Below are 72089 nucleotides of genomic sequence, written 5' to 3'. Positions count from 1 at the left end.
AAAAGACTCTGTGACCTAAAGGTCCTAAAGGTCTTAATGCATCATAGTGCACTTTTAACGGAGAGTGTTCACTGGACATTTCTGTTAGAGTCTCATACTCACACGCCTGTGCTCAGACGATTCTGATTGGCCAGTTTGGAACGTGGTGATTAACGCTTTCTCGAGAACGATGGGGTGGAGGGTGTCGTCCGTATCGTAACAGAACGTATAATAGGGGGTTGAGGAAATCTACACAAACACACATGATTAAAAATAAAAATGTCTTATTTTTTATTTGCTGCTCACAAGATGATCTACGTTACACTGTACGGTACCACAGTCTTCCTCCGGCTGCTGTTCCAGTGCAGCACTCGGAGGCGGGTGTTCAGATCGTCCACCAGCTGGTCTCGTGACGTCACCTCGATTAACTGGAAAGCTCGCTTGGACCGCACACTGATGATCACTGGGTTGGGCAGAGCACCGGTGCTCTCGGCCTTCTCCACAGACTGCACCTGATAGCAGAAAAGAACTTCAGAGCCGCGGTCAGTTAGAGACCCAGTGAGGACCAGCGCACTTCATTACAACTGCATTTCCGTTCAGTTACACTACGAATGCTGCAGTGACAGTTATAACGATCCCACTGATTATCGTCGGATGTCTGTACCTCAGAGAGCGGGATGAGGAGTGTACACTGTCCCTCCTGAAGGCTGCTGAAGGCCAGGTAATTTTCTGTGATGTAAAGATTCCCAGCCGTGTGACATCGAGCATGAGGAGTCCAAGCTGAACATCGCATCACTTCCTTTAGCATCTCAGAGCGTGGGAGACCGAACAGCGACAACACGTACTGACGCAGAGCCTGCTGCTGAAGTGTCCTAACACAAATACACACACAAACACACACATTATGGCCTACATTAGTTAGCGTGGCTTTATTGCAGAATTGTTTAAATACACATCAATTTTCACACATAGTTAATAAAACACTTGGACCACAGATTAGCATGCATGCGTGCATACACACACACACACACACACACACACACACACACACACACACCGCTAACCGGAGTCATTTTTACTTTGCTGTTTTTCTGTGTACTTATTTCTGTTCCGTCTTTACTCTTTCTCTTCCTTATATTTACATCCTTCCTTTCCTTTAGAGGAAGTGAATCAAAAACAGAACCTGCACAAAGGAAGTAACTTTCACAAGTCTTGCAGGTCTTTAAGTGTCACGGTCTGGTACTAAGAGAAGGGTCTGTGTGTGGTTCTTGTTACCGTTTAGTAATACTGGAATCCGGTTCCCTTTTGCCGTTATCGAACAGCCTTCGCAGTGCCATGTCACCCAGCTGGGTCATCACCATCATCACTTCATCCACATCAGCGAACATGGAGAATTCACGCTGCTTCTGCCGTGTTTGGACTCGGATCGCGTCGTTGATAAGACCGAAGGTGACGTGTTCCAGAGCTGTGACTTCTGCCCATGGGATCAACAGCTTCACTGCATGTGAAAGAAATTAAACATAAAAGTTTTTTTTTGTAAAGCAAGTAACCATGGGGCCATGTTTTGTTTTTACTGATAGTACAATCTGAATGCTGTTTTCTTTTAAGTTCAAATTTGCTTGGGATAGGGAGAGGGTTTAGTGGGGTGAGGGGTGTGGTGGGGTGGGATGCGGGGTTTGGGATGTGTGGTGGGGTAGTATGTGGGGTGGGATGGGGTGTGGTGGGATGTGTGGTGTGGTGGGATTGGGGTGGGATGGGGGGTGGGATGTGTGGTGTGGTGGGATGGGGGTGGGATGTGTGGTGTAGTGTGGTGTGGTGGGGTGGGGGGTCAAATGTGTGGTGTGGTGGGATGGGGGGTGTCAGGGTGGGATGTGTGGTGTAGTGGGATGCGGGGTGGGATGTGTGGTGTAGTGTGGTGTAGTGTGGTGTGGTGGGGTGGGGGGTTTAATGTGTGGTGTGGTGGGGTGGGATGTGTGGTGTAGTGTGGTGAGGTTTGTTTTTTCCTGTCCAGTTTTACTTTAGACCCAATGCTCAGCCCCATGTGCAGGAAAACACTAGGGAAATAATAATAATTGAAGGAAGTGTACATCTAGTATATCTACATGTGCTTACTGGGAGTACTGGGAGTACTGGGAGTACTGAGAGTACTGAGAGTACTGGGAGTACTGAGTACTGAGAGTACTGAGAGTACTGAGAGTACTGGGAGTACTGAGTACTGAGAGTACTGAGAGTACTGGGAGTACTGAGAGTACTGAGTACTGAGAGTACTGAGAGTACTGAGTACTGGGAGTACTGAGTACTGAGAGTACTGGGAGTACTGAGAGTACTGAGTACTGGGAGTACTGAGAGTACTGGGAGTACTGGGAGTACTGGGAGTACTGGCGTAACGAGAGTGCTCACCTTCTTTTCCGAGCAGGAACGAGTAGAAAGCCAGGTGATTGGTGGAGAGGTAGATCCAGCCCTGACGAGGCACTCTGCCTTTCCAGCAGCAGCAGGAGTAATGAGCCACTAATTTCTCTTTCATCGGGAGGCCGAATCTCTGCTCGAAACGCACCATCACCTCACGGAAACGGGTGGGGGCATCTTCCAGCGCCGCCTGGCCAACCAGCACCTCCTCAGCGATTAGGCCCTGACATATAAACAGTGGTTTCATGAACAAACGCTCTATAGAGTGTTTACTACAAACACAATAATAACTCTGGGTTAATTAAGTGTCCTGAACCTCAGCTAATGAATCGGTGCGTTATGATCAGTCATAAACATTTATACATGGAGTAAATACGTGTTTGTGTTTAATTTAATATAAACCTTGACTTTTCCCTGTGCGAAGCTTGCAGCATCCTGTTTGTTCTCAAACACCGACATGTACGGCAACAAGTTGTGGTCCAACCACTTCCAGTGTTTCTCAATTTCTTCAGTTGTGGCTCCTGCACACAAACACACACAAACACACACACACACGCACACACACAAACACACAAACACACACGCACACACGCACACACACAAACACACACACAAACACACACACACACAGGCACACACTAAAGAATACATATAAATGGTAGAAACTGTGTTTAAATCATGGGATAATGCTGACATTTTTATCAGTAATATTTTAATAATATCAAATATCAATATTTTATTAATATGGATATTAAAGCCGGTTACCGCTGGCAATGACCCAGCTGCTCTGAGACCCTGGAACTTGTAGAAGGATCCGAAATGGAGCGACTCGTGCGTTTGAGTCCAACACGGTGTCCAGTGCTCCCACCAACATACCTACACACACACACACACACACACACACACACACAGGTCATGACACTCACACACGGCTAACTAGTAACCCCCACATCACCACACCGCTGAGGACAAAGACTTCTTACTTCCTTTTCCTTCAGTTTCATGTTGAACTCATCAGACAGAGCATGAGACAGAACGAGAAAGTCTGACCATCAGATAGACAGACATTCAGGCATTCAGAAAGACAGACAGAAAGAGACAGTTAGAAAGAGACAGCTAAAAAGACAGACAGACAGTTAAAAAGACAGACAATTAGAAAGACAGACTGGTGAATCTTTTTTATTAAGGAAAATTTTTTGTATTCATTTGTATTAGTTTTTACAGTCATGGCATTTCAACACAAAGGTTTAAAGTGTACGCTCAGTTTCTGTGTGACTACGTTCTGATACGATCTCACAAGCAAGAATGTAACAGAACGACATGTGAGCAAATTATACACACAGTACGGCTGTTGGACTGAAAAGGAATATAACGTACACACACACAACACTGACCGTATCACACCACTGACCGTATCACACCACACAACACTGACCGTATCACACCACTGACCATATCACACCACACAACACTGACCGTATCACACCACACAACACTGACCGTATCACACCACACAACACTGACCGTATCACACCACTGACCATATCACACCACACAACACTGACCGTATCACACCACACAACACTGACCGTATCACACCACACAACACTGACCGTATCACACCACACAACACTGACCGTATCACACCACACAACACTGACCGTATCACACCACACAACACTGACCGTATCACACCACACAACACTGACCGTATCACACCACACAACACTGACCGTATCACACCACACAACACTGACCGTATCACACCACACAACACTGACCGTATCACACCACACAACACTGACCGTATCACACCACACAACACCGACCGTATCACACCACACAACACCGACCGTATCACACCACACAACACCGACCGTATCACACCACACAACACTGACCGTATCACACCACACAACACTGACCGTATCACACCACACAACACTGACCGTATCACACCACACAACACTGACCGTATCACACCACACAACACCGACCGTATCACACCACACAACACTGACCGTATCACACCACACAACACCGACCGTATCACACCACACAACACCGACCGTATCACACCACACAACACTGACCGTATCACACCACACAACACCGACCGTATCACACCACACAACACCGACCGTATCACACCACACAACACTGACCGTATCACACCACTGACCATATCACACCACACAACACTGACCGTATCACACCACACAACACTGACCGTATCACACCACACAACACTGACCGTATCACACCACACAACACTGACCGTATCACACCACACAACACCGACCGTATCACACCACACAACACCGACCGTATCACACCACATAACACCGACCGTATCACACCACACAACACCGACCGTATCACACCACACAACACTGACCGTATCACACCACATAACACCGACCGTATCACACCACACAACACTGACCGTATCACACCACACAACACTGACCGTATCACACCACACAACACTGACCGTATCACACCACAGCATGGAGGTGTTTTTATTCAAAAAAGTATGAAACGTGAAAAACATCCGATTCAGGAAGCGTCTCGTCACTGTGAAGCGAGGTTAAAGACGTACACGGCCATCGTTTATCATTCAAACACAAAATAATGTTCACAAACAAACGACACAGTAGGTCAGATTTGGTGGTTAATACAAGTCAAGTCACGTTGTTCCTATGAGACTTTCCTAATAATGACGTGTGTGTGTGTGTGTGTGTGTGTGTGTGTGTGTGTGTGTGTGTGTGTGTGTGTGTGGGGACAACAACAACAACAACAACAACAGGATCGACACTGCAGTAGTATTCAGATGCAGGAAGAACTGCAGGAGTTACAACCTCAAGATGATCTGAGGAGACTCTCTGGACCACAAAACCTCCAGAAGAATCTCACACATACAAAAATGTGTAAAATACGAGGTCTAAAGATAAAGATGATTAACATCTGAGTTCTATGACTGGAGATGAACAGACCAGAAAATGATACCAACTAGAACATTACACAACCCTGGACAACAGGAAGGAACAACACCATCATGAGCTGGACGCTGAAGAGTATTCCAGTTTTTCTCAACTGCTTTCAGTCATTTCTCACAACAGAACTGCATTTCTCAAAACTACTCGTTCCACCGTCAGATCCTGTTGTCAGTTTTTCACATCATTTCATCAACGTCTTGTTGTTTTCATCAAATTGCAATTGCTTTTGGACAACATGCAAATGGTTCTGTACATCTGTCAGCTGCTTTTGACAATTCTGCTGTGCAAAATAACGTGTCCTGTTCTCAGCTGAAATGTCACAACCACCAAACCAATTAGTCTTTTTCTCAGGTTGGAAGTCTGTACTATCAAAATGAGTAAACATGTTCTCACAATTGTATGTCTGTACAGATTTCTACAAATTGTGAGTACATGTTTGCTAAGAAATATGTCCAGAATTGGGACATTGCTCTCAGGTGAGTCTTCATACAGTATTCTTAGTTATTTACTGTATGAATCAAAATCCCGTGATCCTTATACTACTATAATTTACAATATATTTTCTCATGAAGGACTGCAAGACAACCTCGCAGGGGTGGCGGAGAGCCCCTTTTCACACCTCAGCAGGAGGAAGCTATTTGCAACGTGGTTATGTCTAACAATGCCATAAGACTAAGAGAGATACAAAGTGCTATTGTTGAAGACGACGGTATCTTTGAAAATATACAATCTGTGAGCATTTCAACTATAGTCAGGGTCTTGAAAAGACATGTACAGTAATCACCATGAAGCAGCTGTACAATATACCCTTTGAAAGAAATGCTGACAGAGTGAAAGAGCTACGACTCCAGTTTGTACAGGTATGTTGTATACCCACTATACTGTAAGAGTAACTTCTACACATTTGATATTGGTGGAACTTCATAGATCTTTACATTTGATGTAGCTGTAAACAATGAAGACAAATACTGTAATTTATGCACACTGTTTTTTCTGGTATATAGCGCATAAATTAAATTAAATCAAGAGAACCACCTCACAACTTCATATACTTGGATGAGGCTGGCTTCAACCTGGCCAAAGGCAGAAGACGTGATGGAAATCTAATCGGCCAGAGAGCTACTGTTCATGTCCCAGGCCAACGTGGAGGAAACATCACTATGTGTGATGCTATTTCAGACCAAGGTGTGCTAGCTCATATTCCTATTATGGGACCATACAACACACAGCATCTCCTTATATTCTTAGACAATCTCTATAGAAATGTCATTCCTGAAGATGAGAGGGACCTCGATCGAGATGATCTATCAAAGTATGTAGTAATTTGTGACAATGTCAGTTTCCATCACTCTGACAACATCAGACAGGGGTTTGTCCACCACCACAGGATGCTGATTGAATTCCTTCCACTCTACTCCCTGTTCCTGTAAAACCCAATTGAAGAGTTTTTCTCGGCTTGGAGGTCGAAGGTTTATGATCATCAGCCACATACGTGGATGACACTGCTGGCTGCCATGGATGCAGCATGTGAGGACATCTCAGCAGATGCATGCAGAGGCTGGATTAGGCACTCAAGAAGATTCTTTTCACCGTGCATAGCAAGGGAAAATATATGTTGTGATGTGGACGAGAGTCTGTGGCCCAACACACAGGACTGACATGACGCATAGGAAAACTGCCATGTAATTTCACCTTTACCTTCTGTTGTACATGTACAGGTTTTCCCACTTTGTCTTTTTCAGGTTTCCATTTGTGGGTAAATATCCTATGTGTAGTTTCCTTTGTTTTCTGTACTGTATGTAAGTACCACTATTGACAGTACAGTAAAAATGTGAATAAAGTCTGATCTTTTGTTTCGATTCTTTCATATACTGTTACGTGGGTCGATGTTGATTGGTTAGATGAGTTTAGACGGAATCAATCAGAAAAATGATCTATTCATACCATGTAAATTACTGTAACAGCTGGTTGATGCACAATGGTTTGCAACTTCTTTTTTTACCGGCGGGACACTAAATTATGACACACCAGTATGATAATTTAGTGGTTTCTAGTCATCAAAACCTGACTTGAGTATAATTTAAATAACTAAAACTGAGTATGATGTTCTACTGACAACATGACTAATAATTTTGCCCGTCACGTTCACATTCTGCTGCCTCTGACACAATGATTGATGAAAAAACACGCTTTTGCACGAGAGACAAAGCATTTTGAGCAGGTGACGCGTATTTTCCGGTTATCTACTATGTTGTTTTGAGAAATGCATTTGGAGATCTGCAAACTTCAATTCTGATCTGAGAAATGACTGAAAGCAGTTGAGAAAAACTGTAACAACAACAACGAGTCTAGAAACTCTTAATTAAACTGCAGGCAAATTGACGTTAAAGCCTGAGGTCTGAATAAAAGCATCAAGTCTATGATTGTTTCTGTGGAAAAAAATGCAGATCTTTGGGAGGAGATAAAGAAGAACAGGCTCCTGTTTGTTAGATTTCCAGAGGTTTAAAAGGACATTTGACTTTTCTGAGAACAAAAGAAGGAACGTCAGATGGAGAAAGAGAAAGAAAGAAACTGAAAACGAACACTTAGGTACTCTTTTTTTTTTCTTGATACACTTTTCCCTCGTCATGGAGAAGTGTGTGGACTTTCCAGGAGAAAAAAGCTCTGTAAACATTCAGCATGTAGTTTCAGCACATGACCACCAACTCCTCGGTCTCCTGAGGGTCACGGCTCGCTGCTATCTTAAACAAATACGCTCGCTTATGCTGCGACAGGTGGGACTTCAGCTGCCGTGTGAGACTGAAACAGGAAGATAAAGAAACTATTTCCCAAATCTGGTTAACAACTGTTTCAGGTTTTGCTCATTGTCTCCGTTGTCGTTTGTTGATCATAAGCTTCACAGGTAAATGAGTAAAAGACTCACATGGGACAGGAAATAAAATTAATGGTCTTTTTTTTTTTACTGTGTGACAAACACTTCCTCCTCACTGACTGTCCACATTAAAGAGTTTAACAGAAGCTCAGGGGAAAGAAACTAAAATGAGTTTGGAGATGTATCATTCTCACACACACACACACACTCTCACACACACACTCACTCACTCTCTCACACACACACACTCACTCACTCACTCTCTCACACACACACACACACTCACTCACTCACTCTCTCACACACACACACTCACTCACTCTCTCACACACACACACTCTCACACACACACACACACACACTCACACACACACACACACACACACACTCTCTCTCTCACACACACACACACTCTCTCTCTCTCACACACACACACACTCTCTCTCTCTCACACACACACACACTCTCTCTCTCTCACACACACACACACACTCTCTCTCTCACACTCTCTCTCTCGCACACTCTCTCTCTCGCACACTCTCTCTCTCGCACACTCTCTCTCTCGCACACACTTTTTTAGTCTGGAAATGAGGGCAGCTGTTGTGAACATGAAACTGTAGACTTTCCAGAATATTCTCAAAATCCCCTTTGAACGCCAAGACACCTTTTGCTTTAGAGCCTTTGTTCAGATTCAGTATCGTATTTTCACATGAATGGATAATTGCGTGTGAGAGTGTCTGTGTGTGTGAGAGTGAGTGAGTGTGTGTGTGTGTGAGAGAGAGTGTGTGTGAGTGTGAGAGAGAGTGTGTGTGTGTGTGAGTGTGAGAGTGTGTGTGTGAGTGTGAGTGAGTGTGTGTGTGTGTGTGAGTGTGAGAGTGTGTGAGTGTGAGAGTGTGTGTGTGTGTGTGAGTGTGAGAGTGAGTGAGTGTGAGAGAGTGTGGGTGTGTCTGTCTGTAAGTAAGTGTGTGTGTGTGTGAGTGTCTGTCTGTAAGTGTGTGTGTCTGTCTGTAAGTGTGTGTGTGTGTGTGTGCGTCTTTCTGTCTGTAAGTGTGTGTGTGTGTGTGTGTGTGTGCGTCTTTCTGTCTGTAAGTGTGTGTAAGTGATCTGCATAAATACACAACTAATTCTGCCTTGTTATTAGATCCTAACCCTTTAGAACACAAGTCTTTATTATAATTCCTTCCCAGACAAACAATAATAACCCCGTTGTGTTAATATCGTGTATTAACGTGTTTTGATGTCCAGCTGAAACACCGACAGCTCATTAAAGCCCCGGTGTTATGGAGCTGTCACGTGTTTAAACACCCACCTGTGAGTTTGCCCCCGGTGCCCCCGGTGTCCCCATGTCCTCGTCTCCTTTGCACGATGAAATAATCGTTAGATTTGTCCGTGATCCAGAGATTCAGCGCGTTTTTCAGCGCCACCTCCGCCGGATTCAGCCACATCTCTCACAGCCGGAGCCGAACGCAGCGGTGACGTCACGCGCCCGCACCGGAAGTCAAGCCCCCTGCGGTCTGTTCACCAGTGCGCCTTGTTTACGGTCCATTTCTCGGACATTTCTAGTGATTCGCAGTTTTTTTCCCTTCGGTGTGAGAGATATTTCCCCTGAAGTGTCCGCTGTTTGTGTGTAAAATACATCCACTACCTTTTAGCGTGAGCTTTAAATCTTCCCTAAACACCAGTCGGTGTGGAGCTGCTGTGCTCTGGTGATGTTCACTGACTTTACACAACCCCATCAGATGGTGTAAATAGTTACCCTACCACACGGCTCCAACTACCCCGCTAGGCTTCGTCAGGGTTGGGAGTCGAGAGTCGAGTTCGGATTCGAGTCCGAGTTGAATGGAAGTGAACAAAGCAAACGATTCTTCTGTCTCTATTCTGTCTGACAGAAATCTCCAAGATAAACTGCTTAATAAGGGCATATTAATGATTTCTAAATGTCATCGTTGTGCGTCGTCATTTTCGGGTCTGTATTTTATTTGTATTTTTTTCATATGGGGAAATATCAACGTTGAACCGACTCTTCGAATCGATTCCACTCGAATACCACAGAATCTGAATAGACACCAAAATCCATGGAAATGAAGAGCGTTAGGAGTTTTAAACAGGAACGAATGCCCGGATGTGAAGAGGCGTTTTGATTGGTCCAGAAGTGCACCGAGACAAGACATGTGTTATGAGTTGTTCTGTAAAGCATGTGTTCAGTGTCACAGTGTTTAGTGCAGTGTGTAACATCTCTGCACACTAAATTCACCACTTGTTAAACATTAATAAGAATGTCTCCTATGTTACAGTACGGGGAGATTTAGCACACTGTTACCTTTGTGTTATTTAGTTGTAGATAGTCAGTACTGCATTTTATTGTTTTTGTAGATGAATATATGACTCATATATTATCATATATTCATGTCATATATATTATATTATATATTGAACAGATTACATAATAAAGCAGAATATACGTATCACACCGGCTTGACTCACAACAGCAGGGCTGTTAAAATGTGGGTCGCAGCATGTGAATCTTTTCATTTTCTCTCAGGATGTTTTAGGATCATCAGCATACAGTTTATACCACAAAGAGACATTAAAACAGTGCTACAGGTTATTCAGGTCAATGCTGTAAGACTGCTATAGCTAGTTTTTAAACGAGATGCAATCAAAAATCAAAAAGTCAATTTCTTCCTGAAAACTTCTCTTTACTTTGAGCTTCATCCTTTTTGTGGAGTAGAACACTGAACACGAGAAGTTTATAAAGGTCGTTTTATGTCTGCGAGACTTAACATTTTTGGGCCTGAGCTTTCATCTATCAAAGAAGAATCCTTTTTGAAGCCTGAAGACATATTTTACTTAACGTTGATCCTGTATGTGTGTAAAATTCTATCTGTCTCTTGTCTGATCTGTCAGATTCAGAGCTGCTATCGTGGTCCACCAAGGCATCAGACCCTCACACTGTCTCCACTGCCTTTGGTACTCAGAGGACATGTTCAGGAAATCTACACTTACTGAAAACATCTGTGTTCAAATTCATGTACAGACTTCAGCACGTTATTCTTGAGCTTCCCCTACATTGTCCTTAACATTTCACATCTCAGGTAAAGTAATAACAGTAATAAATTCAACTGGATCATTAAACATGCTGCTGTGTTATTATCTGCTGCATGTCATAACTGCTACAATAATTACAGCTATAGATTTTTTTTTTTTATATCTATAGCTTTCCAACCCTATTGTAAATGTCTAATCTATTACATTCTACTGGATTAGACATTTACAATAGGGTTGGAAAGATATATATATATATAAATATTATATAAAAGATATAAATATATTTTGCTTTTAATTATTTTTAAACAAGTTTATTTGATTCCTCATTCAGTGTATTGAATGAATGCCGCAGTAAAAAATAATCAAAAATGAACGTAGACCGCCCCCTGGTGGTGGTGTAGTGAATATTCACAGTGATTAGAGAGTGACAGTGTCAGTCAGTTTATTACCCACACATAAGTACTAACCCTAACCCTAACCCTACAAGTACTTATGTGCACTTTGTACTTTATAAGTACAAAATAACTATATTACATTATATTGTGGCCATTAAACCTTTTTACAGAGAGAATTTTTACAATTTTACATCATTTATTAATGAAACCTGATAAAAGAAGCAAGTTTACACATGATGTTATATCAAATGTATGAAAACTGTGTTTTAAGTCATCTAACTTTGGAAAACAGAGAATCAGAGAATGTCCTCTACGTCCTGTACACTAGTTTGTAGGCACTTCAGAATAATTACACATTTCTTGAAGACAAACAGCTAATTAAAGACCAGAGGAGTGTGTGTGTGTGTGAGAGAAGAGAGCATGTGTGTGTGTGTGTGTGTGAGTGTGTGTGTGTGTGTGAGGGTGTGTGTGTGAGTGTGTGTGCTTGTAGTTCCTCACAGAGAGAGAGACAACAAACAGATCTGTGACATCAGAAGTTGCAGATGAATGTTCAGGAAACTTAATAAAAAGTATTTTATACATATTTATGTCCTGGGGATGAAAAATGCACTGAATCAGCTGATAAAGAACTTCATAGACTTTTTAGTTGCTTTTACAAAATAAAAATAGATCATTTAAAGTAAATCATTTACAGACAGATTGTGTGTTGTTCAGTTATTTAAAATCAAATCAAATCAAATACAAACATCTGTTGTATAATTAGATTTGTTAGGATCTGTTTAATAATATTTTATAAGTAAATATAAAACATGTTAATGCAATTATTATTATTATTATTATTATTATTATTATTATTATTATTGTTGTTGTTGTTGTTGTTGTTGTTGTTGTTGTTGTTGTTATAATTATTGTGCTTTATTTATTGTAACAATTATACAGAATTGATTTTGTTCCGTTTAGCCAATTAAATTATAATTGTATACGCATTTAATTAGTTTTATTAGTTAATCATTTTATATAATAATTAATAATAATTATAATACTAATTTTTTTTATAATAATAACACACACACACACACACACACACACACACACACACACACACACACACACACACACACACCTTCGTCATATTCGATGGAACCTGAATCTGGTTTCTAATTGAATTCGATGGAGTTCGTTGTGACGCGTTATGACCGAACACACCGCGGTAACCAGGCGACAGAAAAGCGGAGTATTTCTCACTATTGATCTGATGTTTCTAACTGAACACGGTGTGTTAGAGCGAGTTGACAGTTATGACACCATATTGGATAAGTGTTGATTTGGCTACAGATCTTCTTCTGGCTGCAGCTGGACTTGCGGTCGCTGCTGCAGGATTTTATTATTTGGTGAAGAAGCTAAGAGATGGACAGAAAAGAGCGGAGGTGAGCGCTGGTCCTGAGGTCCTCACTGAGGTCCGCACTAAACACACACACAACTAGTTTGGGGGAAACTCGGAGAAAAACAGCTGCTAGGGACCTTTTGGTTTTAGTCCTGGATGTGATTCCGGTGGTTTAAGTCTTTTATAAACTGCTGATAAAGCTGGTGGAAATCCATAACAGTGTCTAGAGTTTACACAGAATTAATGTAACTAACAGAGAATAAAGTTACTGATGACATGTGGATGTGAACTTTCAGAGATCTTTGGAGAAGAGACTGAGACAACTGGAGGAACTGATCTGTGAGATACAGAGAGAGAATAAGAGAGAAATTGAGGTGAGAAACAAAAACCCCTCATATAAATAGTTCTTTTCAAAATAAATTGAGTATCAATCAATCAGACAAACAGAAAAACTGTCTGTAGTCTGAAACTGATGGTCATCTGTTTGGAGGCGTGAACAGTGACATAATATTAAACAGACAGAGAAGATTTCATGTCCATCAATATCTCAACAATGATAATATTAGTGTTGAGACGTAAAGTTTAATATAACACACTGCTGAATATTAATGAGATAAAAGAGTTGAGAAATGCTTTAAGTGAGAGTTCCCATGGGTTATAAATATTCACACAAGGTTTCATATCCCAGTACATTTTTAAACAAAATGATGTCCTTGTTATCTTCTGGTCATTATTACTACAGTGAAACACACAACTTGTTTTTCAGCTTTTCATCACTGTGTAATTAATTAAACGCTCATGTTACGTGAAAGTCTGAGTATTTTCCCGTGCGAGAATCCACACACAACATCCTGGTGCACTCACACAGACTCGCATGAAGAAGGACAAATCAGGCTTAAACCTGTCCTTAGAACCAACAGCTGACTGATGTTTTTAATGATGGAAGAAAACAGAAATAATGATAATAATACTGCTGAATATTTCACACTTTTGTTGTAGATCCTGCAGGTTGCTCTTGCTGAAGCTGAGAGTAAATATGAGAAGGCGATGAAGTCCCATGTTCAGGTAGAGAACGAGAACTTGGACCTGATATTCAAGATACATTTTCTGCAAGACACAGTGAAGAACTACAAGAAAGAGCTTCATGAGGCATACAGGAAGTGCAGCATGTCACTGATGGTAAGTGAGAAAATCCTTGTAGTCAGCAGTTCCTTTATACATAATTCATTCATTCATTCATCTTCTACCGCTTATCCGAACTACCTCGGGTCACGGGGAGCCTGTGCCTATCTCAGGCGTCATCGGGCATCAAGGCAGGATACACCCTGGAGGGAGTGCCAACCCATCACAGGGCACACACACACACACTCTCATTCACTCACACAATCACACACTACGGACAATTTTCCAGAGATGCCAATCAACCTACCATGCATGTCTTTGGACCGGGGGAGGAAACCGGAGTACCCGGAGGAAACCCCCGAGGCACGGGGAGAACATGCAAACTCCACACACACAAGGAGGTGTGAGGCGAACGTTCTAACCACTAAGCCACCGTGCCCCCCTCCTTTATAAATAATGAGTGTTTTTTTTGTGTGTCATTGTTTCTGCTGGATTTTTTTGGAAACACTGATTTTTTTTGTGCACTCGTGTGTGTATGTTGATCACCTGTTCAGTGTAAAGAGCGTTCATGACACAGCTCATTTACATTTATTAACACCCACAAAACTCCATAAACGGTCAAGCACACAGATCAGTGAGAGAACGAACTGAACACTGAGAGGAAAGACAGAAAGACTGACACAGACGTCACTGTGACTCACTACTCTGATATAATACATAGTTAATAATGTATAATTGTAACGCCGGGAAACAGAGCGGACCCAAACGCAGGATAGCATAAATCAAAATAGGGTTTAATAACTGAAAACATGAAAAAGGACGCAGACTAGACAGGACAAATCACAGTACAAATCACAGTAGATGCCGCGCTGCACGAAGCAACGCGGCACAGTTAAATACAAGAAGACAATGACACAATAAGGATCAGGTGTGATGACAGGGAGGAGCAGACGAAGGCGGGGCAGACACGTGACGAGAAACATAAACAGATGCACGTAGCCAGAGTCCGGGCGGAGTCCTTACAATAATAATAATAATCAATCTCTGATTGATGTTTCTACTGAAGGTCTTTCTATTGTAGTTATTCTGAGGAACTGACAACGACTGGGCTACAGACCTGAAATCCTCATTGTGTAAAATAATTACAAAGGGCAGGTGTTACAGTAAGGGGGCACGGTGTCTTAGTGGTTAGCACGTTCGCCTCACACCTCCAGGGTTGGGGGTTCGATTCCCACCTCCGCCTTGTGTGTGTGGAGTTTGCATGTTCTCCCCGTGCCTCGGGGGTTTCCTCCGGGTACTCCGGTTTCCTCCCCCGGTCCAAAGACATGCATGGTAGGTTGATTGGCATCTCTGGAAAATTGTCCGTAGTGTGTGATTGTGTGAGTGAATGAGAGTGTGTGTGTGTGTGTGTGTGCCCTGTGATGGGTTGGCACTCCGTCCAGGGTGTATCCTGCCTTGATGCCCGATGACGCCTGAGATAGGCACAGGCTCCCCGTGACCCGAGGTAGTTCGGATAAGCGGTAGAAGATGAGTGAGAGAGTGAATAATAATAGTAAAAATTAAAGTCCAGCAATCTAGTCATTATATTATGTGAAGTTGGGAATTACATTCGTTTGTCTCCTTACGCATAAACTTAAACACTCAGGGTCTCGAGTAGGAGACAATTTTTCAGCACATACAAGATTTTCATGATCCCAGATCTTTTGAGTAAATGTTCACAAGAAGGTTTTTATAAATAAATCGATTCCCACAGGAAACTAAATAAAAAGTGTATTTCTAGTTTAAGATGCTGACTTTCTTTTTATTTACTATATGAATGTGTCTCAGTGAAGATGTGAAAAGTAAGTAGTGAAGTTTAAACCTCTTCTGCTCCATGGTTGTGTTTTAGGAGTATGAGCAGGAGAAGTTCACTCACAGTCTCTTACAGTCAAAGTTCAATAAGATGGAGGGAACTTTGAAAAGGAGCTTTGAATCTTTAAAAGTAAGTTCTGAGAAATCATCACTTCTGTAATACCGCTATAGCCATTTTTAATTAAGATGCAAGAAAAAAAGTTACTTAAGATCTTTATTAAAGTGCTTAATTTCTGCTTGACTAAAACTGACATTATTTTGAATTTATTCCTTTTTTTACTGAAGTGAAGTAGAAAAGTTGGTATTGAAAGTAAAACTTCAAGCTGTTTTACCGAGTGACGAGTTTAAAAGCGTGTGAATATGTGTAGAAGGAAATAAAGATCACACTCTTTGGTTATAGTGCTTTAAGATCTTCTTACCCAATATTGAGAAGAACTCTGAGAAGATGCTGGGGGTCAATGCTGAGCTACAGGAGGAAAACTTCCACCTGAAAGCTGACATCATCTTACTGCAAGACAGAGTGAAGCAGAAGAAGAAAGATCTCAGCGAGGTGTACAGGACATATAAAATGCTAAATATCGTAAGTGAGAAAATCCTTGCATTAAACAGATCGTATAAAAATAACGCACTCGATTTTCATGATCCAAAATCTTTTGAGTAAATGTTCATTTAAAGGTTTTATAAATATTTTTTTTTCCACATATGAAACAAAATAAAAAATGAGATGCTGTGAAGATGTGAAAAGTAAGTACTGAAGTTTAAACCTCTTTTGGTTGTGTTTTAGGAGCGTGAGCGGGAGAAGAAGGATCACAGTATACTGAAGTCAGAGTACCTAAAGATAATAAATACTATAGCACGAAACGAAGAGTCCATAAGGGTAAGTTTTTCTTCTGTGTTTACTTTATTCATCATTAGTCATGTTTTTTTATTGGGACTTTTGTCCCAAAAGTCTCTGAATGTGTACAGAAAGTAAATAAAGCCAACACTCTTGCTGTAGAAATTGCAGACTGCGATAACTGAAACTGAGACGAAATGTGAGCAGGTGATGGAGTCCAGTGCTGAGTTAGAGACAGACAACTCCTTACTGAGCGTCGACTTGGACATTCTGCATACCAGGGTGTGCAAGTTGAAGAATGTTCTCTATAAGAAACAGTCGCAGCATAAAAACAAAACTAATGTAAGTGAGAAAATCCTGCATCAAGCAAATAGGATTTGTGCTGTGTGTATCACAGTAAACTTGTCTTCCAAACAAAGACGAAGAAGAAAAATTCACCCGAGTGTGAAATGTGTTGCACTTCATCTTCAACAGAAGTGCCTTGTTGTAGAAGTGAACAAGTCTGAATCTTGCAATTTTCTCCTTTACTGTGTTTTAGGATTATCAAAAAATACTGGAGCATCACAACCTCCTGAAATCTGCGTACAAAAAGATGGTAGAGAGCTGTGAGACGTTCACTCAGGTACGTTTCTCCTCTCATTAAACCAGGAACACTACAGGACCTCTATAGCAAGTTTTAAAGTCAATGTAGTCTCAAGTCCTTATTGTCCATTTAACCAAAATTCACTTTTTTTCACAAAAAATATAAAACTCTTTTCCATGACTGTGTTTTAGGAGAAGCAGCATGACCAGGAAGCTCACAATATCCCGAGGACTCAATATAATCAGCTTAAGGAGGTTTTTCCTATCAACAAGGAGTCGTTAAAGGTCAGATTTGGTTGTCTCAGTTACCTGTAGTGTAGTCAGTACAGTCAGGTTTTGGTGACAAACAGCTTTGATTGTTTAACTTCCAGGAGATGGAGTGCACTATACAGCAGGTATCTGATCTGACATCCCAGGTGATCACACTGCAAGACTCCAAACAGAATCTGGAGGAAGAGCTCCGACATGCACGCTGGAAATGTCATATGTTAATGGCGGTAAGTGATAAAATCCCCGCATTAATAATTATTAAGGGGGGGAGCACGGTGGCTTAGTGGTTAGCACGTTCGCCTCACACTTCCAGGGTTGGGGGTTCGATTCCCACCTCCGCCTTGTGTGTGTGGAGTTTGCATGTTCTCCCCGTGCCTCGGGAGTTTCCTCCGGGTACTCCGGTTTCCTCCCCCGGTCCAAAGACATGCATGGTAGGTTGATTGGCATCTCTGGAAAATTGTCCGTAGTGTGTGATTGTGTGAGTGAATGAGAGAGTGTGTGTGTGTGCCCTGTGATGGGTTGGCACTCCGTCCAGGGTGTATCCTGCCTTGATGCCCGATGACGCCTGAGATAGGCACAGGCTCCCCGTGACCCGAGGTAGTTCGGATAAGCAGTAGAAGATGAATGAATGAATAATTATTAAGAAATGACTTGTGATGTTTGTGCTGCATGATGAGCTACAATACAAGCTATAGTGATTTAAACTAGAAATGCAAATGTTTTATTTTGTTTATGATGTAAACATGTTTCTTTTTTGGATGGACGTGTCTCACTGCGGAAGGAAAAAGCAAACACTTGAGTTTTAACCTCTTTTTGCTTCATTCTGTTTTAGGAGAAAGAACAAAAGATGGTGGAAGAAAAGTTCCAAAAGCTGCAGTACAAAGAGATGAAGAAAAATTGTAAACAGTGTTATGAGTTACTAAAAGTAAGTTGTTTTCCTTCTCATGACTGATAAAGCACACGGTGTCAGTTACGGGTCAGAAACAGAAATACAGCACCTCATTCACACAGGAATATTTAGAAGCAAACATTTAAGCTTCTAGATTATGATCTGACTTACAGAATAAATCTTTATTTCACAGAAGCATAACAAAGACGGATGTGAGGACCCTGAGGACCCATAAATACCTGGCAGTGGTGGAGTTTAACACTTAACACTTACTTACCCAACATAATGGTCTTCCTGGTTTAATGTAAAGCTTAGCGGTTGTATCTGTGAGCTGCTGAATGCTGAACCCTTTTCTAAATGTTGGACCGTTTCCTGGTCAAAAATATAATGTTCTTTGTCATGGGTTTCAGTTGATGAACTATGGGAACTTGAAACTCAGGCTCTCAGGAGGGCTTTTGTGGTGTCAGTATGGAGGGAGTAGCTTCTGGAACATTATTGCTGTTAGGTGCAGTTTTGTTGGATGGACCCATAAACCCCAAATACCTACCAGGGGTGGAGTTTAACACCTGATTAAATACTTACTGCTAATCAACATAATCGTCTTTCTGGATTTTCTATGGTGTTTGTTCTATCTTCGTGTTTCTAGTTACTGCTCGTCGTTTGTTGAGTTTGTGACTGTTAGATTATTTTATTTTAAACTGTTAGGCTATTTTATTTACCCCAGTATTTCACCACTGTTTTCATTGTCAGAGTGTACATTCACCCCAGCGCTAATGCTAAAGAGGCACTATATGAACTCTGTGGGGCTATTAGCGATCTGCAGAATTTTCACCGTCGCACTGTTTATTATCACCAGACATTTTAATCATGTAAATCTCAAATCTGTGCTCCCTAAACTCCATCAGTATGTGGACTGTGCAACGAGAGGGAAAACACACTGGATCTTGTTTACATCCCCGCTCCTCCCCCACCTCGGAGACTCAGACCACATCTCTGTTATGCTAATTTCAGCATACAGGCAACCCGTCAGACTCTAAAATGGTTCTGAAGCAGGTGAAATCCTGGCCAGCAGGAGCCACCTCTGCTCTTCACCACTGTTTTAAGTGCACTGACTGGAACATCTTCAGGGAGGCTGCAACCAACGGCAGTGACCAGCTACATTGGCGAGTCCATTGATGACGTAACTGTCTCCAAGACCATCACCACAAGCTTCAACCAGAAGCCGTGGATGACTGCAAAGGTGCAAGCGCTGCTGAAGTCTACAGACTCCACCTTCAGGGCAGGGGGCAGAACCCTAAAACCCTTCCCACACTGTAAGCAGCGATACGGCTTCTCTCCTGTGTGACTATGAACTCTGATAGCACTTTGACTCGTAAATCTCCTTCCATACTCTGAGCAGTGGTAAATTTCACTCTGCATTTTTTTCCCAGAGGTGATAGACTTCCTACCAACCTACATTGTTTCCGGGGGATTTGGGTTGTGCTAGTGGTGCGACGTCATGTGGTTGGTTGAGTCGGTCCAGGTGTAGCCTAAGGTGTGTAGTGTTTCTGCTGAATAGGTATGTTATTTTGTTTGTCTGCAGAATGCCATCATTTAGTGTTATACCTCTATCAGCAGGCTCATTTATGCTGTGATGCCCCTCCTTGTGCGGTCATGAACACGCAAGGGTAATTGCTCTGTGCCGAAGCACGAGTCGTCTCTCTGGTTAGTAGGTAGGTGGTCTTAGTGTGAATATCATTGTCCTCTTTCCTCATGTTTAGTTTTGAGGTTGATTAAATTAACGGTTTGTATGTAATCTTTTGTTTCGTTATTAATTTATGGAAATGTCTTATGAGTTGGTTATTATTTTGTATTTTTTTGTTTGTTTGGATGTAATCTCTTGTTTTGTGGTCCATTTATGTTTATTAACCTTTGTGCGGGGTCAGTAAACCAAGGTTGGTTGCCCCGGGGGTTATTGTGAGTGTATGATTGTGTGCATGTGTTTTCTTGTAGTCGCAGTGGGTCAGTGGGATTGCAGACAATTTACACAGCAAGTGGTCCTGGAGCTTAAGAAGCTAAGTAGTTGTTTTTGCATGTTGAGCAGATAAGTTGATGTAAGTCAGTTGTGGAATTGGATAGAGGTCGGGGCTAAGCGAGTGGCTGGCTGACTCTATGGTGGTGGAGATTCCTTATCTCAGGGCTGTTGTGCACTGATGGCGGTTTTCCGGTGTGTATTTGGTGTGTTCACTGGTGGTGTGCTGTCTAAGGTTCCTTCCAACTTTTTTTTAGAGTAGCCTCTGGCCATCATTGAGTGTTCCAGCCTGTCCCCTGCTTTGGAGCTTGGTGTGATAGTATTGTGTTGGGCTCTAGCCCACTGGCCCCTGTGCGTATGTGAATAAAAGTATATGGTTCTGTCAGTGCGTTCTGATATTGTGAAACATTCACTGTGAAAATAAAGATTGTTTATTTCTTTTCATTCTGTGTCTGCCTGATCAGTGATCACAACAACTTTGGGTACATTGGGTACAGTTGGGACACAAACCTCTCTATTACACGCGGTCGGGTTCCTCCTATCCAGATGGTGGCGACAACGCGCCCAGTAGCTGCTTCACCAATCGCCAAAAAACACTGAGGAAGTAAGGAAAGACGCTGCAGGTTTCTAGCCTGAAAAGCTAAGCTATTTGCCCCCGCTAATAATTTTTAAATTAAATGACTTCCGACAGTTTTAGATTTGATTCAGCTAGAAATAATAGCTCTGTGTGTGCTTGATGATTTAAAACGCCTTCCTGCTTTAAACCCTGAGGTAAGATAAACAGACGTGTGGCTGTGTCCCAAATGCAGCTATACTTCACTACTGAAGGGCACTAGGTAGAGCAGGGAAACAGGCGCGTGCGCACCCTATGTAGTGCACTAGGTATCCCTCCGGGGGGGATTTGTGTGCGGCCCTATCGAGTTGTTTTATTGATATTGTTCTAATCTGTTCCCGAGGCATGTTCTCTTAAATAAATAAAGTTAATCAATAATATTTGGTGTTTATTGTAACAGTAGTGTTAATAATAATAATTGGTGTTTATTGTAGCAGCAGTGTTAATAATAATTGGTGTTTATTATAGCAGTAGTGTTAATAATTATTGGTGTTTATTATAGCAGTAGTGTTAATAATAATTGGTGTTTATTATAGCAGTAGTGTTAATAATTATTGGTGTTTATTATAGCAGTAGTGTTAATAATAATTGGTGTTTATTGTAACAGTAGTGTTAATAATATTTGGTGTTTATTGTGACAGTAGTGTTAATAATAATAATTGGTGTTTATTGTAGCAGCAGTGTTAATAATAATTGGTGTTTATTATAGCAGTAGTGTTAATAATTATTGGTGTTTATTATAGCAGTAGTGTTAATAATTATTGGTGTTTATTATAGCAGTAGTGTTAATAATAATTGGTGTTTATTATAGCAGTAGTGTTAATAATTATTGGTGTTTATTATAGCAGTAGTGTTAATAATTATTGGTGTTTATTGTAGCAGTAGTGTTAATAATTATTGGTGTTTATTATAGCAGTAGTGTTAATAATTATTGGTGTTTATTATAGCAGTAGTGTTAATAATAATTGGTGTTTATTGTAACAGTAGTGTTAATAATATTTGGTGTTTATTGTGACAGTAGTGTTAATAATAATAATTGGTGTTTATTGTAGCAGCAGTGTTAATAATAATTGGTGTTTATTATAGCAGTAGTGTTAATAATTATTGGTGTTTATTATAGCAGTAGTGTTAATAATTATTGGTGTTTATTATAGCAGTAGTGTTAATAATAATTGGTGTTTATTATAGCAGTAGTGTTAATAATTATTGGTGTTTATTATAGCAGTAGTGTTAATAATTATTGGTGTTTATTATAGCAGTAGTGTTAATAATAATTGGTGTTTATTATAGCAGTAGTGTTAATAATTATTGGTGTTTATTATAGCAGTAGTGTTAATAATTATTGGTGTTTATTATAGCAGTAGTGTTAATAATAATTGGTGTTTATTGTAACAGTAGTGTTAATAATATTTGGTGTTTATTGTGACAGTAGTGTTAATAATAATAATTGGTGTTTATTGTAGCAGCAGTGTTAATAATAATTGGTGTTTATTATAGCAGTAGTGTTAATAATTATTGGTGTTTATTATAGCAGTAGTGTTAATAATAATTGGTGTTTATTATAGCAGTAGTGTTAATAATTATTGGTGTTTATTATAGCAGTAGTGTTAATAATTATTGGTGTTTATTATAGCAGTAGTGTTAATAATAATTGGTGTTTATTGTAACAGTAGTGTTAATAATATTTGGTGTTTATTGTGACAGTAGTGTTAATAATAATAATTGGTGTTTATTGTAGCAGCAGTGTTAATAATAATTGGTGTTTATTATAGCAGTAGTGTTAATAATTATTGGTGTTTATTATAGCAGTAGTGTTAATAATAATTGGTGTTTATTATAGCAGTAGTGTTAATAATTATTGGTGTTTATTATAGCAGTAGTGTTAATAATAATTGGTGTTTATTGTAACAGTAGTGTTAATAATATTTGGTGTTTATTGTGACAGTAGTGTTAATAATAATTGGTGTTTATTGTGACAGTAGTGTTAATAATAATTGGTGTTTATTATAGCAGTAGTGTTAATAATTATTGGTGTTTATTATAGCAGTAGTGTTAATAATAATTGGTGTTTATTGTAACAGTAGTGTTAATAATATTTGGTGTTTATTGTGACAGTAGTGTTAATAATAATAATTGGTGTTTATTGTAGCAGCAGTGTTAATAATAATTGGTGTTTATTATAGCAGTAGTGTTAATAATTATTGGTGTTTATTATAGCAGTAGTGTTAATAATTATTGGTGTTTATTATAGCAGTAGTGTTAATAATTATTGGTGTTTATTATAGCAGTAGTGTTAATAATTATTGGTGTTTATTATAGCAGTAGTGTTAATAATAATTGGTGTTTATTATAGCAGTAGTGTTAATAATTATTGGTGTTTATTATAGCAGTAGTGTTAATAATTATTGGTGTTTATTATAGCAGTAGTGTTAATAATAATTGGTGTTTATTATAGCAGTAGTGTTAATAATTATTGGTGTTTATTATAGCAGTAGTGTTAATAATTATTGGTGTTTATTATAGCAGTAGTGTTAATAATAATTGGTGTTTATTGTAACAGTAGTGTTAATAATATTTGGTGTTTATTGTGACAGTAGTGTTAATAATAATAATTGGTGTTTATTGTAGCAGCAGTGTTAATAATAATTGGTGTTTATTATAGCAGTAGTGTTAATAATTATTGGTGTTTATTATAGCAGTAGTGTTAATAATAATTGGTGTTTATTATAGCAGTAGTGTTAATAATAATTGGTGTTTATTATAGCAGTAGTGTTAATAATTATTGGTGTTTATTATAGCAGTAGTGTTAATAATAATTGGTGTTTATTGTAACAGTAGTGTTAATAATATTTGGTGTTTATTGTGACAGTAGTGTTAATAATAATAATTGGTGTTTATTGTAGCAGCAGTGTTAATAATAATTGGTGTTTATTATAGCAGTAGTGTTAATAATTATTGGTGTTTATTATAGCAGTAGTGTTAATAATTATTGGTGTTTATTATAGCAGTAGTGTTAATAATAATTGGTGTTTATTATAGCAGTAGTGTTAATAATTATTGGTGTTTATTATAGCAGTAGTGTTAATAATTATTGGTGTTTATTGTAGCAGTAGTGTTAATAATTATTGGTGTTTATTATAGCAGTAGTGTTAATAATTATTGCTGTTTATTATAGCAGTAGTGTTAATAATTATTGCTGTTTATTATAGCAGTAGTGTTAATAATAATTGGTGTTTATTGTAACAGTAGTGTTAATAATATTTGGTGTTTATTGTGACAGTAGTGTTAATAATAATAATTGGTGTTTATTGTAGCAGCAGTGTTAATAATAATTGGTGTTTATTATAGCAGTAGTGTTAATAATTATTGGTGTTTATTATAGCAGTAGTGTTAATAATTATTGGTGTTTATTATAGCAGTAGTGTTAATAATAATTGGTGTTTATTATAGCAGTAGTGTTAATAATTATTGGTGTTTATTATAGCAGTAGTGTTAATAATTATTGGTGTTTATTATAGCAGTAGTGTTAATAATAATTGGTGTTTATTATAGCAGTAGTGTTAATAATTATTGGTGTTTATTATAGCAGTAGTGTTAATAATTATTGGTGTTTATTATAGCAGTAGTGTTAATAATAATTGGTGTTTATTGTAACAGTAGTGTTAATAATATTTGGTGTTTATTGTGACAGTAGTGTTAATAATAATAATTGGTGTTTATTGTAGCAGCAGTGTTAATAATAATTGGTGTTTATTATAGCAGTAGTGTTAATAATTATTGGTGTTTATTATAGCAGTAGTGTTAATAATAATTGGTGTTTATTATAGCAGTAGTGTTAATAATTATTGGTGTTTATTATAGCAGTAGTGTTAATAATTATTGGTGTTTATTATAGCAGTAGTGTTAATAATAATTGGTGTTTATTGTAACAGTAGTGTTAATAATATTTGGTGTTTATTGTGACAGTAGTGTTAATAATAATAATTGGTGTTTATTGTAGCAGCAGTGTTAATAATAATTGGTGTTTATTATAGCAGTAGTGTTAATAATTATTGGTGTTTATTATAGCAGTAGTGTTAATAATTATTGGTGTTTATTATAGCAGTAGTGTTAATAATAATTGGTGTTTATTATAGCAGTAGTGTTAATAATTATTGGTGTTTATTATAGCAGTAGTGTTAATAATAATTGGTGTTTATTGTAACAGTAGTGTTAATAATATTTGGTGTTTATTGTGACAGTAGTGTTAATAATAATTGGTGTTTATTGTAACAGTAGTGTTAATAATAATTGGTGTTTATTATAGCAGCAGTGTTAATGAGTGTTGATCTCTTTTCAGACCTGTTAGAATGAGTTCAGACAGAAATTTCTCCTCCTCTCAGGATCCTGATGCTTCCTCACAGGTAAAACATAAAGACAGAATATAATAACTTTTATAGTTTGCTGGCAGCCTGCAGACCCCCCACCCCCCACCCCCCTTTAATCACCTGGTTGTGTTTCATGAACAGTTGTGTGCGGATGTGAAAACAGAGACTTCAGGTAGAGGGATGGAGCTCCATGTGAAGCAGGAGGAGACTCTGGAGTCCAACGTCTACCACCATGGAGATGATTTTGACAACACACCTGAAGTTATCTCCATTAAAGAGGAAGAAGCTGACAGTGAATTCTACCTTTGTAAGATATCAGGGCTTCTCTAGATCTCTGTGACACTAATTATTATGTCCTACACACTATAAATGTCATACTGTGATGTCGACTCTCTGATTGATGTTTCTACTGAAGGTCTATTTCTGAAGGTTTCTACTGAAGCTATTGTAGTTATTCTGAGAAACTGACAACGACTGGGCTACAGACCTGAAATCCTCATTGTGTAAAATAATTATAAAGGGCAGGTGTTACAGTAAGGGTGCACGGTGTCTTAGTGGTTAGCACGTTCGCCTCACACCTCCAGGGTTGGGGGTTTGATTCCCGCCTCCACCTTGTGTGTGTGGAGTTTGCATGTTCTCCCCGTGCCTCGGGGGTTTCCTCCGGGTACTCCGGTTTCCTCCCCCGGTCCAAAGACATGCATGGTAGGTTGATTGGCATCTCTGGAAAATTGTCCGTAGTGTGTGATTGTGTGAGTGAATGAGAGAGTGTGTGTGTGTGCCCTGAGATGGGTTGGCACTCCGTCCAGGGTGTATCCTGCCTTGATGCCCGATGACGCCTGAGATAGGCACAGGCTCCCCGTGACCCGAGGTAGTTCGGATAAGCGGTAGAAGATGAGTGAGAGAGAGTGAGAGGTGTTACAGTGGATTACTGCTTGTGTAAAATGGCCAGAAAAACATGTAATAAAAGTGTCTATAAGGAACTTTCATCAAACAGTGTTCCTATCATCACTTCACTTGCCTGAGAAATCTGGAATATCTGGGGATATAAACATCATCTGACGTAATGGATAAAAAAAGTAAACCTGAAAGATCGTGTTACAGTTTATTAAAAATAACACTGGTTAATTTTTCTTCCATTATGTTTTCTCTACTTCCAGATTGTGAATTTTGCAAATCTCACTTCTTCAACAAGTGTGAGGTTCACGGTCCAGCGCTCTTCATCCCTGATACTCCTGTTCCCTTGGGGGTCACTGACCGAGCCAGACAAACTCTTCCTCCTGGACTAGAGATTCGGAATTCCGATATTCCTGACGCAGGTCTGGGAGTGTTTAATAATGGGGAGATTGTTCCAGTTGGTGCACACTTCGGACCCTACCAGGGAGAGCTGGTGGACCGAGAGGACGCCATGAACAGCAGATACTCCTGGGTGGTGAGTTATTATGAATTTATTATGAATATTAAAAGTCTTGTTTTGGGTTGAGTGCAGTACATTACTGTGGGGCAACAATGGGGCAGTGGTGGTACTTTCATTCAACTCGCTCCAAACCTTATTCTGAAGAAGAAGCTCATGGATTTTAACTACTGTCTCCATGTAATAATACTGATTGTTTTCCAGTGATGATATTGTATAACATCCAACCGTCATATATTTTGCATAGGAGCTAGGGCTGGGCGATATGACTGAAAACTGTATCACGATATCAGTGTTTCATATCGGTCGATATCGATAATTATTGATATCTTTTATGACCCATTTAAAATAAGGACCAGGAGAAAAAGAGAGACTTTTCCTCTTTCATTTACAATTTCCTCGCTCGCTGCGGCTCATTTTCTGCTTATCAGTCGCCGGTTACTGAAGAGGAATCCAGCAGACCAGCACGACACAACGATATGGCGCAAACAAACATGATACTGTTACATGATTGGCTGTTTGTGTCACTCCCTACGTTGCTAGGTTACCAGAGAGTGAGTGCTTTTGTTAATGCAACCAAACCTGCTTCCCAACCTCTGTTTCCTTCCGACAAAGAATAAAAAATATAGAACGTTTTATTGAACACATTTTTTATTGATATCGATCACGTGTCTATCGCGATACATATCGTTATCGTTTTATCGCCCAGCCCTAATAGGAGCTCAACATTTTAACACCTCAATATTTAAGTATAAGTTGCACTGGATATCAAAAGTCTACACACACCTAATAAACTGACTTTTTTTTTTTTGGTGATGTACAAAGTTTTTTAAGTCATTCCACAGGTTTTCTTTTGAATATAGACCTGGTCTCTGACGAGGCCATTTCAAAACATTGATCTACTTCAGAAGCCATCTTCAGGAATCTAACAGGCTTTGTTATCTAATAGGTTTTGTACCAGAATAGTTCAGTATTTGGAGCTATGACTCCCTCTAGCTTGACTGCCGAATAGACGTGAAGCAGCCTCACCAAATAATGGTGCTGCCACCAGCATGCTTCACAGATTGCATTGTGGTCTTGAGGTGTCACAAAAATCTTAGAGATCCAGATGATCTTGGGTTAATCAGATGAAGGCACCAAAGTTAGAAGCTTAATATAACGGTATATGTGGTAGGGTAACGTTTAAGGCGGTGGCTTACCAATCAGAAGGTTGTGAGTTCAAATCCCATGTCCACCAGGCTGCCACTGCTGGGCCCCTGACCAAGTTAAAAAAGTACATTGGAGTGCTTAGACATACCAAAAAATGTATTAACAAATAAAATGTAAATGTGTAAATTATTTGCAGATATCACGACGTGGTCAGTGTGAAAAATATGTAGATGCCAAAAGAGAGATGCATGCTAACTGGATGCGGTGAGCTAATTGTTGGAAATTTCTTCGTACTTTTCTTTATTTGTTGTAAATATCTTTCCACCAGTCACTGTTCTCTCCCCATGACATTTTATTCCTCCATTTTCTTAGGTATGTGAATTGTGCTCGTAATAAAGGAGAGCAGAATCTCATGGCATTTATGTATCAAGGAGGGATTCTGTACCGATGCTGTCGAGCCGTCGACCCAGGACAAGAGCTCTTGGTGTGGTACGAAGAGGAATATGCTAAAGATCTTGGTCATACGTTTGACTGCCTCTGGAATAAAAAGTACTCTGCAAATGGTAAAGTCTAGTTTAGTGATTTTATGATAGATGTTTGGGCTTAAAACATGATTAAATAATAATCTTAGAGTATTATGCCAAATCACCATCTTTCTGAAATGAGTTGTGGATGAGATTAAGATAATAAACATTAGTATACTTAAGGTACATTATCAAATGTGCTAACAGTAGCCCCGCCCCCAGCCCCTACTTAAGGTACATTTTCAAAGGTGCTAACAGTAACCCTGCCCCCAGCCCCTACTTAAGGCACATTATCAAAGCTGCTAACAGTAACCCCGCCCCCAGCCCCGCCCACAGCTCCTGACACAAGCGGTTCTTAAGTCTAGACCAGCAACGTTTTGGTGCTACTTAAGAACCACTTTTCTTGGTTCAGAGCCGGTGCTTTGGCTGTCGAAAAAGAAAGCACTGGTTCTAAATTAGGCTCCGAACCAGCACTAAAACTGCCTCGGTGGAAAAGGGGCACATCTGAACCTGCCTTATCTTAACTGGTGCTTCTTGGACTGATGTACGCACAGGTAAGACTACCTGCAAGGCATTTCTGCCAGACGCACTTCCGCCAGTGCCGGGGAGGCTACTGCAGGGTCATCAGCCGGGAGCCACCCATCCTTGATGTTTTGCTCCTTTAATCCCGGAACATCTCTAGGTGGTGGAGCAGCGGCAGGGACGTCTCCCTGCCACCCCCTGCAGCTGCCCTAGGATCCATCTCTCCCCCAAGCCTTGTCTTTTCTGCGTAGCAAGAAGCCATCTCTCCCCCAAGCCTTGTCTTTTCTGCCTCCTCTGCCAGGTCTTTCAGGGCCTTCTGCAGCTTGGCGCCTCTGACACCGAGAGTCTCAAGGAAACACTGCGTGGAGGTTCCGGTGAAGCCCCTGCAACCAACCTCCACTGGAAAGGTATATGCTCACCACCCAGCTTGTGTGCATGCGGATGTAAGCTCTGCGTACTTCTCCCTTTTCCTCTCAAATGCTGCCTCCAACCCATCTTCCCATGGCACAGTTAGCTTGGCCATGATGCCAGTCTTTGTGGAGGTGGACCAGATTACTATGTTGGGTCGAAGGGATGTTATGACAATCTGCTGTGGGAACTTCAATTGGCGACCAAGATCGGCTCTCAGGTCCCATTCACCTCCTGATGACAAGAGGGACCTCTCCCGCACGAAGCTGCTTAGTGCCCCTCCCCCTTGCCTAACAAATTGAATGGACTTGTATGATGTTGTCATGCTGGCTTTATTCACTTTGAGTCTGCGTGCTTCAATTACCTCTGCTAGCTTTCACAGGATGCGGTCATGGCGCCACCCATACTGGCCCTCAGTCAAAGCAGTCTTACCGCCAGAGAGGATGTGTTGAAGGCTGGGACTCTGGTGGCCACAGAGCTGGCAACACTCTTCTGTGCCATACCAGCAGTGCAGGTTCTGGGGGCTTGGCAGGGTATCATACGTAGCCCTGATCAAGAAACTTAGCCTTGCTTGGGGCAGCTTCCACAAGTCGGCCCAGGTGATGGTCCTATCGATTACGGCCTCACAGTTGTCCATTTCCCTTGCTGGGATTGACTCACCGCTTTGACCCTATAGCTTTCCCCTTCCTCCGTCATGATCTCCTGAACAATCAGACTTTTCCTCTCTTTCTTTGTGGCTTTGGACCACGTACTGTTTGATGTTGTCCATCCGAAGCCTGCCCTGCCATGCTGTGTCAATCCCACTACTTCTTGGAGTGTCAGATGAGTTGTGGCCTGATTCACTGCTTGATGCGCATCCCATTTTCTTCCGGTACGAACTTGGGCATTGGCATTTTGTACTACTGGGTCGGGAGAGTCTTTCAGCTCAAAGAGCAGCCTCACCCTTTTCCAGTTTATAGCCGAAGCTGATGGTTTTCATCGGAAGCCTCAAGATGTTCTTCCCAAACAGAGCTGAAGTGGACAGGCATTGGGGAAGGCCGAGCCACTTCCGGATGTAATTATTTGCCTTCGTGTCCATCTTCAGGACTGTCGATGAGGTGATCTCGCATAACTTCAAGGGCCACAGCAAGCGATAGTATAAAGTGAACTGGTAGCACCAGACCTTGAATTTGCCTGGTAGCGGGCTTTCGTCTATATTCTTTAAACCACCAGTTAGTTGTGTGATTATGGAGGAAGCCATGTGTTTGTCTGACAGATCGGCAGTGTAGAGCCTTCCCAGGCTTTTCACTGGTTGGTCTATCAAGCATGGGATCTTCTCACCACTCACTGAGAAGGAGATGTTGTCTTTCCTGACTCCTTTTTGAATGAAAAGGCTACGTCACTTGGATGGTTTTATGTTCATCCTGGCCCATGCGAGCAAGTCTTCGAGCCTTTTCAGTAGCCTGTTGGTACATGCCGACCGTCTGAAGGAGAGTGGTGACGTCATCCATGTAGCTCCGTAGACTGACTGTCTTCCTCCAATAAGAATGACCTCGAAAGCTGTTGTGAAGAGTATGGGAGAGATGAAGCATCCCATGTCTATTCCTTTCTCAACTTGCTGCCACCCAGTAATAAATTCCGAGGTTGCGTAGAAGACATGGAGGTTGTCGAACTAGTTGGTTATGATACTCTGAATACATGGTGGAATATGGAAGAAGTTGAGGGCAAACCTGATGAGCTGGTGTGGGACAGACCCATACCTGTTTGCGAGATCTAACCACACTATATTATATAATATATCTTTTTACTTATCAAGCCATTTTAGTGCTTGGTTAACCTACCAAGTGTTATTTTTTATTGTTTGTTTCTAATGTTCTTTTTCCCCTCGTTTTGTCTTTCTCTACTCTAGAAGTAAAGAAATCTGCATTTCAACTTTTCTCCTGCTCATTTTGTCCACTTTATTATACATCTCAAATTTACCTCAACAAACACATCCAGAGCTTCCACTACGAAGAGGATTTGAGGCACAAATCAGGAGAGAGTCAGATGCCCATGAATAGCTCCAGTAATCAGCAAACATCTGTTGCTCTTAGTTTCAACACCTCTCAGAAAGAAACACAGAAGAAAAGCGTTTGCTCAGGTAGCGGCAACAGCTTTACTCGTCCGAGTGCTCCGAAAACATATCAGTGCAGTCAAGCCGGGGAGATGATGTATCACTGCTTACAGTGTGGTAAGAGTTTTAATAAAAAGAGCAATCTCCGAAAACACCAGCGCATTCACACAGGTGAGAAGCCGTATCACTGCTCAGAATGCGAAAAGAGTTTTATTCAAAAAAGTGATCTCCGCCAACACCAGCGCATTCATACCGGAGAGAAGCCGTATCACTGCACACAGTGCGGGAAGAGCTTTACACATCAGAGTCATCTCCAGCTACACCAGCGCATTCACACAGGAGAGAAACCGTATCATTGCTCAGAGTGTGGAAAGCGCTTTAATCAAAAGAGTAATCTCCACGTCCATCAGCGCATTCACACAGGAGAGAAGCCGTATCACTGCTCAGAGTGCGGGAAAAGTTTTACTCTACAGAGTCATCTTCATGTCCATCAGCGCATTCACACTGGAGAGAAGCCGTATCAATGCTCAGAGTGCGGGAAGAGCTTTACTCATCAGAGTCATCTCCAACGACACCTGCGCACTCACACGGGAGAGAAGCCGTATCGCTGCTCTCAGTGTGAGAAGAGCTTTAATCATCAGAGTCATCTCCAACGACATCAGCGCACACATACAGGAGAGAAACCGTATCACTGCTCACAGTGTGGGAAGAACTTCTCTCAGCAAAGTACTCTCCAGCTACACCAGCGCATTCACACAGGAGAGAAGCCGTATCACTGCTCACAGTGTGGGAAGAGCTTTACTTATTCACTTACGTTTAAGACCCACAAGTGCACTAATGCAGAGCCGTTACATTATTTGAATTATTTATCAAATTAAATATGACCTTATCATTCCTTTTCTGGCTTATAATGATCTGTGTAACATTTTTCGCTGTGGAAGACAAAAAGCATTCACTGTTATTTGATGGATTCATATTCCAGTTTTAAAGGTGGGGTCTCCGTTGTTTGAAAGGCAATGTTGACATTTGAAATCACCAAAACAAACACGCCCTAACCCAAATGGGTCCCACCCCTGTACTGATAGCTCCGCCCACACATACATACGTAACCCAGGCAACTAATAGAAAGAAATGTGTCTTTATCATAGCTGAAGGGAAGAACAATACGATTGCAGATAAACAAACAAGCAAAAATGACACACAAGCATAATCATGTAAAGGACAAAGGCATATATTAGTTCTGTGTAACAAAGAAAAAACCAACGTTACTCACCTATCGAGAAGGAAAAAAGTGACCTCGGCGTCCCATCACAGGCCTTCCTGCTCCTTCAGTTCTCTCCAGAGCTGGAAAGCTGATCCTATATTAACACGTCCTACTTCTTACCTTATCGTAAGCCTTTCTTCGCTTTCTTTCTTTGTTTTTATCCTCCATGTCAATGTTAAAACCGCTTTCTGCTAATGTCACACATGTGCACTGAACACTGTCTCCGCCCATATTGACAAGACACGCCCCTTTCTGCTCATTGGCTACACGTTTGTTTTGTTTTTGTTTTGTTTGTCGGCCCGACTCTGTTTCCATTTTCTGAAGCATTTCTCAAACAACGGAGACCCCACCTTTAATGTTTACCTTTGACTTTAAATAGCATTCACACTAGCAAGCGACAACGTCTTCGGTGACGGTTTCAGTGTAAAACATGATTTCAACACCAGTGCTGACTGGTAAAAGTGACCTCACCAAGAGTCACGTGAGATGAGATTCTCTTTAACTTGATGTAAGTTATGTATGTAAGTAACAAATAGGTTGTAAAAGTTTAGGTAGTAAAGTAACAAAATCGGTTGGTTGGCTCTAATGATTCCTCTGACCACTTTCATGGCATGAGTGGGACATCTATTTCAATCATATAAATGTTTTCATCTTATTTGTCACATGACTATAGAGACATTAAAGAAGCTTAAAGCTTGGAAGGAAGTAGCAGAAAACTTTGGTGACTCTGGTTTGTATTCTAGTACATTTAACTTTCTGCCTATAAAAGCTTAGCATGCATCAAGTAAATCAACCAATTTTCACTTTCAATAATGTGTTATTTCATTTGTGTTTAACTAGATAGAAGATTGATATAAAGGCATATATCATGGTGTTCTGGTAGCTAGTACAGTTACTTTATTACTAACAAAGTCTGGAATTTAATGTTAAGCAAATGACTAATCACACGTTTCACGTTTTTGACTTTGAGTTCAAACAATTTAATGACAAATACGTCACGTACTCTAGCAAATATACTGTCAGGAGAGTGGAAACCATACCAACAATCAGCCCAGAAAACTTTAAGACCATCTGTCAGGTTCATCAGTGTCATCTGTATGCTGCCAAAACTGGTAGGTACACAACTGTACTGTAGGTGTCTGAATCCTAAAAATTAGGAAAATGTGTAAAAAATATTCTGTTCTTTTTTCAAGTAAAAGAAAGTTTCAAACTGTGTTGGTTTCCTTAATCTTTGCTAACTCTTGTATATGAATATAACCATGTGTCTATTATGCAACAGTGGAAGTCATTACATCACATTACTGTGCTGGATTTAACACTATTACATTAAATGTATTGAAAAGTGCGATTTTCTCTTGGACCAGATGCAGGACATCTCTGTATGATAGTTGGTATAGAAAAGGGTTGGAATTATTGATAATTTATATTTATTTCTGGGAGTAAGCTGAACTCTAGCTCACAGTTTTCTTTAGCAAACATTTAGCATTATTTAGCACTTAGCATCTTACTTTTATGAGACCAAAATGTCAACCAGAAGGTACAGCAAATTATTTTGGTTTAAATTCAAAAGTTATTTGGGTGTGAGATCAAGGAGACAACAAAACGGAATTTCAGCTTTAATTTCCTGGTAAATCATCTAGAAGTGCTAAAAAACTAAAACACCTAAACACCTTTTGTTTAAACCTTTGTGGCCATCCACAGAACTTACTGTTTTAGCCTTCTTTAGCCTAGCTTAGCCTAACCCTAACTCTAACCCTCTAGGTATGAGGAAGATCATGACATGGTCCGATTTCCCACACAGGGGACATGATTGTGCCATATTGCCTATGCATATGGGTGCAGGTGATGTGCTGGTGGAAATTTGGAAAGTCCCCCATTACAACGCATGTATCTTCTTGGTGTTGTGTCAGTTGGAGGATGAAAGACTCATGCAGGTCCCATACAACAGTGTCCTGAATGTCAGCGACTATGAGATGAACTCCCAAGGAAGGTAGAAAGGGTGAGATTTGATGATCAGAAGTTCCAGGTTGGGTGGGAAGGAGCCTGTGCTGTCACAACAGCCTTTGTTTACAATCAGACACATTCCACCCCTTGACCTCCCCGACTCCATTATTATGTCCATACAGTGAACCTAGAAGAACTTGGATGACATGGTCAGGTGGTTGCAGTCTAGAATGTCCCTTAACCCTGGCCCTAAGGTCATTGAGGTTGTTTTCTAGAGACTGGACATTGACTACTAGAAAGCCAGGCAGGAGAGTACGGAGACTGAACACCCTCAGCTTGTTGCTGATGTCGCCTTGTTTTCCTTGTGGATGCTGCTTTTGGTAATAAACACCATTTATTATTAAAACTACTGTTACAATAAACACCAGTGTTATTCTGTGACAGCTATGCTGCAAGAAATGAGAGTAGAGTCTTTTCTGCTTTAACCCTTTTCCTGCCTTGCAAATGAAACTACTCCAATACTCTATAAAAAGCCACATTGTTTTTGGAGCAGGACCTGGACATCCTCCAGTAGTTGTAAGCTACAACAAGGCACATTGGAGTAGGGTCATCTATATCATTGCAGCTGAAAGCCACTGAGCAGCTGTAAGAATGGCTCAGAGAACAGTGTACACGTGTTTAAGAAAGACTTTGGAGCACTCTGAAAATCGCTATGGCTTTACCAGGGTTATTGAAAAGTCCCTGTTTGACAGAATCTGTCAGAGGTTTAGATCATTTTCTTCAAGCCATGAGTACAATACCCTCTTCCTTGCTTCCAGTTGGTGGCGGTAACGCGCCCAGCAGCTGCTTCTACAATCGCCAGAAAACGCAGAAGAACAAAAAGAGGCTGCTGGTTTTTATCCTGAGCAGCTGAGCTACTTGACAAAGCTATTATTAACGCATTAAATAAGAGTTTAAGTAAGATTGGCTCCATACAGATATACAGAAATACATATATAAAGAAATACTCGTCGTTATGTCTGTGTTTGAAGCTTGAAAACTCCGATTTGCTTAAAAACCCTGACAGGTAAGATAAACAGAAGACGTGTGGCTGTGTTCCAAATCGACCTGCCTTCACTTATTAAGTGCCCTAGATAGGGAACAAAATAACGCCATGTACACTCTACATTAATAATTGGTGTTTATTATAGCAGTAGTGTTAATGATTATTGGTGTTTATTGTAGCAGTAGTGTTAATAATAATTGGTGTTTATTGTAGCAGTAGTGTTAATAATAATTGGTGTTTATTATAGCAGCAGTGTTAATGAGTGTTGATCTCTTTTCAGACCTGTTAGAATGAGTTTAGACAGAAATTTCTCCTCCTCTCAGGATCCTGATGCTTCCTCACAGGTAAAACATAAAGACAGAATATAATAACTTTTATAGTTTGCTGGCAGCCTGCAGACCCCCCACCCCCCACCCCCCTTTAATCACCTGGTTGTGTTTCATGAACAGTTGTGTGCGGATGTGAAAACAGAGACTTCAGGTAGAGGGATGGAGCTCCATGTGAAGCAGGAGGAGACTCTGGAGTCCAATGGAGATGATTTTGACAACACACCTGAAGTTATCTCCATTAAAAAGGAAGAAGCTGACAGTGAATTCTACCTTTGTAAGATATCAGGGCTTCTCTAGATCTCTGTGACACTAATTATTATGTCCTACACACTATAAATGTCATACTGTGATGTCGGCTCTCTGATTGATGTTTCTACTGAAGGTCCAGAAAGAAATCTGGAATATCTGTGGATATAAACATCATCTGACGTAATGGATAAAAAAAGTAAACCTGAAAGATCGTGTTACAGTTTATTAAAAATAACACTGGTTAATTTTTCTTCCATTATGTTTTCTCTACTTCCAGATTGTGAATTTTGCAAATCCCACTTCTTCAACAAGTGTGAGGTTCACGGTCCAGCGCTCTTCATCCCTGATACTCCTGTTCCCTTGGGGGTCACTGACCGAGCCAGACAAACTCTTCCTCCTGGACTAGAGATTCGGAATTCCGATATTCCTGACGCAGGTCTGGGAGTGTTTAATAATGGGGAGATTGTTCCAGTTGGTGCACACTTCGGACCCTACCAGGGAGAGCTGGTGGACAGAGAGGACGCCATGAACAGCAGATACTCCTGGGTGGTGAGTTATTATGAATTTATTATGAATATTAAAAGTCTTGTTTTGGGTTGAATGCAGTACATTACTGTAGGGCAACAATGGGGCAGTGGTGGTACTTTCATTCAACTCGCTCCAAACCTTATTCTGAAGAAGAAGCTCATGAATTTTAACTACTTTACTGTCTCCATGTATTAATACTGATTGTTTTCCAGTGATGATATTGTATAACATCCAACCGTCATATATTTTGCATAGGAGCTAGGGCTGGGCGATATGACTGAAAACTGTATCACGATATCAGTGTTTCATATCGGTCGATATCGATAATTATTGATATTATTTATGACCCATTTAAAATAAGGACCAGGAGAAAAATATATTACATTTAAACATTTTTATTTGAAACTTAACCTTCCTCTGATCGTAATCCCCTCAGTCCTTAGAGATCCAGATGATCTTGGGTTAATCAGATGAAGGCACCAAAGTTAGAAGCTTAATATAATGGAATATGTGGTAGTGTAACTGTAAATGTGGGGGAAGTCGTGGCCTAACGGTTAGAGAGTTTGACTCCTAACCCTAAGGTTGTGGGTTCGAGTCTCGGGCCGGCAATACCACGACTGAGGTGCCCTTGAGCAAGGCACCGAACCCCCCCAACTGCTCCCCGGGTCCCGCAGCATAAATGGCTGCCCACTGCTCCGGGTGTGTGTTCACGGTGTGTGTGTGTTCACTGCTGTGTGTGTGCACTTTGGATGGGTTAAATGCAGTGAACGAATTCTGAGTATGGGTCACCGTACTTAGCCGTATGTCACGTCACTTCACTACACTTAAGGCGGTGGCTTACCAATCAGAAGGTTGTGAGTTCAAATCCCATGTCCACCAGGCTGCCACTGCTGGGCCACTGACCAAGTTAAAAAAAACTACATTGGAGTGCTTAGACATACCAAAAAAAATGTATTAACAAATAAAATGTAAATGTGTAAATTATTTGCAGATATCACGACGTGGTCAGTGTGAAAAATATGTAGATGCCAAGAGAGAGATGCATGCTAACTGGATGCGGTGAGCTAATTGTTGGAAATTTCTTCGTACTTTTCTTTATTTGTTGTAAATATCTTTCCACCAGTCACTGTTCTCTCCCCATGACATTTTATTCCTCCATTTTCTTAGGTATGTGAATTGTGCTCGTAATAAAGGAGAGCAGAATCTCATGGCATTTATGTATCAAGGAGGAATTCTGTACCGATGCTGTCGAGCCGTCGACCCAGGAGAAGAGCTCTTGGTGTGGTACGAAGAGGAATATGCTAAAGATCTTGGTCATACGTTTGACTGCCTCTGGAGTAACAAGTACTTTGCAAATGGTAAAGTCTAGTTTAGTGATTTTATGCTAGATTTTTAATAATCTTAAAGTATTATGCCTAATCACCATCTTTCTGAAATGAGTTGTGGATGAGATTAAGATGTGTACGTGTACCATGTGTACGTCATGGTAGAAGGTAAGAGGATGCAGGACGATTCTTGATGGTGCCTTTAACAAAAGACTGTGTTTTAATGGTTGGGAGTCAGAATGACCTCCTAATCCTATTGTTGACCTTTGATGATGTCCGGTATCTCTAGCAGATGAATGGGGCCATAGTTAATTGTTTTGACTAGCATGGCAGCAATAGGAATAATATTCATCTTCATGCTCACTTCTGCCATGCCCCCAAACACCATTGTGCTGCAGTACTGGAGTACTCATCTTTTTTATGGGTGACCAGTTTGTGTGATGTGGAAACTTGTCCAACCTGCTCATTGTGGATCGATGACTGTCCAGCTTGGTCTGATGCCACAGAACAGCCTCTGCAGCACAAATTGCTGAAAAATTGAATGCTGGCTTAGATGGAAAGACTTCAGAACACACAGTGCCTAACAGATTGCAGTGTATTTTCTGTAATGGAGTGCACAGTGTGCCCATGCTGACTAATGTACACCACCTAAAATAGGCACATGAGCATCAGAACTGGACCATGGACCAATAGAAGAAGGTGACCTGGTCTGATGAATTACGTTTTCTATCCAGTGGATGGTCATGTGTGGTGTTGGATGAGTTGGATCCAGGACGCAGTATTAGAAGAAGGAAAGTTGGCAGAGGGACTGTGATGCTATAGGAAATGTTCTGCTGGGAAACCTTAGGTCCTGCCATTCATGTTTAATGTGACTTTGACATGTACCACCTGCCTAAAACACTATTGGGGACTATTGAGGGCCAGGGGTCTGAGTACTTAATATCAGTAAGGATACTGTTGGCTAGCACTTAGAGGTCTGTGTCACCCTTCAAGGACATTCCTTCCCAGAAAGCCACTGACCCAGCACCTAACTGGTCAAGCTGATATGCACACAGCACAAAATTTCCCATGGCATCGCTAGACTCTTTCCTGTCTGTCAGATATTCTAAGTGTGAACCTGATCTTATCCATGAAGAGAACTGGGAGCTAGAGGTCTTCACGGGTCCACTTAGATCCGAAAACCCGAGGTCCGACCCGAGACCCGAGCTGTCTAAAAGTTTCACGTGTGCCTTAGACACGGGTCGTGTATAATAATAGTGGCACCGGGTCTCGGGTAATTTAAAATGAATGTGTTTTTACCGAACGGACCCGAGAAGACCCAGACTACTGTATCTCGCATGTGTGCATCAACTCGAGTCCTTTTCCAACCTCTCCTCTGTTTGCCAAGACCGCTTGCGACATCGTGTAGCTGGCGGTAAGCTAATTTTCGTTGAAACAGACCTGGACATTCGGGTCCAGTCGGGTTAAATAAACGGTTGGGTCGGTATCGGGTGTGTCTCGGGTCGGGTCTTCTGCACTTCCGGTTCGGGTAAAAAGTGATTCGGGTCACTTTGGGTCTGGTACATTTCTTTAGACCCGAGAAGACCTCTACTGGGAGCAAATGGTGGACCTGCCAATTCTGGTTTTATTAGAACCTTTACACGAAGGTCTGACCGTACTAAAGAAGGTCAGACCTTCGTGGAGTCTGTTTGGTGCACTTGCACACCAGTACCCTGTTGGGGGTCATTTTGTATGGCTCTGGTAGTGCTCCTCCAGTTCCTCCACCAGATACTGGTCCTCCTGCTGGGTTGTTGCCCTTCTACAGCTCTGTACAGCTCCCCTCTTGAACCAGCCTGTCTCTCTGTAATTCCTCCATGATCTTGAAACTGTTTTGGGAGACACACCAAACCTCATTGTGATTGCCATCCTGGAGTAGCTGGACTACCTGTGCAACCTGATTGGGTTGCTGGTATTGCCTCATGCTGCAAATAGTGACAACGAGATAAAAACTAGTGATAAATCAGTCAGAAAGAATAAGGAGTTAGCGATTGTCTGTGGCCACCACCTGCAACACCATTCCCTTTTTGAGGGTTGTCTTGCTGTTGCACCTGATGTCACTTTCATTTGCATCAAAGCAGGTGAAACCGATTCACAGACCTGTGTGATTTCTAACATTCTAACGTCTCCTTCGTTTTTTTTTAAGTGTATTTATAAAGATGTGAACATCCAGCTCACCTACTTGACCGAGCCCTGTCAGTGCATATTATATACACCTGACTTTGGAAAGATTTCTGGTGATGGGCAGCAAAACACATTTATGTGATTCTGGATGTTCCATTATATTCCTTGTATGGAACATCAGGCTTTGAAATAAACTGCCACATCACGTTCCTCAGACCTGTATGAAGGATATCGTCGTTGTCGGGCGGAAACCTCCTATGTCCAAATTTTGTCAATTTCATATTTTTTCCACATATCGATGCTATCAGTCAGTCCCCATGTGGGTCAAGTTACAACCAAGCTAAAGTCTTGAAAATAGCTTGAGCTCAAATCTCTTAACTCCATTGGACACTTCAACTGTCTAAGAAATCTCGTAACTCCACCCCTTCTTCACTCCGCGGGAGAGCTTCACGGCATATTTTTCCTCAAGATTAAGAGTCGCAACGAATCAACACGACTTCTGAGGTAAATGTCTTCAAAACACTGGTTATTCATGATTCAGTTATATGAATTATATAATAACAGTTTATATATTATATATAACAGTTTTATCTTGAAGTAATGGTAACTTTTAATGCTAAGGTGTAATGTATCGTTTCTGAGGCTGCTAGATTTTTCTTTAGATCTAAGTTCTTGTAGCATTGGACGGTAGCTATCTTGTTGACTGAAATGTTCAAAACCTTGAATTTAAAGCACAAAAATTGGCTGCCGTTGACTTAGTTAGCCACTATGCATTGGTTTCGTAATGTTTGGTGAGATATCTAAAGTGATTTTCGTGGGGCTCAAAGAAAAAAAATCTTGACCCCCGCTAGTTCTGGTGCTCGTCTGAGGGGAATTTAGCACAAGACAATCCACTGCAACGCGGACTAAACCCTGTGCATTGCAGATAAGATAGGATTTTATCTTACAATGTCAAGGCAAACCGTTATGTTCAACAAGTAGCTGCCTTTGCCGTCATGCTCATCACTTTAAGCAAGCTGGCTGGCTTTTTGCCTCGTTATTATACGTAAACACGCCGTATAACATAGTGAAACGATAATTTGACCTTTATTAATTTTATTTTTTGCAGCAACCATGTCTGTGTTCTTAAAGGAACTGTCAGATGGTCAATGTGCCATATGATCAGGCAAGGGCCCTAATAGATAGTGAGAGCTCTGATGGTAGTGAGAGCTCTGATGGAGAGAGTGTAGAGAGAGAGGAAGCAGCAGTGGTGGAGGATACAGTGGTGGAGGATACAGTGGTGCAGGATACAGTGGTGCAGGATACAGTGGTGCAGGATACAGTGGTGCAGGACACAGTGGTGCAGGACACAGTGGTGCAGGACACAGTGGTACAGGACACAGTGGTGCAGGATACAGTGGTACAGGACACAGTGGTGCAGGATACAGTGGTGCAGGACACAGTGGTGCATGCTAGTAGAGTGAATTTCTGAGAGATATTTATGATTTCACATGCCAAAATGTATAAGTTTTATGCAGATGGATTTCACAACAATAGACTTTTGTTTAAAAATTAATTTTCACACTAATTGTACCATGTGTTTGAAAAGATTTCTCTGGTGGTCTGGAAGGAGAGGAGGCCTCGCTGCTGGCTGCAGAGCAGGTGCAGTTTGACACAGGTAGGTTAGATGCTTTTCTACAATTTAGATAAGGTCCTTCAACGGTAACACTTTATAATAATGTTCAGTTATAAGTCACATAATTATAAATTATTTGTAATTGATGAACTAATCATTTACCAAACGACTATATGTTCATAAATGATTAATAAGTGATATGCTAACATTTTATGAATGTTTTATAAACTCAGTTATAAGTTAGTTTTAAATTATTACTTAATACGTTCACAAATGATTAATAAGTGCTATGCTATACTGTATATCTGTATATATCAGTGATGAATAGTTTACACTTTTGATTAGGGGCTGCAGAAAGCTTTGTGACTAATTTATAAAATGTTAGCATGTCACTTGTTAATTATTTATAAATGTACTGTATAGTCATGTTTTGTAAATTATTAGTTCATCATTAACTAATAACTTATAAGTAACTTATAAGTGAAAGTTATTATGAAGTGTTAGCTAGCCCTCACTGTTGACAGTTTATAAAGATGTAACTCATTCATGCACGTTTGGTTTGTGTGTATTTTGAAGTTTGCCATGGTGGAAGCGAAGAGGACCTGGATGCAGAGAATTTGTGCTTAGACGCTGAGGAAGATGCACCTCCAAGGAAAAGACTGAGAGCTGAAAACACCTGGAAGAAAGTCATCAACAAGAAAAGAAGAATGGTTGGGAAGGCATACACTGGAAAACAGAAGCAGAAGGAAATAATGAGGGAGCCACGGGCTATTGGGCCTAGATGTTCATCAGCAGCATGTGCCAAGTCAGCTAAACATCACTGCAGTGCAATCAGCGAGCCTGAGAGGAATAGCATTTTCAATTACTTTTGGCAACATATGACCTGGGAGGAGAAGAGGATGTATGTGCATGGTCTAATTGATGTGGTCCCTGTGCAAAGGAGAAGGGGGGCTGAAAATTCCAGAAGATCAAATTCCCTGATGTTTTTTTTACGGGTCAGCGGGCAGAGAAGGCGCGTCTGCAAAAGTATGTTTTTGTCTACCCTAGGAATAGGCGAGTGGTCTGCCGTAAACTGGGCAAAGGAGGGATACACGCAAGCAGACACTGAGGGACAAACACACAGCAACGCACGTCGTTCAGTAGCAGGCCATGAATTCATCCGCAGCTTTTTGCAGGACCTGCCAAAAGTGCCCTCACACTACTGTAGATCCTCAACATCCAAACAGTATCTGGAACCTGTGTTTCAGTCGATGGCTGATCTGTATGCAGTGTATTGTCGCGTTGCAGCAGAGAAGAATGTAACACCTTTGTCAAGACAAGTGTTCGCAGATGAGTTCAAGCGTCTCAACCTAGACATTTACCACCGAAAAAAGGACCAGTGCAACATCTGTTGTGCTTTCAAGACCGGCAACTTACCTGATGACGAGTGGCAGCACCACCTCCTTCAAAAAGAAGAGGCCTGCACCGAAAAGCTGTCCGACAAATGCAAGGCCAGCAACAAGATCATGGTCATATGTATGGACTTGCAAGCCCTCCTTTTGTGCCCAAAGCTAAAAGCCCCTGAATTGTATTATAAAACAAAGCTTGCAGTTCACAATTTCACCGTGTACAACATGCTGACACACAGTGCTACATGTTATGTCTGGCATGAAGGTGAGGGATCCCTGTCTGCCAGTGAGTTTGCTTCATGCATTGTTGACTACCTCTCTGCACACACTGAGCCTGACACATTTATTTTGTGGAGTGACGGCTGCGGGTATCAGACCAGGAATGCAGTTCTAAGCAATGCACTTCTTCTGTTCTCCATGAAGAAAAACAAAGTCGTCATTCAGAAGTACCTTGAGAAAGGGCATAGTCAGATGGAATGCGACTCCGTTCACAGCGTCATCGAGAGGCGTCTGAGGGACCAGGATGTGTATCTCCCAGCGGAGTATGTTAACTTGATGAAGAGGGCCCGTGTGAAGCCTCATCCATACGAAGTCAAGTACATCGACCACACCTTCTTCCAGGACTTCACCAAGCTGAGTCTCTGCAAGTCTCTGCACCCTGGAGTAAGGCCTGGTGACCTAACTGTCCATGATATCAGAGCCATCAGGTAATTACCAATGTAAATCTTATGTCGTACCAATATACTGTAGGCATGACATTATGATGTTGCATATTTTTTAATGAAACAGTGATTACAGTGATTACTTTGTTGTGTTATATTTTGTGCTATTAGGTACAACAACAATGGAACGATGGACTTGAAAATAAACCATTCTGATGACTGGCGTCCACATCCGAGTCAAGAACTCCGAAACTCCACCTCAGACAGCCAGACAGTCACCCCACTCTATTCAGACAGCCTGAAGATCACAGAGCTGAAATTTAAACACCTCCAAGACCTGAAGGAAGTCATCCCAAAGGACTTTCACAGCTTTTATGACAATTTGCTTCACTAGTTTAATACACACAGAGCCTCACAGATACATGCATACAGACAAGGACTCACCCTACTCACAAACACAAATACACTCAGCAATGGGCTTAGTAAAGCAAGCCTTAAAGGGATATTTCACCCAAAAATAAAAATTGTCATCATTTACTCACCCTCATGTTGTTACAAACTTGTATACATTTCTTTGTTCTGATGAACACAAAGGAAGATATTTTGAGAAATGCTTGTAACCAAACCGTTCATGGACCACATTCACTTCCATAGTATTATTTTTTCCGGTGAATCCGACGTGTACGTGCAGCTCCATGTAATCTGTATAAACGGAGGTTGTAATCGAGAAAGTACATAACGTTATTTTATCATTAACACAGAAAAAAGTTAGCCTTAGCATGTATCTACATACTATCATGTGTGCTGATAATTGATCATCCATCCATCCATCTTCTATCGCTTTTCCGGGGCCGGGTCGCAGGGGCAGCAGTCTAAGCAGGGATGCCCAGACTTCCCTCTCCCCAGACACTTCCTCCAGCTATTCTGGGGGAATACTGAGGCGTTACCAGGCCAGCCAAGAGACATAGTCCCTCCAGCGTGTCCTAGGTCTTCCCCGGGGCCTCCTTTCGGTTGGACATGCCCGGAACACCTCCCCAGGGGGATGTTCTGGGGAGCAGCTGCTCTACTCTGAGCTCCTCCCGAGTGACCGAGCTCCTCACCCTATCTCTAAGGGAGCACCCAGCCACCGTGCGGAGGAAACTCATTTCGGCCGCCTGTATCCGAGATCTTGTCCTTTCGGTCATGACCCAAAGCTCATGACCATAGGTGAGGGTAGGAACGTAGATTGACTGGTAAATAGACAGCTTTGCCTTGCGGCTCAGCTCTTTCTTCACCACAACAGACTGGTATATCGACCGCATCACTGCAGAAGATACACATGATCTGCCTGTCGATCTCCTGCTCCATCCTTCCCTCACTTGTGAACAAGACCCCAAGATACTTAAAGTCCTCCACTTGAGGCAGGAGCTCTCCACCAACCTGAAGGGGGCAAGCCACCCTTTTCCGGCTGAGGACTTGGAGGTGCTGATTCTCATCCTCTCCGTTTCACACTCGGCTGCAAACCGTCCCAGTGCACGCTGAAGGTCCTGATTTGAGGAAGCCAACAGGACAACATCATCTGCAAAAAGCAGAGACGAAATCCTGTGGTCCCCAAACCGGACTCCCTCTGTCCCCCGACTGTGCCTAGAAATCCTGTCCATATAAATAATGAACAGGACCGGTGACAAAGGGCAGCCCTGCTGGAGTCCAACATGCACCAGGAACAAGTCTGACTTACTGCAGGCAATGCGAACCAAACACCTGCTCCGGTCATATAGGGACCGGACAGCCCTTATCAGAGGGCCCCGGACCCCATACTCGCAGAGCACCCCGCACAGGTCACAACGAGGGACACAGTCGAATGCCTTCTGCAGATCCTCAAAGCACATGTGGACTGGTTGGGCAAACTCCCATGAACCCTAAAGCAACCTGGTGAAGGGAATAGAGATGGTACAGTGTTCCACGACCGGGACGAAACCCGGATTGTTCCTCATGAATCTGAGGTTCGACTATCGGCCGAATTCTCCTTTCCAGTACCCTGGCATAGACTTTTCCGGGGAGGCTGAGGAGTGTGATCCCCTCTAGTTGGAACACCCTCCGGTCCCCCTTATTAAACAGAGGGACCACCACCCCAGTCTGCCCAGTCCAGAGGCACTGTCCCCAGCCGCCACGCGACGTTGCAGAGGCTTGTCATCCAAGACAGCCCCAAAACATCCAGTGACTTGAGGTACTCAGGACGGATCTCATCCACCCCCGGTGCCTTGCCACTGAGGAGCTTATCAACTACCTCAGTGACCTCAGCTTGGGGGATCGACGAGTCCACAACTGAGCCCTGAGCCTCTGCTTCCTCAGTGGAAGACATGTCGGTGGGGTTGAGGAGAACCTCAAAGTACTCCTTGCACCGTCCAAGGATGTCCCCAGTCAAAGTCAGCAGATTCCCACTCCCACTGTAAACGGCGGAAGGTTTGCCAGAATTTCTTCGAGGCCGACTGATAGTCCTTCTCCATGGCCTCACCGAACTCCTCCCAAACCCGAATTTTTGCCTCCGCAACCACCCGAGCTGAAGCTCGCTTGGCCCTCCGGTAACTATAGGCTGCCTCTGGAGTCCCCCGAGCCAACCAGGCTCGATAGGACTCCTTCTTCAGCTTGACGGCATCCCTTACTTCCGGGGTCCACCACCGGGTTCAGGGATTGCCGCCACGACAGGCACCTTATGGCCACAGCTCCGAGCAGCCGCGTCGACAATTGAGGTGGAGAACATGGTCCACTTGGACTCAATGTCTCCAACCTCCCTCGGGATCTGGTTGAAGCTCTGCCGGAGGTGGGAGTTGAAGATCTTTTGGGTCTGCCAAGTCTGTCCAACTTCCTCCCCCGCCATCGGATCCAACTCACCACCAGGTGGTGATCAGTTGACAGCTGCGCCCCTCTCTTTACCCGAGAGTCCAAGACATATGGCCGGAGGTCAGATGAAACAACCACAAAGTCGATCATCGACCTCCGACCTAGGGTGTCCTGGTGCCATGTGTACTGATGGACACCCTTGTGCACATGGTGTTTGTTATGGACAAACTGTGACTAGCACAGAAGTCCAATAACAGAACACCACTCGGGTTCAGGTCGGGGGGGGTCACAGCCACGTCACAGCCCCGTCCACAGTCCCTGACGCAAGCGGTTCTTAGGTCTAGACCAGCAACGTTTTGGTGCTACTTAAGAACCACTTTTCTTGGTTCAGAGCCGGTGCTTTGGGTGTCGAAAAAGAAAGCACTAATTCTAAATTAAGCTCTGAACCAGCACTCAAACTGCCTCGGTGGAAAAGGGGCACATCTGAACCTGCCTTATCTTAACCAGTGCTTCTTGGACTTATCATATAATATATCTTTTTACTTATCAAGCCATTTTAGTGCTTGGTTAACCCACCAAGTGTTATATTTTATTGTTTGTTTCTAATGTTCTTTTTCCCCTCGTTTTGTCTTTCTCTCCTCTAGAAGTAAAGAAATCTGCGTTTCAACTTTTCTCCTGCTCATTTTGTCCACTTTATTATACATCTCAAATTTACCTCAACAAACACATCCAGAGATTCCACTGTGAAGAGGATTTGAGGCAGAAATCAGGAGAGAGTCAGATGCCCACGAATAGCTCCAGTAATCAGCAAACATCTGTTGCTCTTAGTTTCAACACCTCTCAGAAAGAAACGCAGAAGAAAAGCAACGATTGCTCAGGTAGTAACAGCTTTACTCCACCGACTGCTCCGAAAACATATCAGTGCAGTCAAGCCGGGGAGATGATGTATCACTGCTTACAGTGTGGTAAGAGTTTTAATAAAAAGAGCAATCTCCGAAAACACCAGCGCATTCACACAGGAGAGAAGCCGTATCACTGCACACAGTGCGGGAAGAGCTTTACACATCTGAGTCATCTCCAGCTACACCAGCGCATTCACACAGGCGAGAAACCATATCATTGCCCAGAGTGTGGAAAGTGCTTTAATCAAAAGAGTAATCTCCACGTCCATCAGCGCATTCACACGGGGGAGAAGCCGTTTCACTGCTCTGAGTGTGGGAAAAGTTTTACTCTACAGAGTCATCTCCAACGACATCAGCGCATTCACACTGGAGAGAAACCGTATCACTGCTCACAGTGTGGGAAGAACTTCTCTCAGCATAGTACTCTCCAGCTACACCAGCGCATTCACACAGGAGAGAAGCCGTATCACTGCTCAGAGTGTGGGAAGAGCTTTACTTATTCACTTACGTTTAAGACCCACAAGTGCACTAATGCAGAGCCGTTACATCATTTGAATTATTTATCAAATTAAATATGACCTTATCATTCCTTTTCTGGCTTATAATGATATGTGTAACATTTTTCGCTGTGGAAGACAAAAAGCATTCACTGTTATTTTATGGATTCATATTCCAGTTTTAAAGGTGAGGTCTCCGTTGTTTGAAAGCCAACGTTGTCATTTGAAATCACCAAAACAAACACGCCCCTAACCCAAATGGGTCCCACCCCTGTATCGATAGCTCCGCCCACATGTATGTGTGTCTTTATCATAGCTGAAGCGAAGAACAATATGATTGCAGATAAACAAACAAGCAAAAATGACACACAAGTATAATCATGTAAAGGACAAAGACATATATTAGTTCTGTGTAACAAAGCAAAACCAACGTTACTCACCTATCGAGAAGGAAAAAAGCGCCTCGGCGTCTTAAGTAAAGTTGGTCACATATTCACAGATTGGAGTTTCCCGAGTCAATAACTCCTGAGCTAAACACTGTTACTACACAAAACACGGTTGTAGCTGCGTCTCTACATTACTACGATAGAAAAGAGGTGTTATTTGTGTAGTAACAGCGTTTAGCTCAGGAGTTATTGACTCGGGAAACTCCAATCTGTGAATATGTGCCGAACTTCCCGCTCCTTCAGTTCTCTCCAGCGCTGGAAAGCTGATCCTATATTAACACGGGTCCTACTTCTTACCTTATCGTAAGCCTTTCTTCGCTTTCTTTCTTTGTTTTTATCCTCCATATCAATTTTAAAACCGCTTTCTGCTCAAACACGTCACACATGCGCACTGAACACTCTCTCTGCCAATATTGACAAGACACGCCCCTTTCTGCTCATTGGCTACACGTTTGTTCTGTTTTTGTTTTGTTTGTCAGCCCGACTCAGTTTTCTGAAGCATTTCTCAAACAACGGAGACCCCACCTTTAATGTTTACCTTTGACTTTAAATAGCATTCACACTAGCAAGCGGCAACGTCTTCGGTGACGGTTTCAGTGTAAAACATGATTTCAACACCAGTGCTGACTGGTAAAAGTGACCTCACCAAGAGTCACGTGAGATGAGATTCTCTTTAACTTGATGTAAGTTATGTATGTAAGTAACAAATAGGTTGTAAAAGTTTAGGTAGTAAAGTAACAAAATCGGTTGGTTGGCTCTAATGATTCCTCTGACCACTTTCATGGCATGAGTGGGACATCTATTTCAATCATATAAATGTTTTCATCTTATTTGTCACATGACTATAGAGACATTAAAGAAGCTTGGAAGGAAGTAGCAGAAAACTTTGGTGACTCTGGTTTGTATTCTAGTACATTTAACTTTCTGCCTATAAAAGCTTAGCATGCATCATGTAAATCAACCAATTTTCACTTTCAATAATGTGTTATTTCATTTGTGTTTAACTAGATAGAAGATTGATATAAAGGCATATATCATGGTGTTCTGGTAGCTAGTACAGTTACTTTATTACTAACAAAGTCTGGAATTTAATGTTAAGCAAATGACTAATCACACGTTTCACATGTCTTTGACTTTGAGTTCAAACAATTTAATGACAAATACGTCACGTACTCTAGCAAATATACTGTCAGGAGAGTGGAAACCGTACCAACAATCAGCCCAGAAAACTTTAAGACCATCTGTCAGGTTCATCAGTGTCATCTGTATGCTGCCAAAACTGGTAGGTACACAACTGTACTGTAGGTGTCTGAATCCTAAAAATTAGGAAAATGTGTAAAAAATATTCTGTTCTTTTTTCAAGTAAAAGAAAGTTTCAAACTGTGTTGGTTTCCTTAATCTTTGCTAACTCTTGTATATGAATATAACCATGTGTCTATTATGCAACAGTGGAAGTCATTACATCACATTACTGTGCTGGATTTAACACTATTACATTAAATGTATTGAAAAGTGCGATTTTCTCTTGGACCAGATGCAGGACATCTCTGTATGATAGTTGGTATAGAAAAGGGTTGGAATTATTGATAATTTCTATTTATTTCTGGGAGTAAGCTGAACTCTAGCTCACAGTTTTTTTTTAGCAAACATTTAGCATTATTTAACATTTAGCATCTTACTTTTATGAGACCAAAATGTCAACCAGAAGGTACAGCAAAATATTTTGGTTTAAATTCAAAAGTTATTTGGGTTTGAGATCAAGGAGACAACAAAACGGAATTTCAGCTTTAATTTCCTGGTAAATCATCTAGAAGTGCTAAAAAACTTAGAACAAAGCACCTTTTGTTTAAACCTTTGTGGCCATCCACAGAACTTACTGTTTTAGCCTTCTTTAGCCTAGCTTAGCCTAACCCTAACTCTAACCCTCTAGGTATGAGGAAGATCGTGACATGGTCCGATTTCCCACACAGTGGACATGATTGTGCCATATTGGCTCTATGGGTGCAGGTGATGTGCTGGTGGAAATTTGGAAAGTCCCCCACCACAATGCATGTATCTTCATGGTGTTGTGTCAGTTGGAGGATGAAAGGCTCATGCAGGTCCCATACGACAGTGTCCTGAATGTCAGCGACTATGAGATGAACTCCCAAGGGTGAGAAAGGGTGACATTTGGTGATCAGAAGTTCCAGGTTGGGTGGGAAGGAGCCTGAAAGAGGTCGACTGCTTGTGGTGTCACAACAACCTTTGTTTACAATCAGACACATTGCACCTTCCCTTGACCTCCCCGACTCCATTATTATGTCCATACAGTGAACCTAGAAGAACTTGGATGACATGGTCTGGTACTGCTGTAGAGGTGGTTGCAGTCTAGAATGTCCCTTAACCCTGGCCCTAAGGTCACTGAGGTTGTATTCTAGAGACTGGACATTGACTACTAAGATGCCAGGCAGGAGAGTCGTCTTGTTTTCCTTTTGGACACTGCTTTTGGTTAGAATGAGTGGCCGAGCAGAAACCGCATTAGATGAGTAACCAGAGTAAATGTAGAAGGTTAAACACAAGATATTAACTTGATTAACCCTGCATGTCCTCTGCCTTAACCCTTTTCCTGCCTTGCAAATGAAACTACTCCAATACTCTATAAAAAGCCACATTGTTTTTGGAGCAGGACCTGGACATCCTCCAGTAGTTGTAAGCTACAACAAGGCACATTGGAGTAGGGTCATCTATATCATTGCAGCTGAAAGCCACTGAGCAGCTGTAAGAATGGCTCAGAGAACAGTGTACACGTGTTTAAGAAAGACTTGGGAGCACTCTGAAAATCGCTATGGCTTTACCAGGGTTATTGAAAAGTCCCTGTTTGACAGAATCTGTCAGAGGTTTAGATCATTTTCTTCAAGCCATGAGTACAATACCCTCTTCCTTGCTTCCAGTTGGTGGCGGTAACGCGCCCAGCAGCTGCTTCTACAATCGCCAGAAAACGCAGAAGAACAAAAAGAGGCTGCTGGTTTTTATCCTGAGCAGCTGAGCTACTTGACAAAGCTATTATTAACGCATTAAATAAGAGTTTAAGTAAGATTGGCTCCATACAGAAATAAAGAAATACTCGTCGTTATGTCTGTGTTTGAAGCTTTAAAACTCCGATTTGCTTAAAAACCCTGACAGGTAAGATAAAACAGAAGACGTGTGGCTGTGTTCCAAATCGACCTGCCTTCACTTATTAAGTGCCCTAGATAGGGAACAAAATAACGCCATGTACACTCTACATAGTGCACTATTTATACAAGGGGAAGAGATTTGGGATTCTTCAGGTAGTTTTAATAATAAATGGTGTATATTGTAACAGTAGTGTTAATAATAATTGTGTTTATTGTAACAGTAGTGTTAATAATAATTGTTTATTGTAACAGTAGTGTTAATAATAATAATTGGTGTTTATTGTAACAGTAGCGTTAATAATAATTGGTGTTTATTATAGCAGCAGTGTTAATGAGTGTTGATCTCTTTTCAGACCTGTTAGAATGAGTTCAGACAGAAATTTCTCCTCCTCTCAGGATCCTGATGCTTCCTCACAGGTAAAACATAAAGACTCTCAGGGTTTGTGACCGAAAACAATAACATGATTTAAATGTTAGGTGTTTGTACTTTAGGTGTTTGTACTTTACTACACTGCTGAATAAGTTTTACTGTTTATTTAATATGTGAAAACAAAGACTTCAGATGGAGGGACATCGGGATGGACAGATGTCCGTGTGAAGAAAGAGGAGACACTGGACCTGAACATCTACAACCATGGAGACGATCACAGAAACAGACCTGAATTGTGCATGAAAGAGGAAGAAGCTGACAATGAAGATTATCTCTGTAAGACATCCAGCCTTTCTGTGTGTGTATGGTGTGTATGGTGTGTGTGCGTGTGTGTGTGTGTTTGTTTGTTTGTTTGTGTGTGTGTTTGTTTGTGTGTGTGTGTGTGTGTGTATGGTGTGTGTGTTTGTTTTGTGTGTGTGTGTTTGTGTTGTGTGTGTGTGTTTGTGTGTGTGTGTGTGTGTGTGTGTGTGTGTGTGTGTGTGTGTGTGTGTGTGTTGGTGAGGAGTACACAAGTGTAGTTCTGATGATTAAAAGCACAGAGCTGAAGGAGGCTGAAGTTTCTTTCTCCCTTAATTATATTCTTACTCACTTAAAACACTATAAACTAAATTTACTGGAGATTATTTATTAATTTGGGAATCAAATCCTTCCAGATTGTGAATTTTGCAAATCTCACTTCTTCAACAAGTGTGAGGTTCACGGTCCAGCGCTCTTCATCCCTGATACTCCTGTTCCCTTGGGGGTCACTGACCGAGCCAGACAAACTCTTCCTCCTGGACTAGAGATTCGGAATTCCGATATTCCTGACGCAGGTCTGGGAGTGTTTAATAATGGGGAGATTGTTCCAGTTGGTGCACACTTCGGACCCTACCAGGGAGAGCTGGTGGACAGAGAGGACGCCATGAACAGCAGATACTCCTGGGTGGTGAGTTATTCCTTATAAAGTTGTGTCCTTTAGGCTCCTGGTGGACCAGCGATAGGATCTCATGTTCTCATTGCTGTGGTCCAGGTTCTATTCCCCAGAGGGATTGACTTTCAATGCCGGTCCCAAATAGGAGGGTTGTGTCAGGAAGGGCATCCAGCGTAAAACCTGAGCCAAATCAGATACGCAGACTTAATGATCCACTCTGGCAACCCGAACAGGGAGCAGCCAAAAGAACAACATTAAAAGACGTGTCCTGTTACTTTTAGTGTATTTAATTCTCACTTACTCAACAGATAATAAATGAACCTGTAGATAGTAAAAATTTAATGTTTGTACAGAAAATTCTCACGTTGAATCCCTCATAACTGTGATAATGGCCAGAGGACTGTTGTCCATTTTAAGATCATAAAGACCAGAGCATCTCATGCAGCACCCCGTCCTTCAAAAAGAAAAATAAACAAACAATAAATATTTTTTTTGGAGAGATTTTTGGCTCAACGTCAGATTATTTTTGGTTAAATGTTCCCAAAGGGACACTGTGTGTCACCCAGTGTCATGCTTCCATTCAGTGACAGTCATGTCAGGTGTAATGAACAGAAACAAGGTGTTTTTCTACTGCATCATGGACTGAGACCCTCTTTTGTCGTCTGTAGATTGGACTGTTCTATAAATTAGCTCCAGTGCATCATCCTAATCTCCTAACGCAGTATAATCCTGCTCTAAGATGAATGCAGTCAGTCTTTAAATCAAGCACCAATCACAGGTCAGCTGGTGGCTGATGTCTTTCTTACTTCAGACATAAAGATTTTGGCAGCACCGTTTAAAAAGAACAAGATGCCCTCTGAGGTTATAATGAGGCAGAAGTGCTTAGAAATGATCACAGAATAATTGACGTAATTACCTGAGAATGTTTTGTCGTTGTTGCAGATTTACAGGAAGGGGCAGCGTGAGGAATACATCGATGCCAAGAGAGAAGTGTGTGCTAACTGGATGAGGTGAGGAAAGTATTTGTTATTTGTTCTGTAGAAATTTATCATAATCGTACCTCTGAATTCTGCTCTTTCTCTCCATTTGTAACTTTTTTAAAACTTCCAATCTGTCTGATTCTCTCAGGTATGTAAATTGCGCTCATAATGAGGAAGCGCAGAATCTTGTGGCGTTTAAATATCGAGGGGGGATTCTGTACCGCTCTTGTCGACCCATCGACTCAGAACAGGAACTCTTGGTGTGGTACGATGAGAATCGTGCTCAAAACCTCAGCCGTACGTGTGACTACCGCAGGAACAAAGAGCGCTCTGAAAACGGTAAAGTCTAGTATAGTCATTTTATTTTTCAGATTTACCACCACATTTGGACTCAGCTGGGAATTTCTAGCTAGAGTTGCTGCATTTCTAACTCGGTAGCTTCTCTGAAATAACTTCGGCTGTCGTTTGCCATCTTTTAATGTCTCACTTTGGCTCATGCCTGGAGTTATTGGACTGGAGCATTTGTCTCTTTTCCTTACTCCCCCATGAGAAGTGAACATATCTTGTGCTGCCCAGTTAGGTGCACTGGTACAAATGGAGTGGTGTTCGCCTCTCTTCCCTCACACACTAGATTTAATAAACTTAAAGATATAAAATAGTCTTTATCGTCATTACACAAGAAGATCAATGACATTGCAGAGTCGTCTTCAGAATATAGAACATGTAAAAGTGTTTAAAATGCAAGAAAACCAAAACAACAAACTATAATAATAATAATAATAATAATAATAATACTAACAATTTAATGTCAAACCAGTTCTTAAGCTAGGTACAGTTGCTATAGCATTATACAGTATAAAATAATAATAATAAAAAAGCATGTGTGTCATTGTGCAGTATCAGTAACTCTTAATGTCCTGAGTTCTGTGGTTTTCAAATGTATTTATGCTTGCATTAAACCTGTGTTTACAACATTTACAACTCTATTATACCTTTGCACTGTTTTGTACAACACACTGATGTTGAGGCACAACACACTGATGTTGAGGCACAACACACTGATGTTGAGGCACAACACACTGATGTTGAGGCACAACACACTGATGTTGAGGCACAACGGTCTGGTGTATCATCCACGGTCTGGTGTAGCAGCCACAGTCTGGCGCTGATGTGTGATGGCCCTAATTCGCCTTTCCTTAGTGTTGTCCTGGCTCTGCTGTATGTAGCTGCTTTGCATGTATGTAGTTTGCATCCCCTTGCCAACAAAGATATCCCAGATCTTCCAGTGTGTTCCTGCCTGAGCTTTCTATGCCAATATTATATAATTAAGTGTGGTTATGAAGTATATTCTATTCACTGCACTACACTTGCACTTAATTGGTCCTAAATAAATAAATGAATGAAATAATAATAATAATTATAACAATTAGTCCTCATAGAATTGCAGTCCTTCTTTACTTTGTGGTTGTTCCTTAACATGGTTTTATATTTTTGTTGCATTTCTAATCTATTTTTCTCTTTCACTGCTCCTGAAGAAAACAACAGCCTGATGCAAGTCTTTTCCTGCTCCTTGTGTTCACGTTCTTATACGTCTCAAACTGCCCTGAACAAACACGTCCAGAGCTGCCAGGAGTGTGTGAGATCGCAGACATCAGGAGAGATTAAATACGAGATTCACGTGTCTACAAGCAGCACCAGCGATGAGCACATTTCATCTGATGCTCTGAGGTCTATCACCTCTGGGAAAGAAATGCAGAGTGAAATTTACCACTGCTCAGAGTGTGGAAGGAGATTTACGAGTCAAAGTGCTCTCAGAGTTCATCAGTGCTGTCACGCAGGAGAGAAGCCGTACCGCTGCTTACAGTGCGGGAAGGGTTTTAATCAAAAATGTACTCTCCGAAAACACCATCGCATTCACACAGGAGAGAAACCGCATCGCTGCTCACAATGTGGGAAAGGTTTTATTCAAAAGAGTGATCTCCAGCAACACCAGCGAACTCATACAGGAGAGAAGCCGTATCACTGCACACAGTGCGGGAAGAGCTTTAATCATCATAGTCATCTTCATCTTCACCATCGCATTCACACTGGAGAGAAACCGTATCAGTGCCCAGAGTGTGGAAAGCGTTTCACCCAAAAGAGTAATCTCCAAGTCCATCAGCGCATTCACACGGGGGAGAAACCGTACCACTGCTCACAGTGTGGGAAGAGTTTTACTCTACAAAGTAATCTTCAACTCCATCAGCGCATTCACACCGGAGAGAAGCCACATCACTGCTCACAGTGTGGGAGGAGCTTCACTCATCAGAGTACTTTTCAACGACACCAGCGCATTCACACGGGAGAGAAGCCGTATTACTGTACAGAGTGTGAAAAGTGTTTTAATCATCAGAGTCATCTTCAGCGACATCAGCGAATTCACACAGGAGAGAAACCGTATCACTGCTCGCAGTGTGGGAAGAACTTCTCTCAGCAGAGTAGCCTTCATGTCCACCAGCGTGTTCACACGGGAGAAAAGCCGTATCAGTGCTCACGGTGCGGCAAAAGTTTCGCTTATTCGCTTACGTTCAAAACCCACAAGTGCACTAACACAGAACCATCACCTTATTTGAACTATTTGTCAAATTAAATATGATTAAATGATATGGTACATTCGTGGTGAAGGTGTTGGGCTACCAATCAGAAGGTTGTGAGTTTGATCCCACTGTTGGGCCCCTAAGCAAGTTCCTTAACCCTCAATTGCTCAGTTATATAAAAATGAGATAATGTAAGGGTCTAACCCTAACCCTAACCCTGACCCTAACCCTAACCCTAACCCTGACCCTAACCCTAACCCTGACCCTGACCCTGACCCTAACCCTAACCCTGACCCTAACCCGCTCTGGATAAGGGCGTCTGCCAAATGCTGTAAATGTAAATGTTGAAAAATTGTTTATTTAGACATTCGGGTAAAAGGCAACCTGTAAACTGAAAATTTATGTAAACAGCAGAAAAGTGCCACTATTTTGGTCCAAATAAACTATATAAATGTAAACTGGTAGGTGTTTGTGAGTTTGTGTCTGAATCTCAAACATTACTAAGTTCCCTCCTGAGGGAACAGTGCCACGGCTTGAAGCTATGAGAATGCCCCAGAGGCAATTTTCATTGGCTGAAGGGGGGACAACGACATAGCAGTACACGTCAGAAAGGAGCGTCTATATGGCATCCCCAGATTTTTTGTCTTCAGCAATCCGTCAAGTCCTCGCTGATGTAGATTCCTAGGAATTTGACGGTTTTCACTGTTTGACGGTAACAGGCAGGTGAAGTTTGTAGATGCCCTGCCACATGTGCCAGGTGTCTCCGCTGTCCAGGAAGTGAGTGTGGATTCTATGGTCATGTGTGAGATTTGTCTCTTGTGGCTCAAGACAGTTTGACCCTTGCTGTTTTTGAAGCCATCCTTAATCTATCTATTTAATCAGGTGTTAAACTCCACCCCTGGTAGGTATTTGGGGTTTATGGGTCCATCCAACAAAACTGCACCTAACAGCAATAATGTTCCAGAAGCTACTCCCTCCATACTGACACCACAAAAGCCCTCCTGAGAGCCTGAGCTTCAAGCTCCCATAGTTCATCAACTGAAACCCATGACAAAGAACATTATATTTTTGACCAGGAAACGGTCCAACATTTAGACCAGAAAGACCATTATGTCGGGGAAGTAAGTGTTAAGTGTTAAACTCCACCACTGCCAGGTATTTATGGGTCCTCAGGGTCCTCACATCCGTCTTTGTTATGCTTCTGTGAAATAAAGATTTATTCTGTAAGTCAGATCATAATCTAGAAGCTTAAATGTTTGCTTCTAAATATTCCTGTGTGAATGAGGTGCTGTATTTCTGTTTCTGACCCGTAACTGACACCGTGTGCTTTATCAGTCATGAGAAGGAAAACAACTTACTTTTAGTAACTCATAACACTGTTTACAATTTTTCTTCATCTCTTTGTACTGCAGCTTTTGGAACTTTTCTTCCACCATCTTTTGTTCTTTCTCCTAAAACAGAATGAAGCAAAAAGAGGTTAAAACTCAAGTGTTTGCTTTTTCCTTCAGCAGTGAGACACGTCCATCCAAAAAAGAAACCTGACGTTTTTTTTTTTATTATTTCTCACTTACCGCCATTAACACATCACGTTTTCTGTGTGTATCTTGGAGCTCTTCCTCCAGCTTCTGTACAAAGGCTTGCAGTTTGGTCACCTGGGATATCTGGACAGACATCTCCTGGAAGATAAACAATCAAATCTGTTTGTCACCCGACTGTACTGACTACACTACTGGTACTGACTACACTACTGGTACTGACTACACTACTGGTACTGACAACACTACTGATAACTGAGACTACCAAAGTGGCAGAGGCATAAAAACTGACCTTCAGCTGATTATACTGATTTATCAGGATAACGTGAGCGTCCTGATCATGATCAATCTCCTGAAACAAAAAAAGGTTAAAAAAAAAAACAATACTAACACAAAGTGAATTTTGGTCCAGTAGACAATAAGGATTTGACACCACACTGATTTCTTTTATTTTTTTTTTTATCTTGTTTAAAAATTGTTATAGCAGTCCTACAGCATTCCTGGTTCAATGAGAGGTGAAATTTTACCTGAATTAACTTTTCACAGTTCTGTAACATCTCCTTGCACTCTGAATTTAGGATGTTAAAATTCTCCAGTGCTTTCTGATAATCCTAAAACACAGTAACAGAGGAAATGACAAGGTGCAGACTTGTTCACTTTTACAGTGGGGCACTTCTGAACATGGGTATTAAAGGTGGGGTCTCTGATGTTTGAGAAACGCTTCAGAAAACTGAGTCGGGAAGACAAATGAAACAAAAACAAAACTAATGTGTAGCCAATGAGCAGAAAGGGCCGTGTCTTGTCAATATGGGCGGAGAGAGTGTTCAGTGCGCATGTGTGACATTAGCAGAAAGCGGTTTTAACATTGACATGGAGGATAAAAACAAAGAAAGAAAGTGAAGAAAGACTTACGATAAGGTAAGAAGTAGGACGTGTTAATATAGGATCAGCTTTCCAGCGCTGGAGAGAACTGAAGGAGCAGGAAGTTGGTCACATATTCACAGATTGGAGTTTCCTGAGTCAATAACTCCTGAGCTAAACGCTGTTACTACACAAATAACACCTCTTTTCTATCGTAGTAATGTAGAGACGCAGCTACAACCGTGTTTTGTGTAGTAACAGTGTTTAGCTCAGGAGTTATTGACTCGGGAAACTCCAATCTGTGAATATGTGACCAACTTTACTTAAGACGCCGAGGCGCTTTTTTCCTTCTCGATAGGTGAGTAACGTTGGTTTTGTTTTGTTACACAGAACTAATATATGTCTTTGTCCTTTACATGATTATGCTTGTGTGTCATTTTTGCTTGTTTGTTTATCTACAATCGTATTGTTCTTCACTTCAGCTATGATAAAGACACATTTCTTTCCATTAGTTGCCTGGGTTACGTATGTTTGTGTGGGCGGAGCTATCGATACAGGGGTGGGACCCATTTGGGTTAGGGGCGTGTTTGTTTTGGTGATTTCAAATGTCAACATTGGCTTTCAAACAACGGAGACCACACCTTTAACTAGGTGCAGTTTAAGGGTGCAACAAATTTAAACTTCTGACATTTGCATTTTTATTCTCTCCTCCAAAAACAGTCAAATCCATGACCAATGATAGTATACAAAATAAGTTCTGAATACCAACAGCCAAAAAAAAAAAAAAAGAGAACCTGATTTAACTTTTTAATGTTTTTATACTGTGATTCAATTCTATTTAATACATCTTAAAAGTAATTGTTAAGTTGTTTATTTATCCTGTAGAGTAACTTCATGCATCATTAGTACTGCTTGATGCAAGAGCTTCCTACTTACCTCTGTTAACTTTTTAGTCCTGAGCCGGGTCCTAACAATCTTTACTTTCAGCTCGTCCACACAATCTTGTAGAACATCCGATTCAGATAACAGCTCGTAGTTCTTTGTCCTAGTCTCCTCATGGGACACCAACGCCTGCTCATAGTTCTTCTCAGCTTCAGCCAGAGCAACCTGCATGTTCTGCAGCAAGCGTGTTGGTTTAATTTACTTTCCATACACATTCAGACATTCAGACAGAGGATTCATCTCCTCAGTCATCATAACAGTTCATCAGAATCAAGTGCTTTAAGGATGAGAGACAAAATGTGAGAATGGACACGCACCAATAATTGAACCGTTAGTGACTCCTCAGCTGCTAAAAATTCCTTCATCTCCTGGTACTCTAACTTCAGCATACTGTGATACTCCATCTCCCGCTTACGCTCCTAAAACACAGCCATGTAGAAGAGGTTTAAACTTCAGTACTTACTTTTCACGTCTTCACTTTTAATTCCGTTCAGTAAAAACAGAAAGTCAGCATCTCAAACTAGAAATCAAATTTTATTTAATTTTATGTGCATAGAAAACCTTCATATCGTCGCTGTCCCCGCGTGGGTCTGTTATTTTTACAAGTTATTAACTAAAGTCTTGAAAATAGCTTGAGCGCAAATCTCATAACTCCATTGGACACTTCAACTGTCCACCTCTTCCTCACTCCGTGTGAGAGCTTCACGGCATATTTCTCCTCAAGAAGAGTCGCAACGAATCAACACGTCTTCTGAGGTAAATGTCTTCAAAACACTGGGCTCAAAGAAAAAAAAATCTTGACCCCTGCTAGTTCTGGTGCTCGTCTGAGGACATGAATTTAGCGCAAGACAATCCACTGCAACACGGACTAAACCCTGTGCACTGCAGATAAGGTACGGCGTTTTTTTTTATTTCCTGAAAAATAACGGTTTTGGAGATACGAGGATTCCGTCTGACAGCAACGATATGAGCATTTACTCTTTTTTTAAATTTTGTCTCTACCAAAAACACATCTAAAGCTAGTTCAGTAGGTCAAGCAGGCATTAAGTTAAGACTATGAAAAATAAAGTAATCGATCCAACAAAAACCCACAAGTAAAGACAAATAAATCTAATCATTCAGATATTACTAAAGAACTGCTGACACATAACCAGAGGCCTGTAGCTTTAAGCTGGAAACAGACGCCTCATCTGATAGAAGATTAAGAACAAATTTATTATTATTTAGACTATATATTAATTATTATTTAGACTATATATTAATACATACTTTTTAAGCATAGTGATATAAGATGTCAGTCTTTCTGTCTTTACTCTGTTCAGTTCTGTCAGTGATTTGAGCGCTTGATCTTTTATAGAGTTTTTTACTGTCAGGAATGTTGACATTTTATTGTCTAATAAAGGATAAATGAAGCCTACTGAGAGGATTCATATTATTTATAAAGGAACTGCTTACTGCAAGGATTTTCTCACTTACCTTTCTTATGATGTCACACTTCCTCTGTATCTCATTGATTTTTTCATTGGCCTCGTCCACTGTGTCTTGCAGTGAGTTGAATTCAGATATCAGGTCGTTGTTCTCGTTCCGTAGCTCGGCATTGAAGTCCTGCAGTGTCTCGTATTTTCTCTGAGCTTCAGCCACAACGACCTTGAAGCAGTACAAGCGAAGAGACACATTTACACTCATCTCACTCAGAAGGCTTATTAACTTTAATGATAACTTTACTGCTTCACTTCAGTGAAGATTATGGGGGACGTGTCTGTAACTTTAATCTGTAAACAAATGTCTTATTTGATAAATTAAGAACAAATTCATTAATATTAACAGATATTAATATTACATTATTTTATATAAATACAGGACTTCATTTTTAAGCATGATAGTGAGTCACAGTGACGTCTGTGTCAGTCTTTCTGTCTTTACTCTCAATGTTCAGTTCGTTCTCTCACTGATCTGTGTGCTTGAACTTTTATGGAGTTTTGTGGGTGTTAATAAATGTAAATGAGCTGTGTCATGAACGCTCTTCACACTGAACAGGTGATCAACATACACACATGAGTGCACAAAAAAATCAGTGTTTCCAAAAAAAATCCAGCAGAAACAATGACACACAAAAAAACACACTCATTACAGTATGTATAAAGGAACTGCTGACTGCAAGGATTTTCTCACTTACATTATTTATGATGTCACACTTCCTGTATAGCTCAGAGATCTGTTCAAAGTTGAATTCAGATATCAGGTCGTTGTTCTCGTTCCGTAGCTCGTCATTGAAGTCCTGCAGTGTCTCGTATTTTCTCTGAGCTTCAGCCACAACGACCTTGAAGCAGTACAAGCGAAGAGACACATTTACACTCATCTCATTTAGAAGAACAGCTTGAATTGCTTTGAGGGCTTATTAACTTTAATGATAACTTTACTGCTTCACTTCAGTGACAAAGGAATAAATACAAAGTAATATGAATTTTGGTCAAGTTTATTTATAGCGGTATTACAGAAGTGATGATTTCTCAGAACTTACATTCAAATAGTTAACACTCCATTTCAAAGTTCCCTCCATCTTCTTGAACTTTGACTGTAAGAGACTGTGAGTGAACTTCTCCTGCTCATACTCCTAAAACACAACCATGGAGCAGAAGAGGTTTAAACTTCACTACTTACTTTTCACATCTTCACTGAGACACATTCATATAGTAAATAAAAAGAAAGTCAGCATCTTAAACTAGAAATACACTTTTTATTTAGTTTCCTGTGGGAATCGATTTATTTATAAAAACCTTCTTGTGAACATTTACTCAAAAGATCTGGGATCATGAAAATCTTGTATGTGCTGAAAAATTGTCTCCTACTGGAGACCCTGAGTGTTTAAGTTTATGCGTAAGGAGACAAACGAATGTAATTCACATAATAATAAAACTTCACATAATATAATGACTAGATTGCTGGACTTTAATTTTTACTATTATTATTATTATACATTATTAACTATGTATTATATCAGAGTAGTGAGTCACAGTGACGTCTGTGTCAGTCTTTCTGTCTTTCCTCTCAGTGTTCAGTTCGTTCTCTCACTGATCTGTGTGCTTGACCTTTTATGGAGTTTTGTGGGTGTTAATAAATGTAAATGAGCTGTGTCATGAACGCTCTTTACACTGAACAGGTGCTCAACATACACACACGAGTGCACAAAAAAAATCAGTGTTTCCAAAAAAATCCAGCAGAAACAATGACACACAAAAAAACACACTCATTACAGTATGTATAAAGGAACTGCTGACTGCAAGGATTTTCTCACTTACCATCAGTGACATGCTGCACTTCCTGTATGCCTCATGAAGCTCTTTCTTGTAGTTCTTCACTGTGTCTTGCAGCAAATGTATCTTGAATATCAGGTCCAAGTTCTCGTTCTCTACCTGAACATGGGACTTCATCGCCTTCTCATATTTACTCTCAGCTTCAGCAAGAGCAACCTGCAGGATCTACAACAAAAGTGTGAAATATTCAGCAGTATTATTATCATTATTTCTGTTTTCTTCCATCATTAAAAACATCAGTCAGCTGTTGGTTCTAAGGACAGGTTTAAGCCTGATTTGTCCTTCTTCATGCGAGTCTGTGTGAGTGCACCAGGATGTTGTGTGTGGATTCTCGCACGGGAAAATACTCAGACTTTCACGTAACATGAGCGTTTAATTAATTACACAGTGATGAAAAGCTGAAAAACAAGTTGTGTGTTTCACTGTAGTAATAATGACCAGAAGATAACAAGGACATCATTTTGTTTAAAAATGTACTGGGATATGAAACCTTGTGTGAATATTTATAACCCATGGGAACTCTCACTTAAAGCATTTCTCAACTCTTTTATCTCATTAATATTCAGCAGTGTGTTATATTAAACTTTACGTCTCAACACTAATATTATCATTGTTGAGATATTGATGGACATGAAATCTTCTCTGTCTGTTTAATATCATGTCACTGTTCACGCCTCCAAACAGATGACCATCAGTTTCAGTCTACAGACAGTTTTTCTGTTTGTCTGATTGATTGATACTCAATTTATTTTGAAAAGAACTATTTATATGAGGGGTTTTTGTTTCTCACCTCAATTTCTCTCTTATTCTCTCTCTGTATCTCACAGATCAGTTCCTCCAGTTGTCTCACTATCATCTCTAGCATGGACGCCTTGTCCATCTCATCCTTCTCCAGCATGGACGCCTCGTCTGTCTCATTCTTCTCCAGCATGGAGGCCTCGTCCGTCTCATCCTTCTCCAGCATGGACGCCTCGTCCGTCTCATCCTTCTCCAGCATGGACGCCTCGTCCGTCTCATCCTTCTCCATTTGACAGTTCTGAAAGTTCACATCCACATGTTATCAGACTTATTTTCTCTGTTAGTTCTGTGTAAACTCTGGGGACTCTAGCTAGCTTTATCAGCTTTTTATGAAATTCTCAAACCAGTCCTTCTGGCACACTTTTTCTTCATTCTGATGTTTGACATGAACATTAACCGAAGTTTTTGACATGAATCTGAATAAAGAGAAACATTTACATTGTGCTGCTGCCTCATGATTAAATAACTGCAGGTAATAATTAAAAAACACTCGTCTATATTCAACTCATTAATATTCAGCAGTGTGTTATATTAAACTTTACGCCTCAACACTAATATTATCATTGTTGAGATATTGATGGACATGAAATCTTCTCTGTCTGTTTAATATCATGTCACTGTTCACGCCTCCAAACAGATGACCATCAGTTTCAGTCTACAGACAGTTTTTCTCTTTGTCTGATTGATTGATACTCAATTTATTTTGAAAAGAACTATTTATATGAGGGGTTTTTGTTTCTCACCTCAATTTCTCTCTTATTCTCTCTCTGTATCTCACAGATCAGTTCCTCCAGTTGGCTCACTATCAACTCCAGCGTGGACGCCTCGTCCGTCATATCCTTCTCCAGCATGGACGCCTCGTCCGTCTCATCCTTCTCCATTTGACAATCCTGAAAGTTCACATCCACATGTTATCAGACTTATTTTCTCTGTTAGTTCTGTGTAAACTCTGGAGACTCTAGCTAGCTTTATCAGCAGTTTATGAAATACTAAAACCAGTCCTTCTTTTTCTTCATTCTGATGTTTGACATGAACATTAATGGAAGCTTTTGACGTGAATCTGAATAATTGTGTACATTGTGCTGCTGAACCCTTCTGCAGAACTCGTCTGCATCCCTATGCAAATTAGGAGCGCTGAGTCAACTTGACCTTGTCTGTTTTGACTGCATATACAAAATGAAGTATATATGACAGCCCTTTTTTTCACCTTTTTAGTCTAACTTGTTTCCAACATATTAACATATATTTTGCCATTTTTTTGTAATATTTGGTATAATAAACCTCATTAATATGCAAAAATGCCTCATGTTCTAGTAAAAAAAATTTTTTTTTCAAAGCCAGGAGATTGTTTTGAAACCATTTTGACCATTTTTAATGTCAGTAAATAATAAAACCTGTTTTTTCCAGGCCAAATTGACTTGAATGCTTATAAATCAAAATGCAATGCCCAATACTTGTGTGTGTGTGTGTGTGTGTGTGTGTGTGTGTGTGTGTGTGTGTGTGTGTGTGTGTGTGTAGCATCATTTCGGTAGATCATATTTTGCCCTCTGCTAGGCAAAGGCATATCAAATGTGTGAAATATTTACAAATATGTAGCTTTTTATTCTGGAGGCCTAATGAAATGCAATGCCTTATTTATGTGTGTGTTTGTGTGTGTTTTGGGTGCGTGTGTTAGTGGACATTTTATGTGTGCATTTTTGTATCTGTATGTATGTTCATTGCACTGAAAAGTGGCCGGGTCAAATTGGCCCTGGATGACTTGAGGAAAGTATTGATTTTACGAACACATAGTTCAACGAAAATAGACAAAATTACTTTTACTTGCAAAGTTCATAATTTGGAACAATCCTGGTAAATTTCAGGCGAATATGTGGAAGGAAACCCAAGTTATGACACATTAAAGGTGCCCTTCCACACAAAACCGTTTTCACTTGTATTTTTTGATATGTGTTAGGTCCATATGTGTTTGTGTTGTGTCGTGAATGTGAATACGAACTGTTACCTCCCCGGTCAGTTCTAAACACTTAAAAGAAATAAGGAGAGAAATCAGGTCAGTTGGAAAAGCTGGTCACTCTGACGTCAGAGTGTCTGAGCTCATTACTATTCATGAGCTCTCCCACTTGAGACCGCGCCCCCAGAATTCGTGTAGCTCAGTGAGTTTCCTATACAGCAAGGATGGCTGAACGTCAACGGGCTTGTGAAGAAGCCATTCTGCCGCAATTCAAGGTGATTGTAAACAAATGTCCTCTAGCCTAGGCTACTTATTGTGTGGGTGAATGAATAGTCATGCTCTCATATCCTAGCGGTTAGCCAATCGGAGCCAAGCAGCATAGCTCATTGAATATTCATGAGAACTGGCACAAATCGAGCTGAGTCTTCCTGCAGACTTCTATACCACACTAGAATGGCTTGAAACAAGATAACCAAGGCATTATTTACACAAAAATATGTTACAGAGTCCATGATAAACTTCAGACATTACCACAAAAGTAATGAAATACGTGTGGCAGGGCATCTTTAAAGTTTCCAGCCGGGTCACTGACCCGAGGTCTGCAGAAGGGTTAAACTGTAGAAATGAACTGAACCAGTGTTCCTAATAAAGTGGACGGTGAGTGTATGTACTTTATACCGTTAAACACTGTTTAGATCATACTGCTAATGTAGCTACACAGATAATAGATCGGTCTCGCTGACAATATTTTAATAATAGTATTTTTTTTACCTTTCAGTTAGTTAGCTGGCTGTAAAGCCGTTATAATCGAGTTTGTGTTCGATTATTTAACCCATATTCATCACATCCAGGACTAAAGCTGTTTTTAGCTGTTTTTCTCCGAGTTTCCCCCAAACTAGTTGTGTGTGTGTTTAGTGCGGACCTCAGTGAGGACCTCAGGACCAGCGCTCACCTCCGCTCTTTTCTGTCCATCTCTTAGCTTCTTCACCAAATAATAAAATCCTGCAGCAGCGACCGCAAGTCCAGCTGCAGCCAGAAGAAGATCTGTAGCCAAATCAACACTTATCCAATATGGTGTCATAACTGTCAACTCGCTCTAACACACCGTGTTCAGTTAGAAACATCAGATCAATAGTGAGAAATACTCCGCTTTTCTGTCGCCTGGTTACCGCGGTGTGTTCGGTCATAACGCGTCACAACGAACTCCATCGAATTCAATTAGAAACCAGATTCAGGTTCCATCGAATATGACGAAGGTGTGTGTGTGTGTGTGTGTGTGTGTGTGCTGTGTGTGTGTTATTATTATAAAAAAAATAGTATTATAATTATTATTAATTATTATATAAAATGATTAACTAATAAAACTAATTAAATGCGTATACAATTATAATTTAATTGGCTAAACGGAACAAAATCAATTCTGTATAATTGTTACAATAAATAAAGCACAATAATTATAACAACAACAACAACAACAACAATAATAATAATAATAATAATAATAATTGCATTAACATGTTTTATATTTACTTATAAAATATAATTAAACAGATCCTAACAAATCTAATTATACAACAGATGTTTGTATTTTATTTGATTTGATTTTAAATAACTGAACAACACACAATCTGTCTGTAAATGATTTACTTTAAATGATCTATTTTATTTTCATCCCCAGGACATAAATATGTATAAAATACTTTTTATTATTCAGTTTCCTGAACATTCATCTGCAACTTCTGATGTCACAGATCTGTTTGTTGTCTCTCTCTGTGTGAGGAACTACAAGCACACACACACACACACACACACACACACACACACACACACACACACACACACTCACACACACACTCACACACACATACACACAAATACACACACACACACTCACACACACACTCTCACACACATACACACAAATACACACACACACACCACACACACACACAAATACACACACACACTCACACACACAAATACACTCACACACTCACACACACATTCACACACACACACACACACACACACACACACACACACACACACACACACACACACACTCACACACACACTCACACACACATACACACAAATACACACACACACACTCTCACACACATACACACAAATACACACACACACACACCACACACACACACAAATACACACACACACTCACACACACAAATACACTCACACACTCACACACACATTCACACACACACACACACACACACACACACACACACACACTCCTCTGTTGTGGTATAAGGGGGAAACTGCTTTGCACTTGGTTAGTGTGGTGTTTTAAGACTATATTGTTAATACTCTCACTGCTGGTCTTTAATTAGCTGTTTGTCTTCGAGAAATGTGTAATTATTCTGAAGTGCCTACAAACTAGTGTACAGGACGTAGAGGACATTCTCTGATTCTCTGTTTTCCAAAGTTAGATGACTTAAAACACAGTTTTCATACATTTGATATAACATCATGTGTAAACTTGCTTCTTTTATCAGGTTTCATTAATAAATGATGTAAAATTGTTTTAAAAAAATGTAAAAATTCTCTCTGTAAAAAGGTTTAATGGCCACAATATAATGTAATATAGTTATTTTGTACTTATAAAGTACTTGTAAAGTGCACATAAGTACTTGTAGGGTTAGGGTTAGGGTTAGTACTTATGTGTGGGTAATAAACTGACTGACACTGTCACTCTCTCATCACTGTGAATATTCACTACACCACCACCAGGGGGCGGTCTACGTTCATTTTTGATTATTTTTTCCTGCGGCATTCATTCAATACACTGAATGAGGAATCAAATAAACTTGTTTAAAAATAATTAAAAGCAAAATATATTTATATCTACTTACAGCATCTAGATAAAATATCATGAATCCAATGCTCAATGTAAAAGAATTAACATTCTACTATAATGCTCATTAAGATTATTGAACTTAGACCACAATAAACCTGGTTATGGTCACATTATCGCCCCATAAACAACTTCAAGCTGAGTGTAAAGCAGCTCACTATTACAGTTTAGAATAAATAAGAGCTGATTTATTACACCACCTTTTCATTCTTCTGAATATATTGAAAAATTCTGAAAATATCGTGCTAATGTTTAACATGATGCTACCAACAACATGTTAGGTTAAAACACTTACACTGCCATTAACATTCTGTCAACGTTTTCTGAATAGTGATTATATTGTGGACGGACAGCTCGAGCTCAGCCCCAACACATTGCCCTTAAATGGTGGATAGGAGGACCCTGTTAAAGCAGCACAAACCTCATATCATTTACATGTTTCTTTAATAGCCAAGACACTGCTCCTCTGCCTAATAAGCTCTGGATGAACGTTACCTGGTAAATGTTTTCTGAACATTGCTAGATTGTTGCCCCTGTATTAAATTCTGAGCAGAACCTGGAGATAAGTGTGTAAAGCCACTTGTATACATGTCATCTTCACCCTCCATAAAGGGTCTGGGTGCAGCCTGAATCCTGGTGTATTCTGTACCTCCTTGAATATGGTGTGTTATTAAGTACACTCACTCTGAATGCTGCTGAAACACTCTGGGAAAGAGGAGAGAAAGAGAAGTTTCGTGTAGGTACGTATGGAATTGGGCCGCTCTCTGCAGGGAACTTGTGTCAATGCCACGCTGAGTCTCTTCCCCTCTCCCATGAACATTTGGCTCATCAGCATCTGCTGGGCGATTTCTCGCTATTGCACCAGGGGTGTCGACCTTTTTCCCTCTGGAGCCCGTATGGATACAGTCCTGAGAGCGGGAATGATATTGCTCTTTGTTTCTAGGCAGAGGAACGCAGACACGTGGCCCTTGGCCAAATGCACTGCACTAGAATCAGGGTGGTGGCATTAGATCCACTCGGCTGTGCTGGCCGGAATTCAGGAGACAATTTGCCCCACCTACAATCATATCCTTTGGCTTTTCAGGGTCATTCTTCAGCCGCCACCTGAAGGACTTGAGGAGCCTTGGAACAAAGCGGAAGGGCAGATCCCTTTACCGTGCTAGCAGCGACAATGAATTTTGGGGTGTCAAAGCGGCCCACTCCAACATGGCACTCATCTCTGCTGGGTAGACTGACGAGCAGCTAAACCCCACACCATCTGCTGCAGGGCAGAAAAGAAAAGTTTTCTCAACAAACTGAATTCTTTGACAGGATGAGTGTATTAACTGTAGCTTGATGAGAAGAATGAGCAACATTGGGAGAGCAGTTGTTCAGATGGTGCGTGGTACTGGTTCTGACAGAGGTTCTGGAGTGTGTGTGTGAGTGTGAGTGAGTGTGTCTGTGTGTGCTGTGTGTGCGTCTTGTTCTACATATTCCTGTCTGTTTCTACATGTATCTTGTCCTATATGTGATTAACTGTTTCTCTTTGATTGTGTGTGTGCGTGTGAGATGGTGTCAGTGTGTGAGAGTGTGTGTGAGTGTGTGTGAGTGTGAGAGTGTTTGAGTGTGTGTGAGTGTGTCAGTAAGTGTCAGTAAGTGTGAGAGTGTTTGAGTGTGTGTGAGAGTGTGTGAGTGTGTCTGAGAGTATGTGAGTGTGTGAGAGTGTTTGAGTGTGTATGAGTGTGTGAGAGTATGTGAGAGTGTGTGTGTGTGTGAGTGTGTGAGTGTGTGTGTGTATGTGTGTGTTTGTGAGTGTGTGTGTGTGTGTGAGTGTGTGTGAGTGTGTGTGTGTGTATGTGTGTGTGAGTGTGTGTGTGTGTGTGTGTGAGTGAGTGTGTGTGTGAGTGTGTGTGTGTGAGTGTGTGTGAGTGTGAGTGTGTGTGAGTGTGTGTGAGTGTGTGTGTGAGTGTGTGTGTGTGAGTGTGTGTGAGTGTGTGCGAGTGTGTGTGTGAGTGTGTGTGTGAGTGTGTGAGTGTGTGTGAGTGTGTGTGAGTGTGTGTGTGACTGTGTGTGTGTGTGAGTGTGTGTGAGTGTGTGCGAGTGTGTGTGTGAGTGTGTGAGTGTGTGAGTGTATGTGTGTGAGTGTGTGTGTGAGTGTGTGAGTGTGTGTGAGTGTGTGTGTGAGTGTGTGTGTGAGTGTGTGAGTGTGTGTGTGAGTGTGTGTGAGTGTGTGTGTGAGTGTGTGTGTGTGTGTGAGTGTGTGTGTGAGTGTGTGTGTGACTGTGTACTCAGAGATTGATCTGTATTTGTATTTAAACAGCTCAGTGTCACTCTGCATGTGTATTTACAGTCATTGTGTTGATATTTATTTTGTGTTTTCTTTGTTTTCAGTGTTTTGTTACAGAAGCCTGACAGTTTCAGCTCTGTGGGACTTTTTCTTTCTGTTATGTTTTTTTATAATGTAATATATATGTAATGTTTATAATGCTTTATAATGTAATATATATGTAATGTTTATAATGTAATATATGTAATGCTTATAATGCTTTATAATGTAATATATATGTAATGTTTTATAATAATGTAATATATATATATAATGTTTATAATGCTTTATAATACATAATGCTATGTAATATATAGCTCTAAAATGTATGTAAAATGTCACTTTTCTTATTAATGTAACATGCCTGAGTGTGAAATGTAGAAAAGGTTTTTATTTCTGTTCTTACTCTCTGACCTCTGATGATCTGAATGAAGCTGTGACACAGCCGAATGCCATCACAGCTGATTCAGGGTGTTAGTAAGTGTTAATAAGTGTTAAGTGTATAATTATAGCAAGAAGAAGTCCGTAATCAGGGGTTTGTATCAGCGTGT

General features: G+C 40.9%; 2 protein-coding genes across 3 annotated transcripts in view; one reads left to right on the top strand and one right to left on the bottom strand.

The window, feature by feature from the left end:
- The window catches only part of LOC132849781 (TBC1 domain family member 8), a 16965-nt gene extending 6905 nt beyond the window's left edge, over window positions 1–10060 (bottom strand). Inside the window, exons 1-8 of the mRNA XM_060875641.1 lie at window positions 9566–10060; window positions 3151–3261; window positions 2788–2906; window positions 2380–2608; window positions 1255–1477; window positions 644–851; window positions 315–491; window positions 103–228 (exon numbers count right to left, since the gene is read on the bottom strand). Of these exons, the coding sequence (XP_060731624.1) occupies window positions 103–228; window positions 315–491; window positions 644–851; window positions 1255–1477; window positions 2380–2608; window positions 2788–2906; window positions 3151–3261; window positions 9566–9701 (1329 nt within the window). The 5' untranslated portion in view covers window positions 9702–10060. The remainder of the gene's footprint in view (window positions 1–102; window positions 229–314; window positions 492–643; window positions 852–1254; window positions 1478–2379; window positions 2609–2787; window positions 2907–3150; window positions 3262–9565) is intronic.
- An 11162-nt stretch (window positions 10061–21222) lies between these two features.
- Window positions 21223–57412, top strand: LOC132849780 (zinc finger protein 585A-like). 2 transcript variants are annotated; one of them, XM_060875640.1, is made up of 9 exons: window positions 21223–21414; window positions 25596–25659; window positions 25765–25930; window positions 26781–27052; window positions 28380–28447; window positions 28556–28746; window positions 31526–32543; window positions 48046–48483; window positions 56107–57412. In XM_060875640.1, the coding sequence occupies exons 2-9, from the start codon at window positions 25606–25608 to the stop codon at window positions 57005–57007; spliced, it is 3108 nt and encodes a 1035-aa protein (XP_060731623.1). In that variant the 5' UTR covers window positions 21223–21414; window positions 25596–25605; the 3' UTR covers window positions 57008–57412. The 2 variants fall into 2 exon arrangements, with proteins under 2 accessions (XP_060731623.1, XP_060731622.1); XM_060875639.1 differs by lacking the exons at window positions 21223–21414; window positions 25596–25659; window positions 25765–25930; ... (4 more) ...; window positions 48046–48483; window positions 56107–57412 and adding exons at window positions 35811–36003; window positions 36263–36326; window positions 36432–36585; ... (4 more) ...; window positions 42765–44283; window positions 44410–44781.
- Window positions 57413–72089: the final 14677 nt, after the last annotated feature.

Source organism: Tachysurus vachellii, chromosome 8, assembly GCF_030014155.1.
Source record: "Tachysurus vachellii isolate PV-2020 chromosome 8, HZAU_Pvac_v1, whole genome shotgun sequence".
NCBI lineage: Eukaryota > Metazoa > Chordata > Actinopteri > Siluriformes > Bagridae > Tachysurus > Tachysurus vachellii.
Note: the sequence above shows the minus strand (reverse complement) of the source record. Positions and strands in the feature narration are given on the sequence as shown.

Excerpts from the sequence above, each read along its gene's own strand:
- LOC132849780 (XM_060875640.1), top strand. The coding sequence starts at position 25,606 with ATGAGTTCAGACAGAAATTTCTCCTCCTCTCAGGATCCTGATGCTTCC. Across the intron at positions 25,931-26,780 it reads TGACAGTGAATTCTACCTTT|ATTGTGAATTTTGCAAATCT; the intron begins GTAAGATATCAG and ends CTCTACTTCCAG. Across the intron at positions 28,747-31,525 it reads TAAAAAGTACTCTGCAAATG|AAGTAAAGAAATCTGCATTT; the intron begins GTAAAGTCTAGT and ends TCTCTACTCTAG.